The sequence below is a fragment of the Arachis stenosperma genome, chromosome 3 (genome assembly GCF_014773155.1).
Source record: "Arachis stenosperma cultivar V10309 chromosome 3, arast.V10309.gnm1.PFL2, whole genome shotgun sequence".
Classification (NCBI taxonomy): Eukaryota; Viridiplantae; Streptophyta; class Magnoliopsida; order Fabales; family Fabaceae; genus Arachis; species Arachis stenosperma.
Genome location: NC_080379.1, coordinates 27,424,799 through 27,488,898, shown reverse-complemented (window position 1 = coordinate 27,488,898; position 64,100 = coordinate 27,424,799). Strand labels below are relative to the sequence as shown.

General features: G+C 31.8%; 2 protein-coding genes across 2 annotated transcripts; one reads left to right on the top strand and one right to left on the bottom strand.

Annotated features, from left to right (window-relative positions):
• Nucleotides 1–17,312: 17,312 nt before the first annotated feature.
• Nucleotides 17,313–17,990, top strand: LOC130965761 (uncharacterized). Its single transcript, XM_057890522.1, has one exon. The coding sequence runs from the start codon at nt 17,313–17,315 to the stop codon at nt 17,988–17,990; it is 678 nt and encodes a 225-aa protein (XP_057746505.1).
• A 5,130-nt stretch (nt 17,991–23,120) lies between these two features.
• On the bottom strand, nt 23,121–28,634 carry LOC130970042 (protein LIGHT-DEPENDENT SHORT HYPOCOTYLS 10-like). The gene is made up of 2 exons (XM_057895997.1): nt 27,959–28,634; nt 23,121–23,270 (listed from the first exon to the last, which is right to left on the bottom strand). The coding sequence occupies exon 1, from the start codon at nt 28,568–28,570 to the stop codon at nt 27,980–27,982; it is 591 nt and encodes a 196-aa protein (XP_057751980.1). The 5' UTR covers nt 28,571–28,634; the 3' UTR covers nt 23,121–23,270; nt 27,959–27,979.
• Nucleotides 28,635–64,100: the final 35,466 nt, after the last annotated feature.

Here is a 64,100-nt window from a genome sequence, read left to right as displayed (position 1 = left end):
TGATGGCCTGTTAAGATTTCCACGTCTAACATATTTTGAAAAGTTCCTCGACATAGTAGCCTTGTGCCATTGCATAAGCCTGCCTTAGGATCTATGTTTCTCAGTAACATCAGAGGAGCACCTTTTTTTACCTTCAACATATGAGGTGGCAATCCACCTGTGGAGATCGAGTTAAGATATTCTTGTTGATACAGATTATTTGTATCTCCTTCTACTTCATCAAAGGATGCTAAAATTCATTCGTCTCCCGGAAATTGGTTGATGACTATATCATTAAGCTGTTGCACATCATGATTCTTGGGTGTCAATATCGCTCTCTCCACCATATAAGATGCATCCCACCCATGAGATTGCAAATTTGGAAAGGTTTCTTCTATTAATTTGTGTATTGATGCCTCACCTTCCCATGGTATTGCCATGCCTACTTTTATTTGTACCAAGTCTTCACATATGGTAGGCTCAATCCCATCCCCTATGCGCATAAGATACTCCGCAAAATCACGATCATTAAGAGATCGCATATTTTATCGCAGGAGGAGAATTTTGGTGAATGCCCACAAATGTGATTTAACAATAGAAGCTGAAATCATTTGCGACTTACTTCCTCTCGGCACAACAGGTAGTACTTGGCGAAAATCCCCTCCCATAACCATCACCTTCCCTCCAAATGGATTATTGTTTTCTAAGATGTCTCGTAATGTGCGGTCTAGTGATTCCATTGTCTCTTTATTAGTCATTGGCGCTTCATCCCAAATTATCGCGGTCGTCTGCCTAATCAGTTTTGCAAGATCAGATTGTTTACTTATATTGCACGTGGATGATGGCTCTGCATTGATTGGGATCTTAAATCTAGAATGAGCTGTTCGACCACCAGGCAGTAAAGTTGCAGCTATTCCTGAGGACGCAGTTACCAAGACAATATGCCATTTACTTCTTAAGTCTGCAATTATAGCTCTGTAAAGAAATGTCTTACCTGCTCCTCTTGGTCCATCCACGAAGAACACTCCACTTTCTCTTCGATCAATTGTTGTATTCATAATGCACCTGAAAGCTGCAGACTGGTCATGATTCAATCTTTCTATAGAACACAGGTCTTCTTGAGGAACTTCGATGGACATTTCTTCTTGAATAATTCTAGGCATGAAGTTGTCGTTGTCGTTGTCCGAGGTTAGAGCTGGTAAATCGTATTGTGCAATATGTTTTCCATGTTGTAGGAGGATGTCATTTAAATCCCTAAGCAAACGATTTGTCAACCCATTGCAGGTTGTAGTGCTTGTTGATGCGTAATCATCCACCATACATGAAAGAAACTCGTCCCACAGACTTCTTACATCGGTTGGCTCACAAAAAATTAGAATGGTGGCAAACAACCTTCTTAGAGCACATGGCATTCTCAAAATGGATGCCTCAACCAAACATGATCTTATACTACTATCACTCTCCAACAGTCCTAGATGCTGAGCGGATTGCTTAAAGGACGAATATTGGACACCATCGACTGTTAGCAAATCATCCCAACCAGTTGGGCCTCTTACATTTGACAACAGAATACGCAAATAGAATTTTTCACCTTCTGTTGGCGAAACGGTATAGATCCGACCAATAGCTCTCTTTTGTGACCTGCGTCGACACCATTCTTTTTCCTTGCTGTGCCAACTGTAATATTCTGGGATTTCCCTGTACAAAAGATGCCTAGATTGCTGGTCATCGTCCCGATTAAGTGCAAAAAATTCAGAGAGCATTGTTCTTGAGAAATAGTCATTATTAACTATTTCAGAAATAGTTTGGTGCTCATAAAAGCTCACTTGATGTTGATTTGGCAAATGAACTTGCAACCTTTCAACTGATGGATACATTCGGTAAAGGTTGAATCTAAATATCCTCCAACATGCCTCTGGAGCGGCAATCCATCTTGCATCAATGAACTGTTGCACCTCATCATAATGAGAACTTCTGTAAACCTCCATTGCCACATGGTCTGGTCCCTTATAGCAATACTTGTATAGATATTTTATGCTCTTGATACTGCTACATATCTCTACATTGATATGACAATCATACTTCAGTAGTAGCCAAGGGTTGTACGAAACCATCCATCTATTATCAATTGTGACATTTTGGTTTATAGGGATTGGAGTATCAAATCGCCTCCTATATTGAGGATATGAGTCATCACCTCGTCGTGTCTCTGGTACGAACTCTTTTGGGTAGTTGCGTTTACATTGACCGTTCTTCATGCACGGTGAAGATTGATTTAGTGTTCCGCAAGGACCATAGACCATATGCCTTAGCACTGCCTCATGTAAGTGGGGGTTCTGTTTCTTTACATGGTATTTCCGCTCGGACCAAACTATCATATTGGTAAGGATCACTCAACTTGTCATTGTTTTCTAAGATTAGCAACATATATACGTGTGGCAATCCTCTTTTCTGAAATTCGGTGACATAGATATAACTTTTCACCTTTCCTAATACACCTTTGGTAATAACATCCTGCTTTAATTGTTCGAACTTGGCTCTGGAAATCCTAGTTGTTAGATCCGGACGATCCTGTGGAGTTTGAGTAGGACTGAGTTCCGAAGCTATTTCTGACCATGATGGATTGCATGTCATAGTTAGAAAAATATCCGGTTTGCCTTCTTTAAGAACAATAGCCATTCCATCCTCGTACCGTTGAGTCATGTCTCGACGACTGCCCACGAACGACGATGGTAATATCGTTCTTCTGCCAACATTTTCTAAAACAGATTTTAGAGAAAAGTATTATTAGTTTTAAAGTTTAAATTTAGGAACACGTAATGATCAATCATGTGGCCGTTAAGTTCTGATTATTACTAGCATTATTCTCTCCTGTGTGCAAAGCATCTTGCAAGCCTTGATACAGTTCAGCTCGAAGTTCCTTTTGTCTTTGTCGAACCCATCTTAACTTGTCTGTTTTCATTTTCACATAGTTGTCAACAACATATTGTTGAAGAAGTCGTCCCGCTTGCAAAACTGTTGAGTGATCATTGGGGCGGATCTACGAATATTGAGGATTATAGAAAATTGTTAGAAATTGTGAAATGATTTATTGGTACAAACTATCATCTACGGAAGTCTATAAATGATGTAATAAATATAGGAGTTTGTACCTGGAGCATATAGCTATAATATGTCCGGCATGATACTTTGTTTCCACGTTGAGTTCGAGTATTTATATCCCATTCATGGGTTCCAAATGGAAAAAGAAGAGAATATTGTAGTGGATCGTAATACCCAACAAACTCTTGAATCCTTCTGAGGTTACCAGCATGAGTTTGAACCTTGATATCCCGTCCTCGCACCATTGTTTCAATATCATCACCGACTATTATGGCTGCTACTTGTGAAGCAGTTGGGAGACTGTATTGTGGTTGATTAGCAGGTCGCTCTCTGATCACCAAACTACACTCTTGCACATCTAGTCGTTGTGCAAGCTGGCGGAATACATGGATAAAAGGATTATATTGGTGCAACAATTGTTGTAGCTTCAAAACCAAACTTTCATGCAGTTGTGTGTTCTCCAGCATCCTATTCTGTAACTCGTGATCAGTATCGTATATATATAGTTGCAAGAAGCGTGGCCGCGCCCCCTGATCCGGATGAAATCCTGCTATATTGTGGTACATTGATCCTTGAGCACGGAATGTATATATACCATGACTTGCTGAAGCTAATTGTTCGTCTATGTGTACACCACACGAAGTGAATGAAAAAACATGATTGTAACCATGAATGTGTTTCCTAAAATGGTTCCCTTCTGCAGAAGGGTCTAAGAAGATGTCTAGTAATTCCTGAGGAGCATTTACTTGGGGCAAAGAGACTTTTCCTCCATTGCAACACATGTCAAATGTTTCATGGTGAAACAGACGTGCATTACAGTGTGTACATGTCCTTGTAGGAGGCAGTGTAGTTTGAAGCACTGTTGTATTCTCTTGAAAATTTCGAGCACAATTGTGGGATGTTCGGACATGGTGTCTAATTTCTGCACTCGCATAGGAATATTAAAATATTATGTTGTAGATTTCTTTTCCTACATGTGCCAATAATTGTATGGTTAGGTACTCGAGTAGAATTTATTAATTATTTCATATTATTTTAGATAGTGAAATCAAGGTGAACAAAGAATATATATACAACTTTTCAATTGAGGTTTGTGTTTTCAAAATTAAACGTAATTTTTAAAAATGTCGTGTCTTTTTTTATATTTTTCTATTGCCTAAACTCATATAAGTTTGAAGTTCTAGGTAATATATGAAGTTAAATATATATTTAATAGAGCAAATTTTTATTCTAAGTTATACTGAAATATACAAAGAATATTTTTAAAATGATATAATTCTATTGTGTTTTTATTTGCTATTTAATTTTATGAAAATTTTGAATGTTGCCCACTAATTTGTAATAATTTTAATTATATTTTTTAAAATTATTATGATAAATTAACGATATAATAAAAAATTTGTCCATTAAAATTGCATAAATATTTTTTTATGGTTAACATACTTGGTGTTTTTTTATTTTGTTATTTTTGTTGGTGTTTATGTTTATAATATTTTATACATAATTAAATTTTAATTTGATAATCTTGTTATCATCAAGGGTTTATTCCCTAGTAACTATAACGATGTTAAAATTTATTTTGCATCATTAAATAATATTAGTTAAATAATATCTATGTTTTTAATTTGAGATCTACATTAGTTAGTTACGTGTTGACTTGTAACTTTTAATATAATGTTTAGTTTTTTTATTTTAAGAAATTAGAACACTTTGTGCTATTTGTAAATTTTACCATTTATTAAATGCTTAATTTGTTAATGACCTTATAATAAAAAGGACCCATATAATTTGTACAGTTTATTTTTAAATACATGAGATAGGACATCAATATTTTTGTAGTATCTATTAATTGTTGTTTTTGTGTTTAAATTTTTTTGTTCAGTTTTTCTCTTTAATTTTAAAAGATATATGTTGTTACAAAAATTTTATTATATAGTTATTGTTAGTATTATTAATTTCATGAATGTATCAATTATTTTAAATGTTTTATTTGTTAAGTATTTATTTTAAATTTTTTTATTAAATTCAGAATTTTGGTTACAATATATAATAAGCAGTACAGATAATAAACATAATAAAAATTCATTTGTTATTACGATAACTAATAAGCATAATAATACAATAAGTTTAACTAATCACATTTTATATAGCAATGATTATTATATGATGATGATGATAAAATATTAAAAATATAAATAGAGTACTCACCATTTATATTTGCATGGCTTCTAGTATTGTTTATAGTTGGTTCATAAGAAGCAATTGGTTGAGGAATTGAATTAGTAGTTGTAACGGTGTCTTGATGTACACCTATATTTAAAAACAATGCAAAATTCATATGTTATCTACCTTTTTGAAAAAATAGAATATTAGCGCTTAGCAATAAAATAAAGCGTGTTAATTAAGTTGGTTAATTTTGTTAATATTCTACATTAAGAAGATTTGATGTGCAGACAAATTAACTTATATCGATGTATTTACATGTTTAAAGCATATAAAGATACTAACCAGATAATCTATTACTTGGACCAGTTCTGTTATTATGTATTTCCGTACCTATATTTTTAAAGAACAATATAGAAAATAAGCATAAGTTAAACTAATAAGAGAAGAATTAGTTAACGTTGATTGTGTGAAACAAAATATCGGTAACTTTAATTATTTTAGAATTAATAACAAATTAGTGCTTAGCAATAAAATAAAGCGTGTTAATTAAGTTGGTTAATCTTGATAATATTCTACGTTAAGAAGATTTAATGTTTAGATAAAATAACTTATATCGATGTGTTTACATATTTAAAGCATATAAAGATACTAACCAGGAGATCTGTTACTTGGACCAGCTCCGTTACCATATATTTCGGTATCTATATTTTTAAAGAGCAATATATAAAATAAGCATAATTAAACTCATAAGAAAAGAATTAGTTATCATAATATTAGTTAACTTTGATTGCAAGAAATAAAATATCGATAACTTTCACTACAACATTTTCAGATTGAGGCAACATTTAAAAAGTGTTGCCTAAAGGCTGACAAAAAGTTGCTTTTGATCAATGGCAACACTTTTGGACCTAAGGCAACGTTTTTTGTCGGCGTTGCATATGCAGCCGTTGCCTTAGATCAAGGCAACACTTTTTTGTTTCAAAAGCAACGCTTTTGAGAGCAACACTTACCAAGTGTTGCCTTTGGTTGAAAAACAACAACACTTCAAAGGTGTGTTTGAGACAACACTTTTGCAGTGTTGTCTCTTCTCTCATATTTTGGTCACTACTAAAAAGTGTTACCTATTTGCAATAAAATGCAACTCTTTTATGTGTTGCTTATAAGTTGGAATTTGCAATCCTTTGAAGTGTTGTCTATTTGCAATAAAATGCAACTCTTTTATGTGTTGCTTATAAGTTAGAATTTGCAATCCTTTGAAGTGTTGCCTATTAGTTTTGAATATGCAACCCTTTAAAATATTGCCTTTTCTTTTGGATATGCAACCTATACAAGTGTTGTCTAATATTCAAAATATGCAACTAATAAAAGGGTTGCCTTTTTGATAAAAATAAAAATTATTTTTGTAATAAAAATATAAAAAAATAAAATTTACAATAAAATTTTTTGTTCATACATGTGTAATTATTTTAATTAATAAATAAATTTGTACACAATAAAAAATAATTATAAAAGAGACAAAATAACTAAAAATAAAATTCTAATTAAAATAGATATTAAAAAGTTCAATTAGTATTTCTAATACATGTTCATCAATAATTCTCAACAAAATAATAAAATTCTTGTCTAACAATAATTGTCATAACAAAATAGTAATTAATATTTATCAAAATAATGTCAATCTATTTGCATATTTTATATCTATACTTGACTTTGTTGGAACAATCTGATAGTGTGTGGTATGATGAACTCAAAATCCTCTTGCCTCCACTGAGTCCAATAACTGCTGCATTTAAATGAATTGGGGTTTAGTTAAAGTTGCATTTAAAAAAAAAAATTGAAACATAAAAGGTGCAATAATGGAAAATGATGCATGGTATGTGTTTGATGAAGTACCTGAGTAAACTGAGAAAGAGAAATGCAATGAAAAGATAAAAATGACTGAAACATAAATTTGAAGGGGGAAAAATGAAAAGATAAAGAAATGAAACAACTCCCTTGACAATTTCTGTCATTCCTGCGAATGAAACAGCAGTTACTAGAGTCTGTTGCAGTGACAACATGCATCACTCTCCAACATAGCCACATTATTTCAGCAATGAGGAAAAAATTTTCTTCCTCACAATAGCACAACGCTACAAAAATAAGTAATTAAAAAGGAAAAAGAAAAAAAGATGATTGATTAAAAATAGCAAGAGTGTATTGCAGAAGCCACCATGAAGTAAGATGGCAGAAGACAGAGAAAGCAAAGGCCAAAAATGTTGATAGTCCATTCCCAATAAATGATAAATCACAAAAATTACTGCAAATTTTTTTGTTATACCTGGTCATCACTTTGGATCACGAGTTGATGAGGACGGACGATCGTTGCCATTCGAACATTGCTTACTATTTATATCATGTGTTGATTCCTTGGCTCGTAATAAAGATAGTGCTTCATCAATATTTGTGCCAAGAGAACTCTGTTGCAAGAGAAGCTTCACAAGATCCTCCAAACTTTGGACTCTATCTTTTGTCTCATGAAGTTCAGTTTTCATTGAACCTATAGTCTCTGCATGTTGTTGCTTAATTTTAGCAATCTCCCGTTCTTTCTGCAGAGATGTTTTTGTGATTGTCCTCCCATAACATCGAACTCTTCCTGGTTGTTCTTTGCCAAATACTGCAGTAAATGCTTTCTTGGAAGTGTCTCCAGCTTCTTGGTGGCTCTTAAGTTTATCCTATTAAAAAAAATATAACAATTTTAGCTTGTTCCACTCACTGATTCTCATGCTTCTTTCCAAAACAGCCTAAAAGTAAAGGTGTTATGTCATGGCTATTTCCTCGGTTCAAGAAGAAGCATAGCAAGAATGTGATTATGAGTTCCCCAAACAGAATTGAATCTGAGAAAGTTTCTCAAGTTCTTAAGGACATGTGAATAGTTTCAATTGAGACACTCAAGAGGGAGTTAATGGAAGCAAATAAGAGTAGGGATGCAGCATTAATGAAAGTTTCTGAGATGAGAACTTCATTGGAGAACTTTTAATACTTTTAATAATGATATAATGAACATATTAAAAGTTAAAACTTAGATTTTATGTCCTTTTCACAAAAATTGTATTCACTTAATAATATGTATTTTAGAAACACACATTTTATTCAAGTTGATGGCTGAGAGCTCTGTTTACCAGTCATGTCTATATCAGCTGCCCATTAAATATAAATAGATGACAGAAATTAAAGGATGATTTGATTAATTTCAAACCTAAAAAAGCAAGTTGTCTTAAATTAATGCCTACACATTTGTATCTTTGACTTCTCGCCTGCTATATCTAAATAAATTAAAGCATAAGCAATTCACATGTATATTTTAATTATGGACCCCACAAAACATGATCATGTATGTTTTAAATCTACTTAATTAGTTATTTATAAATTATATTAGCTTTCAAGAAGAATCCTCCTCCAGGGGAAATTGACTTTGAAGGCTCTAAAATCAAGATATATACATATTACATACTATAACAATACTTTTTAAGTTTTATACAGGACAATCTGACTTAAAATAATACTGTAAATTAAGACAATTTTGTTTTAGATCAATTTGTAAATTAAGGCAGTTCTACTTCAACTTATTATGACTTACAATAACAGCTTGTGTTCCTGAATCAAGCTCTTTTCCTTTTCGTCCAGTTCGAGTTGCAACAAACACATCAACCTGTGATGGGTCTTCTTTGTTCTCATTCATTTCACGCTACAAGTAAGGAAAAAGAGTATTAAAAATGGCCAAAAATAATATTTATCTAGTTTTAAGATGGTCATTATACAACAAGAAAAAACTTATAAAAAATCAAAATTATTACCATTTCATTACGCACTCTTGCAAAACTTATAGGTCCCATTCGATGTTGATGTTGTTGCTTTTTACGATTTTCAGAATTTAAACGAGATAGAGCCTATACCCAAAAAAATTAAAGGGAGTTATATGTAATAAACCAAAAGCATAAAAAAAGACAAAGAAACAGAATTATTTATTCTACAACTCACCTTAACAGAAGGAATACTCCAATATGCAATTAACTTTTGAAATTAAACTTCTGGAATATCTAAAGGGCGATTTTTCAGCATATCTTCAATGTTGTTATATCTCTCAAAATGCTTTCCCTTGATTCTTGTTTTGTAACCTTTCCAAGCTTCTCGAACACCAGTCATCACCCACCCTTTCCCCTCTTTTGGAAGAATGAACTTTGACTACGAAAAAGTACAAAACAAAAATTGTAAATGACAATTCAAGAACACTAAAAACAAAGACAAAACTGCAGTGTAAAACAGCAGCTATATATTTTCACAAAACTACAGCTAAGCCATACAAAATTGAAAATTTTCAGATCATAAAAAATAGATGAGAAATAAAACACTTACATTAATATATTTCCATATGCGCTTTTTGACTTTGAGGGGCACAGCTTTCCAACTAGTGTACATCAATGTTATGAAATCGCTATTCCTTCCCATTGTTTCAATAAAGTAAGTTAAATCCTTCACTCTTCTTGGAGTTGGTCCCACTGCTTGTCCTTCATAAAAAGTCACCTCTTCTCTTTCTTCCCAACTTCTTGCATGGATTTTAGCACACCTTATTTTTCCTCGTGTCCTTCTAGTCTTTGGAGTATCTATAAATATGTACAATTTAACCATTTAAATGAATTATATAGCTATACATGCTAATGAATAAGTAAAATGATAATTATGTATAAAGTACAGCACCTTTAACATTGTTAGTTTCCATAAGGTGATTGTCATCACCATGAAGAACTTCATCTTCATATTCACCAACATAGTCCTCATCATCCGAGAAATCATCATCATCATCTTCTCCAACTTCATTAGCATTTGCTCCACTATGTTCCTCCTCTCCTTCCACATGAATCCCATTTGTCTCCAAAAATGTATCAAGTGTCATGGCTTGACAACTTGATTTTGTATTTGTCTTCCTAAGATTTTGTTGCTTTTCTTGAATAGATCTTTCGTTTTCAGCACTTAGTTTTAGATTTTGTAATAAATTAAATTTCTAATTAAAAGAGAGGGGTACTGAAATTTGATTTCAATAATGCATGGAATCTTAAATTTTATGCGTTACTTAAATCATACATATTTTCCCTTTTCGGGAAAGTTTATCACACATGCCTCTAATATCTCATGTAATGTAGCTGGTTTGTAGTAACTCACTCTACTGCATCAAGTAATAGTTATCGTGGCCAAATTCAAGAAAACTCCACCAACATACGAATAGTACTAATTCAGTTTATATTTTGCGATTTGCTAAGCATTATATTATATATATATATTAAATGAGATATATATTGGGAAGTTATGATCCATCAAATAATTGTGTTGAATGAAATTCCCTCTACAGGCCGACAAAGCAGCTAAGTGAGGACATTTGTCTATAGGGTTAGTGTGGGGACTAAGTAAGGGCATTACGTGTGCGCACACATAGTAACCATACAAAATAATCTACATTAATTATCTCATCAAAACAGATATATCAGATCATCAACTAAATAAACATCACAGGCTTTTAGCAAATCTGCATTGCTGTTGCTGTTATGGAGTAATAAATAGAGACCTGTCATAAAAAATTCGAATTCTATTCTAAAGAAAAATATTATTTCACAACAAAATCAAAATAATTTCGTAGGTGCATATACGTATACGTGTTCGGTTTTGATTTATCTTTCTTAACAAAATTAGCTTCTTCGTGACGCCAGGTTTAAGGAAGACAAAAGACAGTACTGGGGGGCTGAATATGTCCAAGGAACTTAAAAAGAAAGTAGCAAATAAATTTCATGGTAAATTAAAGGACCAAAATTAGTAGACTAGAGATTTCTATTTAGTTTAATTTAGTCAAAATGAAAAGAAAAGAAAAGTAAGAGCTTATAGCATTCACACTAGTGTTGGGGTATTGTATTCTAGAAATATATAAAAATGATATGAATGGAGTTGGAGTTCAATTAGATGGGGGTCTCATGCGATGATGATGGTGATGGGTGATGAAAGTGATGATGAGGAGGCAGATTAGCAGTTTCCAGGAAAGTAATAAATTAAATTTCTAATTAAATTACTATTAAAAGGAAACAAAGCATGTGATGATGCAAGTATTGGTCTTAGCAGTTCCAAGAATGGATACAACTAACCATCCGGCCTGATTTTGACTCAACAAAATCATGGTCACCGGAAAGGAATTAAGATACAAAACCAGAGAATGAATAATTAAGATACTAATTAAGATAAGTTACTATTATTGGTTGTGTTATGCAATTCAATCTGAGGCTGCCTAGGGAATAAAGGAATCCCAAATCTGAAGCATGACCATAGTATGAACAGAAATAAATAACAAACTAACTTTCCCAGTAAAATATGAACCAACCTCAGGATGCATTCGGTATTGGGTCTTCAACATTTTAACTGGATAGCCAGCTTGCATCAATCTTTCAAATAAGCTTGTGCCATATCTTAAAGCATGAAACAGAAAATAGCACAAAAGTAGGGTATTAAGTAGAAGAATAGTTTTATTTAGTTAGAAGATATGCTTATCATCAAAAGAATTGTTTACCCATGATTCTTAGCAACATCTGAAATTACAGCTGCTGAAAGCTGTGCAGGATCACCAACCTTAAAACACAAATGCCAAAAATTAAAGTAGCAGTGGTGATAACGCTATACCAAATATGACCCCAACAGTGCTTAGTCAAGAATATTTAAACAAGTTCAATAACTGATGCACAACAACACATCCATTTTGCCAGACCCTATATAAAATATCAGTAAATTCATATTACTAGAAATCTCATTTCTAAATATCATGCCAAGTCCTTTGGGTTAGGAGTTACAACAAATAAAGAACTTGCTTTCTTTAAAGATGCTGTCTCAATGTATCTATCTTGCTTGAAACTTGTATTACATATATAAAAACTAGGACTGTCGTTTCTAGGATCCTTTGATAATTTCACTATAAAAAAACATAACAAGACACTGCATATGACATAAGCATAATGATTTGTCCATATTTATGGCATCAAATTACAACTTGGTAGCAAGCACAGTCAACATGCAAAAGAAAAATTCAAATTATTCCCAGAGAGCAGGGTAAAGCACAGCTGCATCTAAAATTACAGAGGGCATGGTAAGAAAAAAAAAGTTGAATCCTAAAAGCAAATGGCAAATCAGGTTCATGTTGCAATGTTGCATGAATTTAAGCCAGATACAAAAGTTACATAAAAGATGGAAGTGATTCCATTCCGTTGTATAAAAAGAGGCCATTTGATCTACGGAGCAGTATGAGAAGAAGCAAGCTGGTAGCTCTCTGCTCTTCACTCGAAGCTCCAAATATACAAACAAAACTATGCTCAAACTCCACACCCACATGCACACACTTGACCCAAAAACAATAATTAGTTTCGCATATAATACTTTCCCTGTTTCCCAATTGCTAATCTCAAAATATCAACACTACTTACCCTGTTTCCCAATTTCTACAGAGTACATAGAATGAAAATAAGCTAAAATTCAAAATCATAATAAAAGAACCAAAATAGAATGGTACTGCACAAAGCTATGTATGTAAAAACAAGTTTAAGTTCAACCAGAAGATTTAAAATACACATGCAATTCCATTAAACGCACACAGTGACAGTAGAGTTGCTTCAACACTAATGCACACATACAGCAACAAATTTCATATAACCAAAAATTAGGATTCAAAACACAAAAATAGAAAAGAAAAACAGAGATAAAATCATGAGTACCTGTAAAACAATGATCAGCGGTGATGAACCCTAGCAGAAGAACGCTGGCAAATTGGAAGAGATCATAGATGAACGGCAAGCAAAACCTAAAGACTTTATAGATCTGGTTACAAAATACACAAATATACACAAATATGAACAGCAAGCTCGAAACAGCAACATTATTACCAAAAACCCTATAATAGCAACATCAACATTATTAAAATTAGGATTCAAAATGAAAAAGAAAAAGGAATATGCAGAATCATAGGTACCCGGTGATGAACAAGCGAGCAGAAATGATGGAAGCTCGAACTGCTAGCAGAGACAATCGAAGATCAAACGCGAACAAATTGGATTGAATCTCGATTGCGAGCAGAGAAGATTGAATCTCGAACTACAAGCAGAGAGAATCAAAGCTCAAACGCGTGTCAAGACCTCCATTGCCATCCTCGAAGAGAAGAAGACGAAGAAGAAGATGATTTAGTAGCACGTCAATGTCTGAAGAAGATGAAGATGAGGATGAATTAGCAAAGAAGGGCACACGTCAATGTCTCCTCTATTGCCATCATCGAAGAGAGGAAGATGAAGATGATTTTGTGCTTGTTAGGGTTGGGGTTTTGTCTCAGTCTTTCTTTCAGTAAAAGGAGAAGAAGATGATGAATTGAAGGCCCGTGGAGCAAAAGGGGTTTTGTTTTTCTTCTTTTTAGTTAAAGTGAAAAAATATTTTGTTAAAATATCTGGAGAGAAGCTTATAATTTAAAAAAAATATTAATTTATTTTAGACAACATTTATAAGTTGATGTTTATTAAAAATTTTAAAGCAACTTTTATAAAATGTAATATATGAATATAATAAATGTTGTCTATTTAATTTATTAAAGCAACATTTTTGTTATGTTTTTTAATTAACTAAAAAATAACATTTATAACATGTTGATTTAAAAGAGTTGCAATAGTCTTATTTTTTTGCAACAAATGTTAAGAGTTGCTTTTTATTATTTTAGACAACATTTTTTAAGTATTGTTTCGAATATATGTTGCCATAGATCAAAATTGTTGTAGTGTTTAATTATTTTAGAATTGATCTAGATTTCTTTATTATAATATAAATAGTTTTTTCTATGCTTCTATTATTTTTTTTATAGTACTTTTTCTCAAAGGTTTGAATTTCGTTCATTAATGCGTGACATATTTTAACTTATTTTTTTAATTTATTACCTTAAATTGATGATATGATGAGTATTTCATCAATTAAGACAATTAAGAATACAAAGATATGATTAAAGAATAATTTATTTGTTATACTGTAATATATTCTTGTTTTTTTGTGTTTATGTTGATAATAAAAGGAATTAATCTTTATAAAATAAAAGGAACTAATCTTTATTTATATAGGGCTATTTTAATCACAGAAAATAAAAAATAATAACTCTTGTAATTTTTTAACAATTATGTATAGTTTATTATATATCGGTATATATTTGATTAATGAGTACACTTTTATATGTAATTTAAAAAAAATAAATATTGGACATAAAAAATATGTAAACCATGTGTTGTAGATTTAATTATTCCAATGACTTTAATTAATAATGATTTATGTTTCTTTATAATTTAAATACTATTGTCCATTGAAATAACTATTAATAAAATAATTATATTTTATATACTATCAGTTATCGTCCTATAATAACATATTGATCACTTATATACTATTGTATTATAGGTTATTATGTATGAAACATACTAATAAAAAATAATAAATAATTAATATTTTGTTCACATAATTTTATTTATATATCATTATTATGATTATAGTATAACGTTATTTACATTAATTATTTATATTTAATAATTTTTAAAAAATATCATGAAAAATTAAAGATAAAAATATAATTAATAAATTTAATTTTAAAAAATTATGTATCTGAAGTACGTAGTGTCAGTTTTCTTTATTATAAGTGGTTCAATTTTTAAATTCTATTAAACCCATTTTTTAATAAAAAAAGAAACAGACAAAAGAATTGGATACTAAATCTGTGCATCTCGATTATATGTTGGTATTTGTTGATGACATAATTTTATTTATATTATTATTATTATTATTATTATTATTATTATTATTATTATAGTATAACGTTATCTATATTAATTATTGAAATTTTAATAATTTTTAAAAAAAATATCATGAAAAGTTAAAGATAAAAATATAATTAATAAATTTAATTTCAGAATGTCATTTATCCTAAGTACGTAATATGTGTTTTCTTTATTAGAAGTGGTTCAATTTTTAAATTTTGTTCGTAGGTAAGTTCATTTTTTAATAAAAAAAAGGGATAAAGAATAGATGAGAACATGTGTTTTGTCATTTTTTGTCTCAGTAAACAAACACCATACATGTACTACGCTATCATATGTGTACTACTTTATTTTTTTAATAATATAAAAAATTTGATAATAAAAATGTATTATGTATAATGTATATATATTTTTAATTGGTTAAAAAATTTATTTATTTGATATTTTTAGGTATATATTAAAAGATGTAAGAAGTCCAAAGAGAAGTAAGATTATATTGAAGAGAAAATTGATATTAAAAAGTAAAGAAAATACAAAGCAAAGCACAATTCAAGGTAAATTTCATATAAAAAAATAAATTAATTATTTCATCATTTTTGTTTTTAGGTTAGAATAATATATTTTTTATTTGGTATTTTTAAGTATGTCAATTCTATATATTTAGTTTTTATTTGGTATACAAAATAACTAACATGTCATGAGTATTTTGACCGAATGAAAACCCATAAAATACAATATTTTCTATATATTATTTAGCTATTGACAAGTAATAAATTATTAATTTACATTGTCTTTGTAATATGTTACTAAATTTGTTTATGAAAAAATTACAGGAAATTCGAGTGATAGTTCTAATAGTGTACATTTTCAATCGGTGTTGTCGAACATTACAAATAGCATTAATACAGATTTATTTTTGGATGATTTTTTTTGAAACTTACTTATGGGAATGTACATGCACTTTATGTATTTTGATTTTCCTATTATTTATTCAATTATAAACTTTAACAGAAAATATGTTCAAAACTAATATCTCGAGTTATCTTATTAGGTAATAACCCAACACCACATTGATCAAGGTCTCCAACTACTAATCTACACTCTGTAGATGAAAAAAAACGACGTTCCAATATTAGTGATATTAGTAATTCGGGTATCACACATGAAGCATATGATAGTTCATGTCATCAGACAAGTCAACAACAACTTCAACAAACATCAAATAATATCTACCAGTTACTATGTTAATATGTTTTTATTACTTAAAGACCAAACATTTAACTTTTTAATTGGTCTATTAAAAACAATCATTGGTATATGCTAAATAATTATTATAGATTCATTGGAGTACACAAATGGAATTAGATTGCAAAGGGATGTAAGACTGAATAGGAAGACTATGCTACTTCAAAAGAAACATGGTAAGATAAGCATGATAGATTGTAATTATCACAAAGCTAAAATTTTACTTCTTTTATCTTTAATACTAGCTTCATAATATATATTCATAATTCAGCTGATTCAAACATTTAACATATATTCATTTTTTTTATAATATAAAGTACTTGATGTATTATCTCTAATGATTACAGGAGCAAGTACATTTAATTCAAATTTAGATACTAAAGAATTAGAAGAAGTGTGCATATCTGAAAAAAAAAAAGATACCTAATACAAAGAGAAACATTTTTGAAGGAATTGACTACAAATCTTTCAAAAAATTTTCAAGAAGTTGAGGATATTACTGAAAATACGACTATTTTAGATGATTCTATGCAAATTTAATACCCAGCCATATTCGATGTTGCTGAGAATACAAGTAATTTAAGAAGTAGCAATATCAGCACTTTATTATTTACTATTGTTATGCTTTTTATAAACAAAAAATTATCGTTTAATGTTCAAGTTTTAAAATTTAAACTAAGATATGGTTATATATTATAATTTTTGTATTTGAACATTGATTGATTGTAAAACTTAAATCTTGAGGTTGGCACAACAAAATTGTATTATATGATCTCATCTTTTTAATCCATAAATTGCATTCTTCGGTAATCTTTTATGAATATTAATTTTATACTTAACATGGTGAAAAAAAGGTATATTTTTATATAAAGTATTTGTTGCAGATATAACTAAAACAATTTATTATCTTGGTGATTATTAGATGTGATAGATATTGGTGACCTGGAATTTTTTGTCGGCATTGCGACGCCATGATGTGGTATGAGGAGAGATCAGAGAAGTCCAAAACAGGATCCAATTTTGAGTTCTCAATATGTTGTATGCGAGGGAAGGTACAACTGCCGTTTTAAAGCACTTGATCGGACGCTCAAGAATCTTATGTCAGTTACCGATCAACATAAGACACATCAACCATTTGGTGGTAAGATTGTTGTTCTAGGAGGTGATTTCAGACAGATACTTCTGGTGATTTCGAAAGGAAGTAGACACGATATATTAGCATCCGCTATTAACTCATCCCATCTGTGGTCATTTTGTAAGGTTTTGAAACTGCATACGAATATGAGGCTTCTAATGTCTTCTTCGAATCAAGATGAAGGTGAAATGAAGATATTTGCTAATTGGATACTTGATGTTGGAAATGGAAATATTGGCTCTGTTGTTGGTGATGAATCAGAAGTTGAAATTCCAGATGATCTATTGATTACAACTACTGATGATCCTCTCTCTCATTTGGTAGACTTTGCATATCTAAATTTGTTGCAAAACATGTCAGATTACAGGTATTTTCAGAGTAGAGCAATTCTTGCACCCACACTTAAGAGTGTCGAGAAGGTAAACAATTTTGTCTTGACAATCTTTCCAGGGATGGAAAAGGAGTATTTGAGCTCTGACACAACATGTCAAGCTGATGAAAATGAAGATGTAAAACAAGAGTAGGTCAGTGTTCACCCATAGACAACTTTATGTTGCTTTGTCAAGAGTTAAGAGTCGCAGTAGCCTCAAGATTTTAATTCTAAACGAAGACGGCAATCCAAAGTCATCAACAACAAATGTCGTGTTCAAAGAGGTTTTTAATAATATTTAGGTAAGAATAATATTATTTTCATTTAAATAGCATGTTATGATTTACACTTTTGTACAAATCTTTACTATAGATATAACTAATTTATCTATAACTCTTTTTTCAAATTTGAAATGAAATGTGTAACAAGGAGCACAACATCCAATGATTTTCTAATGAAGTTAGTAAGATACTAGGTTGTCGATAAATTTTTATTAGCTTTTTGATATAAAATTTAGGGTAAAATTAACATGCTATTATTACAGTTATATATGTTCTTATTTTTTTATTTCCCTCCTTATGGTTCAAGAATATTATAAACTTCGAACTCTTCTATTCATATTTTACTTTGAATAAAGATAAAACAACATATTTAACACGTTTATTATATAACGATGATGATAGTGTTATACTAAATTTAAAAAATATATGATTATAAAATATTATTTTTAATTTAACTTATCAAATTTAAATATAAGTCCGTGCATCGCACGGGTTTAACACTAGTATTGGTATAGATAGATAGCTTTTGTTATTTTTTTAGCTGTTATATTTGTACGTAGGTGAGATATATCCTAATTTTATTTTTGATTTCTTAGAATTATATATCATTACCAATTGAGAATACAAAAAATTAAAAAAAAATTAAATTAAAGTGTTGTTAAGAATTTTAATGTTACATTGATTTATTAATTTAATATATAAATTTTATTTTTTATTATAAAATTATTATCAAAAACTTTAATATAAGAGTACTTTTTGTCGTTAGTCTTGACATCATTTTTTTTATTTTTTAATACAAATATATAAAATTTATATATTACGTTATATATTATATTGGACGGCGAAAATGAAATATATTAAAGAAATATTATTATTAGTTATTGACCATTAATTTTTTAAAAATTTTTTTTATAGATGAATGATGTCTAAAAAATTTGAAATGTTAACTTTTAACTTCATATATGATTAATATGTTGTTTGATTAAGAAAGATACTGCTTGGATGGTAAACCATGTATAGTAATATTAATTTAATTAATTTTGTTACAAAATATTAATGATAAAATAGCAACCAATTATGTTATCTTTATTTCTGTACCTATAGCAGTTCTATTGCCATGCGCTTCCATTCCTGCATTTTTAAAAAGTAAAATATAATTATTAAGAACTAATTCAATTTATAACAAAGAAATTTAAATGATGTTATTGTGTTACCTGTAACAGATTGATGATAAGTGGTAGCTCTGTTCATTTGTCTAATTGTAGTCAATTTGACTACCCCTATGTTTGTAGTTAGTCGGGCACCTCCACCAGTGTTTGGCATTGAAGTTGTATCAGTTGATATGGCAACTTGTTTTCCTTGTCGAATCATTTCCCGATAACTTGCACGTCTTCTAGCCAGGTATTGTTGTCTTTGTTCTTCGGTCATATTCTGTCTTCTTCGCCTAGCATAATCTGTCCAACTGGGTCGACGTTGACGTGGCTGTGGATTTCGTGAAGTTTCCATTTTTATTTGTCAGAAAGATAAGAATAATATGCAGAGAACAAACGTTTGTGAGAGCACGATTAAAAGGAAAAGAGTCTCTTAAGAGTTGAAAGTGAGTTAGTTTTTAAAGCGAGTACGTAGTAGTAGCAGTTTTTTACAGTTTTAAAATATATCGTGAGTTGATGGGAATCAGTTTGACATTCTATCGTGGAGTAAATTCTTTCCTTGATAAAAAAATAAGAAATATGGAGGACATAGTAACAGTTTTTTATATATTGAATACAGTGTCTAAATAAAAAAATAAGCAGGGGTAAAATAATAAGAAAAAATTGGGTTACAAATTTTTTTATTCCCATTATACGTTGGTATAGTCCATTATATATTGTATATTGTATATATTGGTATAAATTTAATTAATGAGTACACTTTTATCTGTAAATTTTGTTTAAAAAGTAAATATTGGACATAAAAAATATGTAAACCATGTGTTGTACATTTAATTATTTCGATACTTTAAATACTATTGTCCCATTGAAATAACTATTAATAAAATAAATATATTTTATATACTATCAGTTATTGTACTATAATGATATATTGATCACTTATAAAAAAATTATACATAAAAAATCATAAATAATTAATATTTTGTTGACGTAATTTATTTATTTATATTATTATTATGATTGTAGTATAATGTTATTTATATTAATTATTTATTTTTTAATAATTTTTAAAAATTATCATGAATAATTATAGATAAAAATACATTTAATAAATTTAATTTCAAAATATTATGTCTTTTGAGTACATGGTTTCAGTTTCATCTATTAGAAATAGTTCAGTTTTTAAGTTTTGTCATGAGTAAAAAAACAGGGGTAAAATAAGAAGAAAGATTTGGATACCAAACTTTCATATCCCCATTATATATTGGTATAGATATTATTATGATTGTAGTATAATGTTATTTATATTAATTATTTATTTTTTAATTATTTTTAAAAATTATCATGAATAATTATAGATAAAAATACATTTAATAAATTTAATTTCAAAATATTATGTCTTTTGAGTACGTGGTTTCAGTTTCATCTATTAGAAATAGTTTAGTTTTTAAGTTTTGTCGTGAGTAAAAAAAAACAGGGGTAAAATAAGAAGAAAGATTTGGAAGAAAGATTTGGTAAAATAGGAATAATCTTTATAAATTATATTAATTTTTATTAATCACAATTTAATATTATATTAAACTCAAGGTTAAAACATAACTTAATAGACATCATAATTGTTAAAAAAGTTATAAATTTTAGACATAAAAATTCATAATCACATAATACATTAAGAATATATATATAGTTTAGAATTGATCTATTCTAATGTAATAGAAATATACAATTAATACTAAATTGATTTGAACATCTATTTCAAAACAAATCATTATAATTATGTACATTTGATTCTCAAAATTAAAACTCTATGATTTCTTTTTTATTTAATAGTGTTCTTATTTATCCTACCTGAAAATATTAATTATTTAGTTAGTGGTTATCTTATTTATATATTTATTTGTTCAAATAATTTTTTATTCATGCTATCCAAATATATTTATTTGTTTAGTTAATAGTTATTATTGTAGCCGTGACTTCTTGACATTAGTTAATAGTTATCTTATTCATATATAATTGTCGATCTTAAATTAATATATTTTAATTATTCTCTTATATATATATAATTGTACCTATTAAATTAGTATATTATTTAATTAATAGTTTTCGTACAATAATTTTACATAATTGATAGAAATAATTATCATGTTAAAGGTATTATTATGTAAATTTAAATATATTATCAATTTTTAAAATTGCATATCAAACTTAATAATGTTTTTGTTTATACTATATTATGTAAATTTATATATAGTATTTTTTTATTTTGATTCTTAATGATTTTGCTTGTAATAGCTATTTTGGTTAAAAAAAGTTTTTTATACCATAAATATTATAGCTAATAGACTTTTTAATTGAATGAGATAATTGAATGAGAGGTGATCAACAATTAAAAATTATAATTAGCAGTAGAGTAATTGGTTAAGAACATACAATTTAATTTTGATATATTGATAAGTAATTTTTTTTATATAATCACTCAATTATATTCATTTTTTTATAATCATTCACATAATAAATATAAAAAATAGTTATTTTTTTATATGATAATATATATAATTGAATGAATGCATAAAACTTTTTTAAACTAACAATGTATCAAAATAACTAAATAATTTTAAAAAATAAAGGGAGAAAAATGATCGTAAATTAATTTTTTTTATTATACATCAATATACTTTTTATATATAAGTTTAGTTTTGTTTTATATATATATATATATATATATATATATATATTCAACGTAACAAAATTTATTTTCGTATAATTTTATTTTATTTTTATTGTTAAAATCTTTTAGATCTGTCACTATTATTTATGAGTTAGACCGATATTATGTGATTTTAAAGTAATTTAATTTGTTTGATTTCTAAAATTCTTTTATATATATAGGTCACTGATACTTAGGAATCTTATTTAAAAAAAAAAAAGCAAATAGTTCATATCAAATATATATGACCACAGAATCAAATAAAACTAATCCTAAAACCCTGTGTGTTTCTCCAAAAATCTATACTAATTAACTCAATATTATATGTTATATGTATCACCTGCAAAGCATGTACAACTTATTAAAACCTGGACAATTTCCAAAGCATTGAAATTTAATATTCTTCATAAAGAATTCAACCCCTGATGTATGAACAACCTCTTAACTTGATGGAAATAATTATGGAAATTAAATGTAGTAATTTATCTCAACCATTCTTCTTCAATACCCTGAATCACAACTGTTTATCTACCTAGTACTTAAGTTTCCGAATAATCCTTGTTTAATTCAAAAATTTTCTAACCTAATAAAATTACATATAGTTAAAAAAAGAGGCACCAACAAGTCCACAGCATTAACGCTAAACATTTCAGAGAAAACAGACAAAAATTAAAAGGATATATCTCACTGTAACAATTTGGAAGAGTAAACTATTCCCACTTATATTTTAAGTGAAAGGATACATTCAAGAGGGAACTAATTAGCTACATAAGATACACTGAGACATAGTTGTTATATATGTATATATCATGATGTTTTGGTTCCATTAGCATCTCACAAACTCCCAAATTATAATAGGTTTAATTATTCTTTTAATTCTTATAATTTTATAAAATTTTAATTAAGTTTTTTTATATTTTTTTATTAAATTTTTACATTATTTTTAATTTTATAATTAAATATTTTTTATGTTAAAAATATTAAAATTAACAAAATATTTCTCTTAAATAATACATGATCAAAGAACTAATTAGGTTCTTAATTATAAATATCTTTAATTTGTAGAGAAATATTCGGTTAACTTAAATATTTTTTACACTAACAAAAATCTAATTATAAAATTAAAAATAATGTAAAGACTCAATTAAAAAAAATTAAAAATATAAAAATCTAATTAAAAATTTAACAAAACTATAAGAATTACTAAAATAATTAAACCATTATAATAATCAACAAAACAGGAAACTTCTTTAAGACATTTGCTCCTATCAAGTTTATACGCCACATATTATATCCTGCAACAAGAGATGCAAAGTACTTAATAAACAGAACACCACCTTAGCTTGTAAAAGTATAATTTTTTTTTTTAACATTAATTATTAGGCATGTACTATATATTATATTATATGAATATATGTTATATATTCATACATGGACCTCTTTTCAAAAATGGGGAATAATATATATGCATGGTACCTTATATTTACATCAAATACAACACTCAGTACACATGACAAATGATAATATAATGTACACTAATTTCTTCTAAACAACAAAGTTTAAAAGAGGATGTGATTTCCCTTAAAGAATAATGTTAAAATAAGATAAAAACTCATATATAGTTATTTTTACGTGAAGTTAATATTTAAAAATTATTAAATAATAATTTAATTAAATATATTAAATTATTTAATAATTTTTAACTATCAATTTTAATTTACATAAAAATAACTATGCGTAAATCTTTACTTTATTTAAAATAAACATTTTTTGGGATCACTTATGCCCCATTCACAATGTTATGAGAGATAGACAAACGGGGCGAGTTCTTCTCACTTAAAAAAAATTAAAATGATTTAATTTTTAAAAAAAATATATTTAGTATTTTGTTTAGTATAAATAAAAATTTAATTCAATCTAAATATTAATAATTTTTAATATTTAAAAAATAAATAATAATATTTAAATTTTTAAAAAAGATATTATTATTAATATTTTTAGTTAAATAAAATTTTTTAAATCTTATAAAATAGATTCTTTTTTATTGTGACCGTTCTTCTTGATTCATTTAATATTAGCTCTTTCTGTTTTAAATGTTACAATTGATGAGAGATCTTTTTCAATTATGAATACTGTGAAAAATAATTCAGAAATAAAATAAAAGATGAATTTCTTACTAATTGTCTTTTAATTACATTGAAAAGAAAATTGGTAAAAGATTTGACACAGATTTCATTATTAATGAATTTTATGATACAAAGAATCGACTATTTTCTTAGTAAAAAGTACACACATATTTTTTATATTTTAAAATATATTTCTTATCAGTATATTTTTATAATACATTTTATTACATTATATACTTTTTTGTATTGTTTTAATATTATAAATATTATTGGTTGCCATGATAATATTATGGATTTGTACCTGATTGTTATATACCAAAATAATTTCTTATTGGAAAGAACCTCCAACTTATAAAGACTAATCATATATATAATTTTCTAGTAATGTTTCTAATAATAAAGATTTTTCTAAGTACAAAAGAATGAAAAAAAAATAAAGACTACTAATGTAACTTCTTAATAATGTTTCTAATAAAATTCTTCTAAGTACTAAGGAATGAAAAAAAAATAAAAAAGAAAAAGACACAATCAATGTCTTGAAGTAATAATTATCATGAACCTTCCATATGTAGGGACGGACTCAAAGGCGGTAAATAGTGGCCTTCACTTTTCAACAAATTTTAAAAGCTAAGTTCATATACTATTATAATAAATGTATTGTATAGAGTAAAATTTAATAGTGTATGTAATGATAGTAAAAAGATTTACTATTCTTTATATATTAAAGTTTAAATTTCTCTACATATATTTATATTATTTGTATTTTTTATTTAATTTAGAGTTTTTTTATATTTTTTTAAGATTAATTTTAACATTTATAATTATATAAAAAATACTTTAATATTATTTATGATAATATTATTTTTTTTCTAATTTTATTTAGTTGTTTATTTTTTATTATTTTTTAATTAATTTTTATCCCTATTATTATATAAAATTATTTTAATATATTTTAAATTTACATAACAAAATTATTATTAATGCAATTAACTTATATTATTTTATGTTATATTTTTTAATGATATAAAATATAAAAATATAACTTATTGTCACATAAATATTTAATAAAATAAATTAAATAACAAAATATTTAAAAATATATAATTTTATATTTTATTAAATATAAAACTATAAAAAAAATTATAAAAAAATTATAAAAATTGAGATAATTCTTTTATTTGATAAGTATTTATTAATTTTTTAATTAAAAAATTAATTATAATTATATCTATTATTAAATATATAAAATTATATTTAATTATATAAGATTTTAATTTTCAACCCTTTTATTCTTAGATTCCTGGATCCGTCCCTGTCTATATAGATTATTTAACGTGGCCCTTGTATACAGAGAGGAGAGAGAGACAGATGGGAGGGGGGAGAAGAAGAAAGAAATAAGGGGGAAAAAAACGAAAGTGGTGTCAAACTCATTTTCTTTCGTTCACTTAATGTAATTGATGTCATTAAAAAAAGAAAAGAAAAGAAAAGAAAGCATTGTGTTTCGTGATATATGAGAAATAACTAAATGAAGGATATACATGCAGAGTTTCACTCATTTTAATTATGTATAACAGAATGAACTTCACTCTCTACCCCTTAATATTATTTACTTTTCATGCAGTTATATACGGTTACAATATGCATATATAAATCTTCCCTTCAAAGAGAAATCATCTAAAGGATATGATCTGAACTCCAGATGAAGCAGCCAGCTAGGTCAATGTTAAACTGATATGACACATACTAAGCCTCATTAAAACCCTCGCTCCCACCTCAAAACAATTTGTTTGATATATTTATTTATTTATTTATTTATTTATTTATTTATTTATTTATTCATGTATCTTCTCTTATCAATTTGAAATTTTAAAAAAATAGTATTTTACATGATATCAGAGCTTCTATTATTAATATGAAAAGAATTTAATTCGTGTAAAATTTCAAAAAAAAAAGTTTACGCAAAAATGGACGAAATCTAAAAAAAGTTTATACGAGAAAATATATTAAATATATAATTATTTATATATTTTTTTATTAATTTAATTAAATTTTAAAAAAATAGTATCATGAAATTATTTTGCATATATATTATTCTGCATGCGTAGAAAGTAGACAAATTAAATTAGGAAACCCTAATAATAACTTGTCACCAACTACCCCTAGTAAGGGCTACACATGATTTCAGCACTATCGTTTTATGTTAAAGGGAGCGTTATATATGCTGAATAAGCCAACATAAAAGTTTTGCCAATCTCAACAATCCATGTACATGTTTATGCTTAGCTTATATAGTTTATTATGTTTTATAATTCATAAATTTAGGGAATCAAAATGTGAAGTAAGTTAAAAGACAAAATTTGGGTAGAATACATAACACACTTGAAAACAAGCAAGATTATTTTACCTTGAATAAAAAATCCATAATCCATTTCTAAAATAAGAAATATACAAGAACGTGTCTATTTCATGTATGTTGAGAGTGATATTGAAATTCCACTTGGAACCGACAAAACATACATGTGAGGTGTGGGAAACACAAAGCTCAAACATGCGCCTAACCAAACAAAACATTTTCTCCCAAATACTTATCAATGCATATAATAATAATAATAATAATAATAATAATAATAATAATAATAATAATAATAATAATAATAATAATTAATAAACTTATAAATAGCATTTTTTTAAAAATATTCCTAATCTGATCGATAAAAAATTAATCTATCAAAGATTTGAGTTTTATTTAAAATTTTATCATTAGTCAATAAATTATTATATGTATAAAACAAAATTTGAATCTCTAACGTTTATTTAAATGGACGAATGAACTAATTATTTAACCAACTAAATTAATTTATAAATAATATTTTGAAAAAGAAAATTGTGCCTTTCAATTATATCCTGTTTGATTAAGAGAAATTTTTAATTAAAAAAAATCCACTGAATAATGTCTTTATGAACTATCATAATAAATCATGATGTAATCAAGGTATATAATGAATAGCACAAGGTGGAGAAAAGAAAACAAGTATATATATAATGATAAACACATCAAATCAAGCACAGTAATAATAAGGATCATGTATGTGCCTTTAATAAGATAGCAATAAGTGAGGATGGTTGGGAGTTGTTAAGGGCTATTAACAACACATATAATATTTAATTAGCATAATAAGGTTTTCCCAACATCTATCTATATCATGACTTTGTTAGTATAAACTTAGGAAAAAAAATTCCAAATTAAAGCATGATGCAGCATCACAACAATTTTATAATTTGTAAGGAACATAGAAACTTAATTATTAATCATATATTTTCAGTCATTTGTTTAGTCTGATGCTTAATAACTCAACAAAGTGTATGACATCTCACTTGAACATTCATGGGACAAAAAATCTGCTTAATTTTAAAAATGCAAAGACTAGGGGAAAGTAAACTTGGAAATAATAGAATATGTAAGGTAATTGCCACACAAAACAGTGTTTTTGTGTAAAGTTAGTTCGATGTCTGTAACAGGGGAAGATTAATTATATTTAGTCTTTCAAATCTTATATTGTTGATACTTAATACAATAACATCACATTAATTTGCAAGTTGCAACCAAATGAAATTAAATACACAAAGTTCGATCACCTTGTAGGGTATTATGATCCATATGTTAAGCCTTTAGGAGGTATATCTGGTTCAATTATCCATGTTTTAATTAAGTTCTTTCAGTTGCATGTCAAGATTTGTGTAGGAGGTCTCATCAAGTTTCTAAAAATGGAATTTTTTGAAAATTTATAACAAGTTGTCTAGAGAATCGTCCATGAATCACGCAAGACAGCAGTATAATGAGGAAAAGATGAAATTACCATTAGTGGAAACATGTTGGTTCAAGAGAAGTGGATAGTGGAGGAGGGAGAAGAAGAGCTTGATTGTTCACCACTGCCTTTGTTATTGTTCTTCTTTTTCTTCTTGTAAGGGATGCCTCTTGCCTTAGCCTGACACTCCCTAACCTCCCGGAGGTACACACGGATGGCGCTGCTGGCGAAAGGATTAGTCTCTGGAGAGCCACCATTTTCCTCGTAGGCAGCCCTGAGTCTCCCTATAAGAGCGTCTAGGGAGCCCCAGGCCTGCCTAAGAGGACAGGTGCAGGGCGCCGGGGGTTCCGGCTGCCCATAAAACATGCAACCTTGATTGTGAACTTTTGTTTTTCCGAACTGGTCAAGGTACCTTAGGAAGTCCAGGACATGGTTGCAATTGCACTGTGCAAGCTCAACTGATGGCCTTTGGTTCTTGAGGTATTGGCCGAAAGTGTTCCAGTCCCTCCTCTTTTGCGACTCGTACCGGCTAAGTGTATTAGCCGGACTCTGCTGTGGGTGTGGTTGAAGTTGAAAATGATGATGATATTCTCCGGGATCAATGTTGCTTCGGGATCCTTCTCCTGGAAAATCCTTTCCATAACCACTTCCACTTGAAGACATTCTTGCTGTATTGTGTTGTGATGAATATTAACGGAGATTTTTCAAGAAGGATCCGAGGGGAGGGGGTTGCTCTCTCTAAATAAAAGTGGAATATAATAATAAAGGAAGAGGTGAAAGGTGAAAAGTGAAAGGAATAGGAAGAGGGAGTGTAGTGGGATTGAAGAAAGGAGAGTGTGTATGTATGTATGTAGAGCTCACGTCATTTTGCAACCGAGTAGACATTTTATGGGACCCATTCTCTCTTGTCTCTTTTGATTGGAATCGCCTATTCTTCTTCACTCCAAATAATATATATGTTTTGTGTTCATTGAAAACATGGTAAGAACTTATTCCCGGTGGTTTGAATATACGAAAAGAAAGGAAGATGGATAGATTATTCAGTTAAAAGAGTAGACGAGTGAAAAATAAATAGAGAGCGAAAGATAGAAAAAAAATCTAAAATGATAAAAAAATTTACGTATAAATAACTTTAGAAAAAGTCTAGAAATCAGTAATTTTATTGTATTTTGGCCAACATGTAACCAGCAGAGAAATGTGAGCCATTGAATGAAATCTCACACCAATCTTACACCATCAAATTATTATTGATAACTAATTAATGGCTACCAATCACAAATATTATTGTCCCCTAACATTGCTCATAACTTTATTGTAATGACATTGATTAATTTATATAATCAATTTATTAGTAAGATAAGATTCTATTGTCTTAAATATTTTCTTAATTTTTACCGTATTTTTTATTTCTCCTTTTTAGGTAATGACACATCATTAATTACATGTTTTCTCTTATAATAATGTACTAAAAAATTTTTAAGAGTTAATATTTTTATTAAAATTTGACTATTATTTAAATATTTAACTAATAAAAAAATAAATAATTTTATATTATTAGATATAATTTTATATTATTAAAAATATTAATAATAATTAATTAATAATTATAAATTATAAAATTTACTGCCACTAACACCTCTCTAGCATACAATTATTGTCTGTCCTTGTTTGTCAACACATGAGCCTTATCACCTTATTAATCAATGAGCCCCTTGCACACTATTTATTTAACTAAATCCTCATTCCAATATAGGTCTAGCTAGTCAAATATATACTCTTTGAATATTGATGCATAACATGAAACTTATTAACATTACATAATGTAATTAGGAAACGTACATATTTGAATTATTGGTGGCTGCTAACTAGTACAGTGCGTGTGATTCTGTAAGTTCCAAAGATAAAGTTCCACATGCTGTAATTAAGGTATTGTAACATTTTGAATCTTTGAATTAATTATTATAAAAAGATTTACAGTATTATTCTATAACTTTATTTGTTACTAAGTTCAAAGTACATCAAACAAAGCAAATAATTGCAGTAGTGGTACCTTTAAGGTTAATTAAAAAAAAATTGTCATAAAATTAATTTTTTTAAAATTTAAATTAATACAAAAAATACATAAATAATTATATTTTTAATATATTTTTCAATTAAAATTTTTTTAAGTTTAATTTGCTTTAATATTTTGCATAATTTTTTATTTGTTTTATATTATTTTTTTAAGAATAATAAAAGATCAAATTCTAGATTATTTTATCATAAAAATTTGAGTACACGATAAATAGGTCTTTAATTTTTTATCTCGTAAACAAATAAATCAGCAACTAATTAAAAATACAAAAGCATCCCTCATTTTCTAAAATGCAAGATATATCTCTCAAAGACTGATTTATCCTTATATATTCTAGACGGAGAAATTTAAATATCTCATATTTTAAAAAGTTAAAAATGTTTTTATATTTTCAATTAATCAAGAACTTGTATGTTTTCGAATTTAAAAATTAGGGACTTATTTTTTTTAAAAAAATAAATATTATATCATAAAACTACTTTTCAAAAAAATTTTAAACCGGTAGAAATAAGCAGTTAAATGGTAACAAGGTTCAACAATCTTTTAGAATAAAAATTTGTACCTTTTGGATAATGTTTCAACCAAAAATAACATGGTGGAGGGCATAATGAGTAATAGCCCTATGGCCACAATCAACATAACCGTATATGAAAACATCCTAATAACCTACTGGAAAATAATGGAAAATAATGTTTAATGGTAACAGAAGGTCTCTCACTAATAATGTAAATAATGGATCAAACGCAATACAGATTGTGTTTCCATATATATTATAATTTTGAGAATTGGATCTATCTTGTACCTGTAGTTCAATTGAGTTATTCGGCAATCGATTACCTTATGTGATTTAATAAAGTGATCGGTCAGCATGTAGTGAATTAATCAAAGACAATAACTAAAATTGTTTAAAATCCAATGAATTGAATTACTTGGATTGGTCTACGTCAAGTTCAATTTTCGTTGAATCTCAATTATTGAATTCCAAATTTTTAAACATTTAGTTTTTATTGATTCAACAAGTCCAATTTTTAGATTTTCTTTAAGAACTAACATTAAAAATGTTATGGAAGTATTTTATTAATAATTAAGAGCACCACTCTGTGTTGCATGCATCTCACAAGATATACATATACATGGCTTAGCTTCTTTCACTTAATTTTCCGAGTACACTCTAAAATGGTAACATAGTCTGAACTAATAATGAGCTGATCAGCTTATTAATTTGCATATTGCCAATAGTAATAACTAAGACAGATGCAATTTTGGCACTAATCCTAATCATGTTATTAATTTTCTCCATTGTCATGAATATATAAAGCAGCAAAAAACTGTGTTAGACGTCAAAATTTGATGGAGAATTGGAGATGACAACCGACCAATGAGGGGCCCTTTGGCAGAAAGTCTAATAAATTAAGATTTTCTTCATTCAATCGATAATTAGGTGTTATCAAAATCAAATAAATTGAATTAATTCAAAATTATATTGGACGGCCCTAGAACCTTTGTTTTGCAGCAACATGTTCCACCATTTCCAAAACATCTTTCTAGAGCCAATTTCCCTTCTCTTTATTTGATATAGACGCAATGCAAGAAGCCAAAACTTTCATTTCCTCATTTTGGAAATGGGGCAGGCCCTTATATCATTTCGATTCCGGGACTCTATTTCAAAATTACATGACAGATGAGACAAATAATTATTTGTTCTCTTTATTCATTCTTTTGACTACTTTTTTTTTAATTTTAAATAGTATTCTTTTTCAAATTATTAAATGTATTTTATTTAGAAATTAAGAAAATAGAGATGCTTTCTAGATTTCAAAATATCTGTATTTTTTAAAATGAAAATTCATTTCTAATAGCAAGACTTTATTGATGATTTTTTATCCAATAACATCCTTAATTTAATTGTAATAATAAAAAAAGTATTCAGAAAAAAATGGAAATCAAACTAGTTTCAAACAACAATAATCGGTTAATGTTTTTTTTTTCTCTTTTACTAATCTTTACTTCTCCACTATATCACTGACTCATTATTGGTTAAAAATGTTTATTCTAAACATAATTGTAAAGAAGTTATATATATATATAAATTTAGTATGTGTTATGTTATGGTGGCTAACATGACTATGTAAGTGTCGGTTAAAATTAAAGTTACACCTTTTTATATTTTGGTAACACTTTTTTTTAACAACATTTTTTAAAATATGTTATTTAACGATAAAAAATATTATTTTAATTTTAATAAATATTTTTTGAAATACTGTACTATAGTCATCATAATTATTGTAGTATAATCATGCTAGAATGATTATATATATACATATATATATAATAGTTAAAAAATTAGAATAATAAATGTTGATAATACTCTCTCTCTCTCTCTCTCTCTATATATATATATATATATATATATATATATATATATATATATATATATATATATATATATATGTTTAAAAAATTATTTTGAAACAGGAAATCGTTATCCCTTAAAAAAAACACACACACACAAGCTTTATAATCACGTTTAATGCATGGTACTAAATATATATGTAAAAAATGTTAAAAAGTCATTAGAATTTATTATTTTTAGTTATTAATTAGTTATTATATTTAAAAATATAAATTAAAATATATTGAATTATTAAAATAAAAAATTGAATTAATTTATAAAGATTATAGACAAAAAAATAAATTTTGAAAAAATTTTAATATTTTTTTATATTATATAATATAAAACAATGACAAGTTAATTTGATCTTTAGTTGACTTAATCATAGGATTCGTTTCAAGTTGGATTTAAGAATTATGGAATTGTTTTGTCTCTTATTGGCCAATACTTATTGAGAATGCTAGAGCAGAGTAATATACGAATACTGATATAGATACAAGATAGACACGACACGATACGGGGTATGTCGATAAGTAAATTTTAAAATTTTACACGATATGGAGACACACATACATATAAAATATAAAGTATTATTTAGATAAATTATAATGATATTTTGATATTTTATTCATATTAAAATATAAATTAAAATTTTTAATTATTTTTAATATTTTATTTTAATTATATCAAGTATTTAAAATATTTTTTATTTTAATAAATAATAATATATACTATATCTAAATTTATTTTAAGAATATAAGTTAAGAATAAGACTGTATATACTGACATGTGATAGTATTTAGATGTGTCTAAACGAGTCTAGAGAAATTTTTTTATTAAGACATGGTTAAACACAATGACATACGTGTCAAATGAGTATCAGTAAATGTCGTGTCTGAAATATCACGACAATTCAATAAAATATCCGTATTTTATAGAATACTATTTATTACTTTCGATTTACTTGCTCTCCTAGTCTAAAGATATCTGTTAAACAAAATTGATATTTCAAAATATTTTGAAAAGAAAATTAAGATGCTCGGTAGTAATTCATTTTTTTAATAATATTTTTAGTTTAACTTCTGTGTAGTCGAATAGCATGAATTATTTTCTTAATTTAATTAAGAGTAATTTTGTCTATGAATTAACTACTAATAAATTGATACTCAAAATATTTAAATATTTACAAAAAAATTTAAAAAATATTAACGACAAAAGATAAGTCAGATTATCCAACTTAGGTGGCCACTTTAGCATTATGTACATAGAAAATGTGCTCCGACAATAGTGATAGATATACTTGCCAAATTTTTAAATTATTCAAAAATATTTTTTTGTTAACATCTTTAATTTCATGGTACTTTTTATGGACGCTTAAATTTTGTAAGTACTGAATTATTAGTTAATTCTTCTATTTACTCATACTTATGATGTATAAATATTAATATAGACATAAAATACGATATAATACAAAATTCGTTAATTTATAAATTTTAAAATTTTATAAGATACGAGAATATACACATACACACACATATATATATATAATATTTATTAGATAAATTGTAATAATATTTTAATATTTTATTGATATTAAAACGTAAATTAATTTTTTAATTATTTTTAATATCTTATTTGAATTATATAAAATATTTAAAATATTTTTGTTTTAATAAATAATAATATATATTATTTTTAAATTTGTTTGAAGAATACATGTAAAGAATAAGATTGGACATGTTAACATGTGATGATATTTAAGTGTGTCCAAGCATGTCTGGAGAAGAATGTTTTAATTTTTATTAAGACATAGTTGGACACAGTAGACACGTGTGTCGGACGAGGGCCGATAAATATCGTGTTCAAAATGTGTCTGACATGTGAGCACGACAGCTCAACAAAGTATCCGTGTTTTATATGCTCATGCAATTTTAAATGTTACCTGTTCATACCCTAGATCAAAAACATAAAGCCATACCCAATAAGAAAAAATGACCTACCCAAAAAAGGGTGGTCACTTCTACTTGTCTGACCTATATTAAGAGGTCGGGTACGACAAGGGAGGTTTAGTCCCACTTATTTGAATAAGTAACTACCTTCCTAAATCTCTCCTACTATCTCTACTTTATTTAGAAGATAGATCCTAACAAACCCCCAAGATAAAGGGAACGGTTATCCACTAACAAAAGTGGAACTACTTCAAAAAAGTTGTTATCTATTCTACTATAAATACACTGACATTTTTCAGGTATATTCAAGTCCCAATCTGCTAAAAACCTGCTTAAAACCCTTGATAACTTAAGCATAAAGTCTCTTGCAGATACCACGCACCCCCACCTCCTTACGAGGAACTCGGACAGCAGCACCTCGACACTAGAACAAGTCGGTCACTACCTCAGAAGGAGTCTGGACTTCACATTCAGACTCAAATCACGGTTTCAGGTAACTCTCGGAACATTGACACTGTTGTCGGGGACTTGGAAGTCTACATCCCCGTATGGTGAACAACCAATACGAAGACGGTCATACGGCACTTGAGTCGGAACCAGAGCCCCACCATGACGACCTGACGCTAGCATTACCTCCACCTTGAGAGAGAACAAATGTCACCCACAGAGAAGAAACGTCGGAAAACCCTCATCCGCGGTAGATTCATTCGGATGTCCACCGGTCCAAAGATGAAGAACTTCCCTATCTGACGAAAATATTTGGGTTAGTTCATGGCCACCATGGACGATTAGAACAACTTGAGCTGGAGGCTAAGCAACAACGAGAAGCAGAACATGAATTATGAAAAGAAGTACAACAACGAAAAGAGTTGGAGGAAAAACTTTTGAGGTTAGAAGCTGACCTCCGAAGATGGAGCAATTGAGCAGATTGGGAGGAAAGTTCTCTTGGAGGTGAAGGTCCGTTTGTTGAAGAGATCATGCGAGCCAAGGTTCCTAGAAATTTCAAAACTCTTGACATGGATCTCTATGATGGAATAACTGATCCGAGACATCACCTCAGTAATTTCAAAAGTCAGATGTACTTAGCTGATGCTTCTGATGCAACTCGTTACAAAACCTTTCCGACAACCATGACCAAATCTACAATGAAATGGTTTAACAACTTACCTCCCAAGTCGGTAACTTACTTTGACGACCTGGCCAGGAAGTTTCTTACTATTTTTTCAATACAAAAAGACAAGGTAAAGCATGCTTCAAGCCTACTGGGAGTGAAGTAAGAAGTTGGAGAGACACTCCAAGATTTTATATAGAAAGATTCAACAAAGTTTGCTTGAAAATAAAAACTTGCCTCTTAAAGCAGTGATAATGGGGTTGGTTAATGGCCTTAAAGAAGGGACGTTCTCCCAATCCATATCCAAGCGACACTCGACTCCCTTGTACAAAGTATAGGAGCGGATAGAAAAATACATCAATATGGAGAAAATAACTAGATTACCTAAACAAGTTTTATTATCCGAAGAATATACCATTGTTCTTTCTTTTTTTTTTTTTGAAATCACTCCGTGGTGAACACATCGTGTCCACCATCTTTTCTATTTGAAAAAAATAAAAATAAAAAATCATTATTTTCCAATCACCGTAAATAAAAACAGATTTTTCTGGCCTACTTATACATAATAAAAAAATTAAATGAACACCATAAAACACCTATTTTTTCAACATTATGACTATCAGAAGCGTTAGCCCTATTCCATATAGTTAAAACAGAGCATACCCACAAAACTCCAACCTATGTTAATACAATCAAATCCTGGAAACCACACATACGAAAAAAAAAGCAGAAAATCCCAACCAAACTCACAACATAGATACAACGAAGAACAATTATTGCATTGCAAATAAATAATAATAATTACATACCTTCATTGACAATGAAAATGGTAGACACCTCTTGCTTATGGTAGAGGAGACGAATGCCTAAATTACACTTGAGTCAGACTATTTTCTGTCACAAAACTTTAACCCCACTTGGAACTTTACAACAACATCATTGATGAAAAGAAGAGGAAGAAGAAGGAGGGTGGAAGTGACAAAGATGAATGAAGTGTTTGTATTTGATACAAACCATTTTACATTCTAAATTTCATCCAAATAGCGTTGTTTTAGCCAAAATTGGGCGCCAAACCAAAACAACAATATTTTGGCACCCTCCAACGTGGCAATGTAATGCCACATCAATACCGTGACAGTTGAGTCATCACCAGAAAAGTGTCCGGAGATCATTATGGTGTTCGAAATTGTATCTGAAAGACTATAATAATAAAATTAAAATCTCGAATACCACATTGGGTAACAACCTAAGTTTCAAGGATCATTACGAGGATTTACTCATTTGAACTAGGTTATGCGTTTGGATACACCTATAATAGTTGGCATAATTACACGTGCTTCATGCATTTTGCTTCCATATACAAGGTGTATGTTACTCTATCGAGATGGTTGTCGATGTCGAAGGGTCAAAATTGGTAATGAGTTGGACATGGTCGAAAGGGGGCTGTAGAGGTATTAGAGAAATACCCATAGTAGTCCCTGAGATTCACGCAATTACTCATAGTAATCCCTAAGATCCCGATTTTTCTATTGTAGTCCCCCAGATAGAGCTCCGAGCACTCAAACTAGTCCCTGGTCATATTTCAGGTGATGACTCATCACCGGAGCGCTGACGTAGCCTCTGATTGCCACGTGGGACGTGTTCAAAACGACGTCGTTTTGGGTTTGACGCCTTTGAAAGCCAAAAATAACGCCGTATAGTTGTTACTTAGTATGAAAAATAGTTTTCTCCCCCAACACAAACACTTCGTCTTTTCTTCTTCCACCCTCTGACTTCTTCTTCATCTCCCCATCAATAGCGTAGCCGTATGGTTGTATTTGCTGGATTTACGAAAATTTGAGAGAAGAAGTCATCTGATCAGAAGTTGCTATCGCTCTTCCCTTCCCTTCCTTCACCATAAACACGAGGTTCTGACGTTGTGATCGGACTCAAGGTAACCTTCATTTTTTTACTTTACATTTTGAATACAGTGTTGGTTGATCATAGCATTGGTCAGTGTAGTTGAGGTTCTGGAGTTTTGGTGTCATTGTAGTGACTAAGGTTTGAATCTTGGCTGGGATTTGTGGAGTTGCTGTAATACCCGAATGAAACAGGGATGAAATAGGGAGATGTATGGAGGTTTGGAAAAATCTGTTTTCTTGTGGTGATTATTTTTCCTTTTTAATGTATGATTAGGCTTTCAAATTCTCCCTGTATACTGTACAAATTTTAAATTTCTTGCAGATGGAGGAGAAGTTGGACATCATGTTTCATCACGGAGGTGACATCAAAAAAAATGCAGAAGGGATTATGATATATTCTCCGGACAACAAAGCCTGTTTAGGTGATCTAGACACTGATACTCTAGATGTCTTCTACATACGGAACTACCATAAGGAGCTTAGGTACGATGACATAAAACAGTGCTGGTGGCATGTTCTTGGAGAAGGCTTGGATAATGGGTTGAGAAATGTAAACAGTGACAAAGAGATAAGAGAGATGGTGAATTGTACTAGGACAAATGAGGGATTTATTGATATATATTTTGAGCATACAGTGTCAGTGTTGGAGGTATTAGAGGGAGATAACACAGTTGTGTACTTGGATGATGATGGTGGAGAAGGGTGTAATGCAGGCATAGATATTGATGTGAGTCCCCCACTAACACAGACTAATGCACTCATAGTTGCTCCTATCCCTAAGGTTGTACCCAATACTTCTTGCAAACCCAGTCAAAAAAAAAACATCTCCACGGCAATCACAACCATCACACTCCAAAACTGCTAATCCTTCCAAGACAACCAAACCTCTCAAGAAGACCAACTCCCTAAAGCCCACTAGGTCCACCAAGCCCACCAAGCTCACCAAACCCATCAAAATCAGCCAGCCCCACGAAATCCAGTCAGAACACTAAACCAGATAAGAGCAACAAGCAGAAACTGTCCAAGAGACCAAGTATTTTCAGGAGACCCTGTATACGTTCTGCTGCTAGAGGATTTAGTAGCAAAGTGTTTAACAATGAAGCTCCCTTTGATGTATCTTCTGACTCTTCTAACAGTGAAGAGGATAACATGTTTAAGCCAGGTCCGGATGAGGGTAGTTCCTCTGATTCTGAGTCTATAGGGAATGATCCTAAAATTGAGAGTAGGATTAAGAGAAATATGACACATGTAGCGGTGGATAAGAGAAATATTAATCCACTAGGTAAAGGAAAGGAGAATATATTACATGAAGACGATGGTTTGGTGGAGGAGGTGAGCGACGCTGAAGTTGACCTTGGGTTTGTGGGTTGTGTTCATGAAGGGACAGAGAATGGACTAGACCCAGTGTTGACTCAGATGGCACCAATTCTTGGCACTCGGAGGAGATGAAGACGCCTCCAAACTCAGAAGATAAGCTGGAGGAAGGAAATGAATCTGAAGAGGCAAGTCCGCTATTTAGGGAGGGTGCAAGGTTTGGAGAGCTGCACCTTGAGGTAGGCATGAAGTTCGGAACTAAATAGGAATTTAGAGAAGCTGTGAGAGAATATACAATCCAAGAAGGTAGAAGCATAAAGATAGTGAAAAATGATAACATAAGGTGCAGGACGGTGTGTAAGGTCAAAGAGTGCCCATGGGTGGCTTATGCATCAAGAGATCATGAAGACATCTGTTGGAAAATTAAGACTTTCAATGATGACCACACTTGCCCAAGAGAGGACAAGAATAGGGCTGCCAACAGGAATTGGGTATGCAGCAAGCTTGTGAAGAAGGTGAGCAAGTATCCAAATTTTAGACACTGCGAGGCTACAACTTACTTTAAGACACGGTTTGACTTGACACTGAATAAAAACTCAATATCCAGGACATTAATGGATGCAAGAAGTGTAGTGTATGGGAATGAGAAAGAGCAATATAGGATGGTTAGGGATTATGGTATGACACTGTTGAAGACTAATTCCGGTTCGACTGTACAAATATACACCACCCTCTAACCAGATGGTGAAGTTATCTTTGATAGAATGTATATATGTTTAAGTGGCTGCGAAAATGGGTTCAAGGCTGGTTGCCGTCCTTTGATAGGTCTGGATGGTGCTTTCCTGAAGACACAGTTTGGTGGCCAGATTTTGTCAGCCGTGGGGTTAGATGCAAATCATCATATCTATGTCATAGCCTGGGCTATTGCCAGAGTGGAGAATACAGAAACATGGAGATGGTTTCTTGAGCTACTTCATCAGGACTTGGGGTATTATAAAGATCATGACTGGTGCTTCATATCAGATATGCAAAAGGTGTGATTTTTTTTATTATCTTGCTTTGATTTTATTTGATCTTATATTAAGAATTGTGTTGTTATGCTTACTGTGAAGAATTGTGCTTTCATTGGATTTTGATGGTTAGTTTTTAGGGAAAGAATTTTGATGTTAGGCTTATCTGAATCAATTGTAAGATCATTGGATATTGATGGTTAGTTATTAGGGACAGAATTCTGCTGTTATGCTTACTTGAAGAATTGTGCTTTCGTTCGATATTGATGGTTAGTTATTAGGGACAGAATTCTGCTGTTATGCTTACTTGAAGAATTGTGCTTTCATTCGAAATTGATGGTTAGTTATTATGAAAAAATTTTTGCTGTTATGCTTATCTGCATTAATTGTGAGATGATTGGATATTGATAGTTAGTTATTAGGAAAACCATTGTGCTGTTATGATAACTTGAAGAATTGTGCTTTCATTATGCTTGTATGCATTATATGGAGAACTTGTAATTATTGGTTGTCTGATTAATCTGGATGTCCTATTAAGCATGTTATATACTTCCTGGATCATTATGTGCACGTTAGATAAACGTTAGGGACTTGTATGGGTCATGATCTTCAATTGTAGGGACTATTATGGGGATAGTAATCAAATGTCAGGGACTATTATGTGTCACGATTATAATGCCAGGGACCATTATGTGTGTATAATGTGTATAATGTTTATTGAATCTGGAATGGACTGATATCAGCAGTGAAAGCGGTGATGCTTGATGTGCATCACCGTTTCTGCGTCTGGCATTTATAGAAAAATTTCAACAAGAATTGGAAGGACTTACAGCTACGGGGACTTCTATAGGAATGTGCAAGGGCAACAACATACCAAGAATTCATGGATGGAATGGACAAGATCAAAAGGTTAAATGAGGATGCTTGGGCATACTTAGAGAAGTGGCCAATGGATGCTTGGACCCGAAGCTTATTCAGCCATAAGCCGAAGTTGGATAACATCTGTAACAACGCATGCGAAGTATTCAATGCTAAGATCAAGGATGCATGAGCCAAACCCATCATAACATTGCTGGAGGAGGTAAGGATGTTTGTTATGCGTACCATAGCGAAAAATAAGGTAAAGCTATAGAATCATACTGGGAAGCTCACACCTGTTATAAAGAGCAGGCTGGAAAAGGTTAGGAAAGATTCCAAGCATTGGAAGCCTATTTGGACTGGGGATAACGGATACGAAAAATTTGAGGTGCACGGACATCCAACTAACCATGTTGTGGACATAGGAAAAAGATTGTGCACATGCCAATTTTGGATGCTAACGGGTAAGTTAATTATCTTTATGCATTTTACTTACTTCAACTATAACTATTATCATGGTTCATGTCACTGTTTGGCACCTGCAGGTATTCCGTATGTGCACACTTGTGCTGCCTTCTCTCGTGTGAATAAGTAACCAGAAGATTTCTGTCACAGATGGCTGACCATGGACTCATACAGGAAAACTTATAACCACCACATTAATCCAATTCCGGGTTAATCAATGTGGGAAAGAGCAGAGGACTGTAACAGACCACATGCCCCTAAAATCAAGACAAAACCTGAAAAACTAAAGATGAAGAGGAGGGTGGATGCGGACGAGAAAAGTGGTTTTAGAACTAAGAAGCCTAAAGTTGACCCAAAACTCTCGGGCAACACTGCAGACGGTGTACACCTAAAGAGATAGCTGGGTGCCTTTACATGCAGTTACTGTGGTGAAAAGGGGCATGCGAAGAGAGGCTGCAAAAAGAAGAGGGATGCTTATGCTGCTACTGCTGCCGCTGCCGCTGCCGCCGAGGCGGCCGAGAAGAAGAAAAATGATGAAGTACATCCTGTGCCTGAGCATCCTGTTCAGCAGCCCCAAGACGATTCTAGCCAAGCAGATTTGAAAAGCAATCCCCAGGAGATCAACTTAACTCAGCCTTTTGCTTCTGAGCAAGAGGATTCTGAAAAGGTAACTAAAATATTACATTTGAGTATGTTATTATTTCCATGAATAAATAATACTTAATGCCACTTATTTCTATTATAGGATCCTGGACCGAAAAGACCTTCGAATTTATCACCAAGAAGACGATCCTCTCTGTCGCCAACCGCACCAACAGTGAATCCCTTGCAGGGTGCATCTTCAGCAACATCTTCAAAGTTTGCCAACTTAATGCAGTTCATCCCAACGCCAGGATTTAAGCCCCCCAAGAAAGAAGAATTGAATACTTTAGATATATATATTTAGGAGTTTCTGTTTTGTTTTGTGTTATTAGTCTTTTCCATTGTATAATGACTAGAAGGTGAACTGTGATCCAAAGGCCTTTTTGGTATGCCTTGGCCTTGCTTTTGATGAAACTACAGATAGCAGCATAATGGTTTTTAGGTTGCCTTTTACAGTCAACTTTTGTTGTTTTTTGATAAACAATGGAATTTATGTTAATATACTATGCTATGTGGTTTACCATTCAAGAAGCAGTTTCTTTATTTTTTTCATAAACAATAGAATTTATCTTAACAACAATTTCATAGTTAACAGCATTTTTCATTCCATCAAGAAGCAGATTTTTACAACTGTTGATAACAAGGAACCCAAAACCACCAATTCATTCATCATTTACAACACAGGATCACCAACAACACTGTCAATACACACACAGCTAACACTAACAATTGGGTAATTACTTTTTGCATCTGGACATCCTCCTCCAACCTTCGAAACCTCCAATCAAAGTTGATCTTCACTTCATCACCACGCAATTCTGACTTTTCAACCTGTTCCTCATTCACAGAATCTGCCCAGACAAAAGTCCGCACTATCTCTTTCCACTTGTCTGTAACCAATAAAGGATTAAAGTTTAGAGCGGAACAACACAAGAACAGTCAGGGGAGGAGAATCATAACAACACAAGAACAGTCATGGGAGGAGAATCATAACAACACAAGTAATTATTCTAACCTACATTATAATTGGGGCAGCCATAGAACGGTTTATTCGGATTCGAATCTGTGCCAGACCATCTGAGAACTGGCCTACAGCCACAGCCGCACCATTCTGGCGGGGCCGATCTTCTGCTCTTCATTTGCGTTCTAGTCCAGTTCCAGCTAGATGGGGAACAAACAGAGCTTCCACCTGCAGTGCTACCTCCACCCATCATCGACATGAGTAGCAGCCCCGGATGAGAGTGTATAAACAGGAAGGAGTGTATGAAAGAAGAAGAAGAAGAGGTGAACAAGACGAAGAGGGGAAGTGTATGAGAATTTGGGGATTTAGGGTTACATATACTAGGAGGGACCAATCTGGATAAAAATTGGAACTTAGCCAGCTCAGCTACTCGTTGGGAGCCCTCCAGCATGGCAATCAGAGGCCACATCAGTGCTCCGGTGATGAGTCATCACCTGAAATATGGCCAAGGACTAGTTTGAGTACTCGGAGTTCTATCTCAGGAACTACAATAAAAAAATCGAAATCTTAAGAATTACTATGAGTAATTGCGTGAATCTCAGGAACTATTATGGGTATTTACTCGGAGGTATTGCTTGGAGGAGTACTTCGTCAACAAGTATGCAATGTGAGAAATGAAAATTGGGCGTGATCCATTACATTGTGATAACCATCAAAGCAGTCACGTGTCATCAAATAATTGACTATGTTTTTCTATAAATTAATTAAGATTCTACAAAAAAGAAAAAACTAAAAATTGTCTTTAGAATCACACTCACACAATTCTCATATCCCAATGATGACTTTCTGAAACATATTCCTAAGTTAATTTATGTAAATTTCCTTTCATCTTCTCTTTTATTTGTCTTTTTTCTACTATTCTTCTGCAATTCACATTTATGTAACCTTTATTATTTTTAATTTCGGAAGTTGTAATTCTACTTTATTTTTTTTGTCAAGTTTTGTACCGATTATTTTCAATTCCTTCGAACTTCTGAGAAGGAATGTTATGGTTTTTAATTTCAAACTCTGCAAAGTGTATTATCAAGTTTTTATAATAAATCTAATTATTTGTTTGGGTAATTATAATTTTATACTTTTTTATTTTTTTATTGACAAAATATAAATTTTGATGCAGTCAATGTGCACTATTATAAAAATGGAATTTAGCTACCAAATTTTAACTACAAATACTAAATCTTGATAAAAATAAATGAGCGCTGTTTTCTATTTACTACGAAACATTATCACAGTGACTAAAATTTAAGCTTTTGTCATAAATAATATTTTTCGTAGCTGTACTTCCTACTTACATTAACGTGCCATGACTATCTTGTCTTGAATAAATTAATTTTTTAAATAAATTTATTAATATATAGTATCATTTTTTTGAATAGTCTGACATTAACACATATTTATGAAATTAATTTTAAAAATATAAAAAATAAATTTAGATAAAATAAAAAATTATAAAAATAAAGATAATATTCTAATATTTAAGTTAATTATAAAGATAAAATTTATTTAGTTAAAATAATATAATTCGAATAGATAATAAAAAATTTAATAATTTTTAAGTATAAAATTTTTTTCAGCTTTTATTAAAAATAAATTATTTTATCATTTTTAATTTAAAAAAATGAGGATAAGTTAAAAAAAATTTAGTCTTTATTTACATGGTTTAGTATTCACTATATATTTTTGTGAATACTATACTCTTATTACATGCATAATTATCTTTTTAAAAATTATTTGGTGAAATTATGAATTAAATTTTTTATTTATATTATTATTTAATTAATATATTTCATTAATTAATTATTTTATAATTATTTTTAGTTATAAAAAAATTAATACTAATTAATTTATAAGTCACTTATATAAAAGTTTGCAATTTTATTAAGTAACAAAGAAATTAATTGGTAAAATTTCTTATAACAATTTTATGTAATAATTAATTTATCTAATGTAATAAAATTTTAGTAACTAATTTAGCAATTAAAATTTATTAAACATTAAATTTTTCAGGTAAAAATATTTATAAAATTTATATTAAAGTAGTTTTTTTGTTATTTATTGTTATTATAAAATTTTAGATTTAAAATTTTAATGTGCGCTTAACAAATTCTAATATAACTTCCCATCATTCACGTTGCCTTTTAACTCCTACTTTTCTGCAGCACATGAAAGTACTTTCTTTAACCACACTATATGAACTCTTATATGATAAGGTATCCTCCAAAATCAAAATACCGATTTTTTCTTTCTTCATTTTGGTGTTATTTGTTGATTTTTTTAGCAGATTTTTTCGAAAAACCAAAACATAATAATTCAGGGGAGGCCTTTTTAGCAGAACTACGGTAACCACAGAATATCAACAACAATAAAGAATTTGCAGAAGGTTTGGACGAAATAAGTCAAAATCAACTGTACCTACCAAAAAAGATTATAATGACCCTTTAGTTGTGAATGTCAAAGGTATATGAAATTTTAATTTTTTTACGTGATTTTTTGAGTTCTAATATTTAGTTTATTTATTTTATTCAATTTTGTATTAAGTTGTGGACACTTAGGAGAAATCACAACCGGCAAAAGGATGACAATTCAAGTTTGGCATTTAAAAAATGATGAAAAACATCATAAAATTTGATAGGCATGGACAAAGTCGAGATAATGACGCAAATTTATTGGTACGATTTCTGGGTGTAATGTTCCGTAGAGCAACGCTGTAAATTGAAAAGATCTTTGGTGCTAAAAATGTAGGACGTGTGATAAATTTAGAGAAGCTGGTTGAAACTTTAGAGAAAAAGCTATGGAAATGAAGAAATCAAAATTCAGTTGACAGTTTTGTACAAATTTTTGTTATCAAAATACAGGGATAAAGTGTATAATTTATTTTGTGATATGCCAGATATTTAATGGGTATATTTAATAAGTAATAATTGAAATTTTAAATATATTTATTCTAGAAGAGATCAAAATTTATTTTATTTATGTTAAAAAATTTTTATTTCTTATTAAATATAAGTCTAGACTATTATTATTATTATTATTATTATTATTATTATTATTATTATTATTATTATTATTATTATTATTATTATTATTATTATTATTATACTGAATTCTTATTAATATTTTTTTATAAAAAATGTTAGATATTATATGTTTAAAAAGTTTGATTTTTGTTATTAATGTTATATATATAAATATAATTTTAAATTAATAAAATTATTCTATTAGAATAAATTAGTATAAATTAGCTATAGATTGTATGTAAAAAATAGAGTTAGCCACAAAAATAGTGTGATTAAATAATTCAACGTTAACCCCAAAAAAACTGTAATCGAAAAATTTGGTCTACACAAATGAAGTATGATAAAATTATATTTTTCGATTTGATTATTCTTATTTAGCCACGGTATTATGCGTGGACAATAATATACAAATTGTGACTCTTTAAAGGTCTCTACGATGTTTAAAATTGTGGCTAATAATATTAATATCGTGACAAATTGAAAATACAATTCTCTAATTAACTACAAATATTCTTTCGTAACCAATATATGATTGTTATGATTATCTTAGAATTTAACCACAATTTTTTGTGTGGCTAAATCCCTTATTTCTTGTAGTAATGGTATTTATAAAAAGAGTAGGTTTTAGGGTATACAAACAAACAATATGTGCTTTAATTAAAGTAGGACAAGTGGATATTATTGTTTGTATATGTAGATAGCAAACAAATCAACGACATGTTCACTTGGAAGAATAACTCATGCTAGTATAAGTTCCAAGAAGTCATACTAGAGAATAGAGATAGATAGAGTTGTACGATCTAAGAGAGCGCCCGAAAAGACTTCATTAGACCATTCTTTTTAGTAAATACCAAATTATTCCCAAAAGAATTTTATATTAGACATGTCGATCTTTAACAAATGATTATTCTTAAAAGTTTTTCAAAATTTATTTTTGTCAAATAAATTAGTTCTTCTGTTAGGTTGAGATTTGAAACATAAATTATAAATATTCTAACAGAGAAATTCATAGAGATAGTGGATATCATGACAAGGAGAAATATTAATATTATGTGCCTACAAGAGATAAAATGGATTGGTTCGAAGGACAGAAAATTGGATACTTCCGGTTTCAAACTTTGATATATAGAAAAGGTGAGAAATAGGAATAGAGTTGGTATTATTGTGGATAACAATGGAAGAAAGACGTAGTGAATGTCAAGAGGGTGTGAAATCGGATTATCTCTATCAAACTTGTGGTGAAGGGAGGTGCTTTTCATGTGATTAGCGCCTATGCACCGCAAGTAGGTTCGGACGAACAACACAAGATAAGGTTTTGGAAGGATCTAGAGAGTTTGGTCCATCAAGACATACCTTTGAAAGATAAGATTTTCTTAGGAGGAGATTTAAATGGCCATGTTGGAAGAGAAGTAACTGGGTATGGAAGTATTCACAGAGGCCATGGTTTCGGAGTGATCAATACCGAGAGTAAGACTATTTTGGACTTTTTCTCAATATTTGACCTTCTCATCGTAAATACATGTTTTAAAAAGAGAAACGAACATCTTATAACCTATAAGAGTGGCATGACAAGCTCTCAAATTGACTTCTTCTTGTTGAGGAGAGTCGATAAAAAAATTTGCATTAATTGTAAAATTATCCCGGGAGAGAGTTTAACAACACAACAGAGGATGCTCGCATAGATTTTCGCGTTGAGTAAAAGTTGAGGAAAAGATATCATACGAAAAATCCAAGGACGAGGTGGTGGCGGATGAAAGGTGAGAAATAAAGAAGCTTCCTAAGACGGATAGGAGAAGAGGCCAAGTGGGATGGAAATAGAAGCGCGAAAGAGATGTGGAGGTACTAAGACAATGGTCAGAGAAATAAAGATTAATAAACTGTGTATTATGAATTTTGTTGTGTGTTTTCATACTTCAGAATCATAGATATATATACAAAGAGAATTCTGTACACCTCACCATAACCCTAACAAAACTTGTAAATATCACAAAAGATTCTTATTCTAATGGTAAGATTTTGTATGATGAGTCACTACTTCTAGAAGAAAGAGAGGTGGGGAGCTGTAAAGATGATTTAATCTGGTTGGGGCTGATTTTGCTTGTGTTGTGCTAATGAAGATGACTGGTCCAATATGCCCCCGCAAGCTGGAGGATGGTATATGCCAAGAATCCCCAGCTTGGACAAATTAATGTGAAAAAGTTGAGTAGAAAGAGGCTTTGTGAAGATGTCTGCAAGTTGACCGGAAGAAGGAACAAGAAGTAACTTCAACCCCAGCTTGAGCCTTCTGACGAACCAAATGACAGTCTACTTTCAAGTGTTTAGTGCGCTCATGAAAAACTGGATTCGCCGCAATATGTAAAGCACTCTGATTTTCACAAAACAAAAGAGGAGGACGAGCACAAGGAACATTAAGGAACTTCAGCAAATTGAGAATCCATAAGAGCTCGCAGGTGGTACTAGCAAGAGCACAATATTCAGCCTCGGTAGAAGAACGGGCTACAGTGGTTTGTTTTTTAGTCTTCCATGATACTAAAGAATCTCCCAAGAAGAAACAATAGCCAGTTAAAGATCTATGTATATCCGGGCAACCGGCCCAATCTGAATCACTAAAACCACAAATTTGGAGATTAAAACTCCGAGAAAAGAAAAGCCCCCTGCCAGGACTAGTCTTAAGATACCGAAGGACACGGACAGCTACTTTGTAATGAGCTTGAGTTAGTGTAGCTAAAAATTGACTAAGCTGCTGAGTTGCATAAGTGATATCCGGGCGAGTAGTGGTTAAATAAATCAAGCGACCAACTAAGCGACGATAAACAAAGGGATCTGGAAGAAGAGGACTGTCATCTTGAAAAGTTTAGTTGCACTATCCATGGGAACACTAATGGGCTTAGCTCCCAAAAGACCAGAATCAGTCAAAAGATCTAAGCAGTATTTATGCTGTGAAAGTGCAATCCCTTTACTAGAGTGAGCCACCTCAATACCCAAAAACTATTTTAAAGTCCCGAGATCCTTAATCCTAAAATGAGAGTCTAAGGTCCGCTTAATGGTTGTAATCTCAGAAATGGAATTTTCAGTAACCACAATATCATCAACATATATTAACAAGATACATATTTCTCTGCCCACAGTCTTAATGAATAGACTATAATCGAAAATAGTATGTTGATATCCACAAGAGAGAAGAAGAATGGAGAGTTTTTCATACCACATTTGACTAGACTGGCACAACCCATACAAGGATTTGTGGAGAGGGCAACATTGATTCGGAAGACTAGAAAAGAGGCCCGGTGGCAGCTCCATGTGTACCGATTCAGACAAATCGCCATGGAGGAAGGCATTATTGACGTCTAGTTGCTGAATTGGCCATTGTTTAATAGAAGCTAAAGCCAAAACTATGCGGACAGTGGCTGGTTTGACAACTGGTGAAAATGTCTCCAAAAAATCGACCCCTTCAGTCTGTGTGAAACATTTGGCCACCAAACGTACTTTGTATCTTTCAATTGAGCCATCTAGACGACGTTTGATTTTATACACCCATCGACAACCTATGGGTTTCACCTTTGGGGGACACTCAACAAGAGACCAAATTTTGTTTAATTCCAACGCAGCAAGCTCTTCTTTCATGGCAAGGCGCCAATGAGGAACCTGATTAGCTTCTCGAAAGATTTTTGGTTCATGTTCAGAATGCTGTGACGAAATGTAAGTTTTGTGAGCAAAAGATAGTGAAGAAATTGAAAAAACAGAAGAGAGTGGATACCGACAACTTGAGGATGTAGAGGGTTGAGAAGTAAGAGAAGAATTACAAATATAATCTGACAAGTGAATCAGAAGCCAAGGAAGGCACTGGCTACGGCAAGGTGGTGGATTAGGCGAGGGTGTGATTATAGGTGATGAGGGGATAGAAGATATGGGTTGGGGAGGAGGAGATGAAGAAGACTGAGGATCATGCATGGGAGAAGAAGAAACTTGAAGATCATTTGTAGGAGATGAGGGTTGGGGGTCGTCACGGAAGGTGTGTTTTCAGGGAAGGATGATTGGATGCCATGGGAAGGTGAGGTAAGGTCACGAAATGGAAAAGGGGAAAAAATTGGTAACGGGTCATTAGGTGAAGTGGAGGAGGCAGTACTAGGAATTAGTGGGTCAAGATGCATTGGGTTTGAATTAATGGACAATGAAGGTTGATTATTGTGTGATGGATCAGAAGAAAGAATGGGCTTAGAAAGTGTGTGAGGACTAATGGTTTCTGTGGATGAGGAGCTATTTTTGACAAGAGAAAAAATAAGTTCCTAAAAACTATATTTTTGGACACTAAAAATTTTTTCTCATTTAAAATATAAACAATATATCCTTTAAAACCATGTTGATAACCGAGAAAAATTGCTTTGTGTGCTCTAGGATCAAATTTAGAACGATTATTTGTCAAAGTAGAAACATAACACAAGCAACCAAAAACTTTCAAGTCATTGAAGTTAGGTGATTTTTTTTAACAAAATCTCAAAGGGAGTTTTGAATTTAAGAATTGATGATGGCACTCTATTTATCAAATAAACTGCATGGTTAATGGCATAAGACCAAAAATTAAGAGGAATATTTGATTGAAATAGAAGAGCACAGGCAACATTTAAAATATGTTGATGTTTTCGTTCAACTCTCTCGTTTTGTTGAGGTGTTTCAACACAACTTCGTTGATGTATAATGCCTTTTGAGGAATAAAAATCATGCAAAAGAAATTCAGGACCATTATCAGAACGAATAATTTTAACCTTGGAATTAAATTGAGTATTCACCAAATTAACAAAATTTTTAACGTGTTGATGTATTTCACTTTTAGATTTTAGTAGAATAACCCAAGTAAAACGACTAAAATCATCAACAATGGTCAAAAAATATTTGTGATGGTGAATAGAATTTCTACGAAAAGGCCCCCAAATATCCAAATGTAACAATTCAAAATTTTGACTTGCTCTATTTGAACTAAGTGAAAAAGAGAATTTTCTTTGCTTAGAAAGATGACATACATCACAAGTAATATCATGGTGTAAAGAAATAAAATGATATTATTTATGTAAAATATTAAGGTGTTGTCCAGAAAGGTGTCCTAAATGGTAATGCCATAAGTTGGAAGAGGTAAGAGGGTTAGAATGTGTGGAGTTTATTGAGTGTGATGGAGAGAAAATTTTATTGTTGGAACCAAACACTTTTTCTAGGACATACAATCCTTCTCTTAATCTACCCAAACCAATCATCTTCAAGTTGTTCGATTCCTGAAAAATACAAAAGAATTGGGAAAAAGTGAGTTCACAAGACAGCATAGAAGTGAGTTTAGAAATTGAAATTAAATTGAAGTGAAATTGGGGCAAATAAAGAACGTCATAAAGGATTAAAGATGATGAAAATTTAATAATCCCTTTATAACGGGCAACAACTTTAGAACCATTTGGCATATGAACAATAATTGGCTTAATTTTTGAATATGAAATAAAATGTGACAAATTAGAAACAATATGATCAGTAGCACCCGAATCAATTATCCAAGCACCAGAAAAATATGATTGAGATGCAGCATTATTTAAAACTGAAAAAGTATAAGATGAACAAAAGCAATGAGTACCCAAACTTGGATTAGGAAGAAGCCCAGTTTGAGATGAAATAGGAGCTTTTTCATCCCTGTTTTCTGAACAATGAACCTCAGCCCGTTTTAAAAAGGCCAATAAGATGCTATGCTGGGCAGGAATTAAACCCAAAACCGGTTCTGAAGAAGCCCTTGAAGCTGCCCTATCTTACTGCACCAGGGCATGAGAGGCAAAACTTGGAGAGTATGTGACAGCACAATTAGAAGCTGAGACAGGGATCCGGTCGTTGAACCGTGGCCATCCCGGGTGGCGAGGGTGGCCGGGTAGGTACCCATGTTTGCTATAACAAACTTCCACGGTGTGACCCGTCCTTCCACAGTAGGTGCATATCTTGGAGAAGGAAGAGGAGCCGCGCCCTGTTCCAGAACTAAAGGAGCGACCTCGCTCAGAAGAAGAACGGCGATTTTTTGCGGCGGCGGCAATGATCCTTGGCTCTTCCAGAACGCCAAATGAAGCCTGGAGTTGCCGCTCATGTTGAATTACCATGGCAAAAATTCTGGTGACAGAAGGTAGCGGATCTAAGAGGAGCAATTGGGAGCGAACAACAGAAAAACGCTCATCAAGTTCCTTCAAAAAGCGAATGACAAAATCTTGAGTGCGGTGGTTCTTGGCTGGACAAGAACAAGAAGGAAGAGGTCTGGAATTTTCAAGCTCTTCCCACAAAATTTTTAAAGAAGTGTAGAAATCAGTGACAGATTGCGTTCCTTGTTTTAGGGATATACCTCCTCCTGAAGTTCAGCAATGTGCAGCAAGTCTGTCTGAGAGAAACGCTCACGGAAATCATCCCAGACAGCAGAAGCAGTAGAGAGATAAATCACACTATTGGTGATAGATGGAGAAAGGGAATGGTAAAGCCATGAGAGCACCAAGTTGTTGCAACGCTCCTATAGTGAAAACTGAGGATCATCAGAGGATGGAGAAGGTAAGCTTCCAGTAAAAAATCCAGATTTATTTTTGGATATGACAGCCATGGAAAAGGCTCTGCTCCAGGAATGATAATTGTTTCCTGTGAGCACTGGAGATACAAGAACAGATGTAGGACTTTCACTAGGATGTATATAATATGGAGAAGAAAAATCTTGAGAAAGACTCTGTATGGGTGTAGCCATCGAAATTGAGGATGATGAAGAAGATTGATTATTTGGGTTGGTGGTTTTTACCATAGTTGGATATCAGCAGAGCTCTAAAAGCTCTGATACCATACTAAGACAATGGTCAGAGAATTAAAGATTAATAAACTGTGTATTATGAATTTTGTTGTGTGTTTTCATACTTTAGAATCATAGATATATATACAAAGAAAATTCTGTACACCTCACCATAACCCTAACAAAACTTGTAAATATCACAAAAGATTCTTATTCTAACGGTAAGATTTTGTATGATGAGTCACTACTTCTAGAAGAAAGAGAGGTGGGGAGCTGTAAAGATGATTTAATCTGGTTGGGCCTGATTTTGCATGTGTTGGGCCAATGAAGATGACTGGTCCAATAGGAGGGAGATGGCAGAAGTTATTAGAAGAATAGCAAAAGAAAATTTTGGTGAATATAAAGGGATATGACTAAGAGGTAAGGAGTCCTGGGGGTGGAATGCGAGTGTACAAAAAAAGATAAAGATAAAAAAGTGAATGCTTTTAAATAGTGGTCTTTATGTCGCAATGCAGATAATTGAGAAAAATATAAGGCAGCTAAGAAAAAGACAAAAGTGGCTGTAAGTTAAACAAGAACAAGAGCATATGAGAGTCTCTACCTATCTTTGGGAACGAAAGAAGGACAAAAAGGTATATATAGAATCGCAAAGAGCTGGAAAAGAAGAACGAGAGATTTGGATCAGGTTAAGTGCATAAAGGATAAGGATGGAGAGGTGCTGGCTCAAGAAGAGAAGATTAATGAAAGGTGGAAGAGCTACTTTTATGAGTTATTTAATTAAGGACATAATACTCTTTCGAGTCTTGGTCGGTTATGCATAAGAGAAGAAGATAAAAATTTTGACTACTATCGAAGGATTCGAGATTGCGAGGTAAAAGAGGCTTTAAAGTAGATGAAAAATGGCAGGACAGTAGAATCTGATAATATCCCAATTGAGATTTGGAAAGATCTTAGAGAAAAAGGCATCTATTGGTTAACCAAGCTTTTTAATGATAATATATTATATATGAGTACAGTAATATTGTGATAATATAAATACAAATATTATTTCTCTAAATCAAAATAACTAGAGTAAGTTCATACAGAAACAATTAAAATAAAAAAAAAGAAAATATTCGCATGCATCTTTTAATTTATTTCTCAACGCACATCACATCTATGTATAGATATTTTTGCATATATCTGATTTTTCTCAACTAATGCTTGTTAATCATTGCAGGAATAATATATATTGAATGCCACATTTCGGAATAGGCTATTGGGGTTAAAGGTGAAAAAATAGTAAGTGGCTTTCAAAAAATTTTATTTTTAATAAAGTTGTTTTAGTTTATTTTACAAGAAAGAAATGATATTTAGGCTTTTAGAAAAGATCTCAATTTGACAAAATACACTAAATATAAATAGACATACTAGAAAAATGCAATCTAAAAATTAGATTTCGGCATGAATTTTGTAAGTTTGCTTAGCAAAATAAATCTTTCAGTCCTCTAAATTTAACGATTTTATGTTAATTGTAATGTTTTTAGTAATTTTTTATGGGAATCTCCTAAAATTCAAAAGAATTGGATAAAAGTCTAGAAATTGAAATTTTATTCGGTTTTTTATTTTTAATTTCTAAATATTTTTAAATATTTCAACAAAAAATTAAATCAAATATATGAATTTTTTTTCAATTATGAAAAAAATATATTTTATCAAATTAAAATATTTTTGTATGACCAAAATATCAGTTTTTTAATTTCCATCAAGAGAAATAAATAATGTTGGTTTAGTTCTTCTGGTGAGTAAGTTAGTCCTTTCATTGGACTTGATGGCCGCGGTTGGTGAACAGCTTTCCCCTAACAGAATTTGGTTAATAATGGTAAACATTTACGTAGAACTAAATAAGGTCAATCAAATATTCAAATGTATTGGTTACATTAATAAAGCTAATAATCTCTCCTATATGAACAATCTGTAACTGGTTATTTCTCTTTTTCAATTGATGGCTATCATGACCTGAAGAAAGACACAAGTTTTATTTATATATATTGAGTTAGTTTCTATCCATTGATAGTGTCGGTGGTCTAAATAAACTTCTGCTTCTATTATATTTAATCAATTACCGTCATACGGATTAAAAGCCGTTAATTTTTTGTGTATTATGTAGAAGAAATTCAAGAAAAAAATAGAACAATAATATAGTTGGAGCCTTGGAGGTTAGTGTAAAAATTTTAATGTATCTAAAAATTAAACTCTTGCCCTTCTCTCTTTAGTTATTTTTCCATATCATTACAATAATTACCTTTTCTAGGGTTTAATCTTTTCATTTCTCATGTAGAAGTGCGGTGTATAGGGCAACTGAACCTAACTGGCTTCTTTTGTGTTGATGCTGGCATGTATAGCATGAATTAAAATTAAAGAATTCATGCATGAATCATGTGGCCTAAAACAATTTTTATTTGGGTCTTCAATTTTCTTCATGCAGAAGTTTGAGCAGTGTGACAAAATTACAATTCAGAGGATACGAAATATATCAAACGCATCGATTATTCCAATAGGATCTGAAAAGTAGTTAAGGAATAAATTATTCTCTCATATCCTCTTTGTGTTATCGTATAATAAATCTAACGGATTTAATATATGAAATAATTCTTTTCATCTTTTATTTGAATTTAGAATATTGTGTATGTATAAATTAAATTATAAACAATTAACTAATTATAAATAACATGGCACCGTTTTACCGAGAGTCACTACATCCGCGTCGCACAACGCCCGTCTGCGACACAATCAGAGAAAAAAGAGTAGTAGAATGGTGCTTCAATAAAAGTATGAGAGTAAGTACTCCTCGTACTCTATAATCTATCTATGTCTAATGTAAGGCGGAATAAAGTTAGACAGTCCTATGTTGAGAAAGATCAACGGATTTGGAGCTGGGAAGCGTATCTCCAATTGGAGAGTGAATCATTCACAATTTTGGTGGATAATTTACCTGGCAATGTTTCGAAGAATGAATTGTTTCATATGTTCAAGTGGGCAGGAAGGATAAATGACATCTATTTGGTACATAAGGAGAAGTATGGCCGGATCCATCTATTTACTTTCATCAGGTATACTACAAAAGGAGGGGCATTAAAGGCCGTCAAGGAGATGAATGGAATGCGATTAAGGAGTAAAGAGATATTTGTGGGTGAGGCTAAGTACAGGAGGAGGATTGATGTTCGGAAAAAAACCACTACGCACGATGAAGATGTCAAGGAGTCTCCTGATGAAAAACAAGAAAAAATTAAAGAAAAGGATATTGAGGTGAGCGAGAAAGAGAGAGTTGTCTTGGAACACCACAAAAGTGAAGAACTAAAAATTCATAGGAAACCGTTGGAGTTGGGATGGGATGCGGTGGTAATGATGCCACAGGGGCTACGGGAGACAGAGCATGACAAGGATAGAAAGGTATTTGCTGTTGAGGATTTGGATGAGTGGCATGAGGGTTTTTTGAAAATGCGAACGGATAATCCTTTGGTGTATCCAGCAGTTATGGTACGTGCGGAATCTATGGGATCTCAAATAATCAGTAACGAAGCAATCTTTGAACGAACGGAGACTTGGGAATACAGGGATAAATGAAAAAAAAGGGTTGATTTGGTGTTGAATAAAAGTTCAGTTGGGGTTGGGTTGAAGCATATAAGGCCCAATATGTTAGTGGGGTGTGGCGGCGAAGTGGCTGTGTGGTGCGACGAAGAGTACGTCATTGTGCATTTTAAAAGGGCCTCCTTGCTGGCTGCTGCAGGTGATGGTGAAGAGAGGGGCGTGGCTGGTCATGGAGTTCGCGAAGGGGTTGATGCCACGGTGAATAGCGCCGACGAGACAGATCTGGGAGCAGTGCGGAAGTCAGCTGCTAGTGGCGGAGGTGATAATGCCCGCGTTGAACTTGATGGCGTGGAGGGTAAGGAGGAGCGTGAAGCCCCTTATGCACCTGACGAGCAGAATCAAGTCGGAAAAGAGATTGGCGGAGGTGCGGAGAATTGTTCGAACAGCACAGCGGAGAAAAACATTCCACCAAGTGTAGTTAATGAGATCCATGCTAGTTTGGACGAGAGTGGTAAGCAGCATGTTGGCATATGTTTGATGAGAGGTGATGCAGTGCAAGATTCAGATTTAGAGGATGAGAATACAGTGGTGCAGAAAACTGGGTTGGATGATGAAGGGGCTGTCAGGAACTTGGAAGATTCAGAGGACTCAGGACCAGACAGTGAAACTAATCAAGATGAACACGAAGGAAGTTTGGATAAAGATATGGCTGAAAATAGGGCTGCTTGGGATCTGGCTGTCAAATTAGGAGCTATTTTATATGACGAGGATGAGGACATTATGGCTATTCTCCAAGTTCAGAATGAAGTATTGGCGCAAAAAAGAAGGCAAGAAAAACAGAAAGAGAAAGCAAGAAGGTGCCGCCCAAAAAATCGAAATAAGGTGTGCAATAAAGTTTTTAAATGATTTTAGTTCGTGGAATATGAGGGGTTTAGGGGGTGTTGGAAAGTGAAAAAGGTAAAAAATTTAAGCGTAAAAATAATGTAAATATGTTAGGATTGATAGAAACAAAGAAGGGGGTGATTTCTAAGTTTGATGTAGTGCAATTTCGGGATAATGATGCGGTGAGTTTTGAATTTGTGGGATCGGAAGGTGCTTCTGGAGGTTTATTAATAATGTGGGATGTTATGATGTCTAGGTTGAGTAATTGTTACAAAGGAGAGAGATGGTTGTGTATAGAAGGGGAATTGACAAATAATCATTTTTATTTGTGCTGTTTGTTTGGTGTATGGTGCGCATACAAGGGAAGAGAAGCTTACTATGTGGGAAGAGCTGAGTTTTTTATTGGAAATATGTCAGGTTCCTCTTTGCTACATGGGTGTCTTCAATGAGGTTGTGCAGTTGGAAGAAAGAAAAGGCGCTAGTGTGTTAACAGCATTATCGAACTGGTGGATATAGAGCTGAATGACTGTAAATTTACGTGGTTCAGGGGGTCAATCATGCAGTCAAATTAATAGAATATTAGTGAGTTTGGTTTCGTTGTTATCATTTGAAGCACTTGGTTGAAAAGGAATGACAGAATTTTCAGGAATCAAGAATCAGGTGTTGCAGAAGTAGTTAATAGGTCGATTAAGAGTTACAAAGAGTAGAGTGATTTTTGATCTTTTGGGTTGTTAATGGCTTTTGTCAAAGATTATTAGGAATTAGTTTATTTTATCTGTTTAGTACTTTTCTGTTGAGACGTTGATACTCCACCTTATTATGTTGAGCTTTTTATTTCAAAAAAAATTATTATATCAACTTTATTTTTATATAGGACTGTAAAATTTGAAAATACTTATTGTTAGAAACAAGAGACTAAACTAAAGAAAGTGTTTTGTGTATTATTCAGTCTGAGATTCAAGGTACAATATACAATGGGTATTTATAGGTGCTAGATGAATCAAAGTAATAAAGGCATAGAATCCTACAATTAATATACAGATATGTTATACAAATATAAATGATACTAATTGATTCTGATGATTCTCTAACATCCCCCCTCAAACTCAAGTGGGAGCTAAGGATACCAGCTTGAGTTTGGATAACAAAGTCCAGAAACGAGTCAGGTGATGAGCTTTCGTGAAGATATCAGCAGTCTGATCCAATGTTCCAACAGCAATGAGACGAATAGCATCAATAAGGATACGTTGCCGAACAAAGTGACAATCAATCTCAATGTGTTTGGTGCGTTCATGAAATACATCATTATGGGCAATCTGAATGGCACTGCGGTTATCACAAAAAACATCAGTAGGAGACGACTGAGGAGCACCCAGATCTTCGAGAAGCCAACGAACCGAGATAACTTCAGCAGTGGTGTCAGCGAAGGCACGGTACTCAGCTTCTGTGCTTGAGTGAGCAGTGAACGTTTGCTTCTTAGCATGCCAAGAAATGAGAGCGTCGCCAAGAAACAAACAGTAACCAGTAGTAGAACGACGATCAGTTGGATCACCAGCCCAATCAGCATCGGAGTATGCCTGAAGAGTCAAAGAAGAATGGACAGAAAAATAAAGGCCATGAAACAGAGTGCCTTTAACATAGTGAAGAATGCGAAGAACTGTTGCATAGTGAGTAGTACGAGGAGCTGACAAGAACTGGCTAAGGACATGAACTGGATATGCAATGTCTGGTCGGGTGACAGTCAAGTAGACGAGACCTCCAACTAACTGTCGATAGAGAGTAGGATTATCCAAAACAGTGTCATCCATAGAGGTAAATCGAACATTAGGCTCAAGAGGAGTAGACTCAATGGACTATCTGTAATCCCAGCGCGAGTAAGAAGATCTGAAGCATACTTAGCCTGAGAGAGATAGATGCCATCATCTGTGGAGATGACCTCGAGACCAAGAAAATAGCTGAGAGAACCAAGATCTTTCATCTCAAGGGTACGGTGAAGTGAGGTCTTGAGATTAGAGATACCATTAACATCATCTCCAGTGATGATCATGTCATCAACATACAGAAGTAGAAGAACAACTCCACGTTCGCTTTTACGAATGAAAAGGGCATTCTCATGAGGACTAGAAGTAAAACCAAGACTGCATATGGTAGTGCTAAACTTGTCAAACCATTCACGAGGAGCTTGCTTAAGTCCATAAAGTGCCTTGCGAAGGAGACAAACTTTGCTAGAAGGACAAAGATGACCTGGAGGGGGTTTCATATAGACCGTCTTTTTCAAATCTCCATTAAGAAATTCATTCTTCACGTCCATCTGACTGAGAGACCATTTTTTGACTGCAGCAATAGCAAGAAGAGCTCAAACAGATGTGAGCCGAGCAACAGAAGCAAAAGTCTCTTCGTAGTCAATACCATATTCTTGCGTACAACCCTGAGCAACCAATCGTGCCTTATAACGGTCAATAGAACAATCAGAGTGAGTCTTAATCTTGTATACCCATCTGCTTCCCACAACTTCCTGATTAGAAGGAGGATCAACCAAATTCCAAGTGTGTGCTTTTTCAAGTGCCTGTATTTCTTCCTGCATTGCTTGTTGCCAATGTGGATTTGTGGAGGCTTCTCTGAATGACTTAGGTTCATGTTGATGAAGGATAGTAGAAAAACAATGATAATCAAGAAGATGAGGAGGTGGATTTCTTACCCTAGAAGAACGAGCGGGAGGAGGAGGCATGACGGTAGGAGCATGATCATCGTCCGGTCTGGAATCATCGGGAGATGAAGAAGGCGGAAGAACGGGAGGCTGTGGAGGGTCACTTGAGATAGAACCTGTAGAATCATCACTAGGAAAAAGATCAACATTGGGATTAGTAAACAAAGGTGACTGATGATGAGCGGATAATTTGTACGCTTTTTGGCATTGTTTTTAGTATGTTTTTAGTATATTTTAGTTAGTTTTTAGTATATTTTTATTAGTTTTTAGCTAAAATTCACTTTTCTGGACTTTACTATGAGTTTGTGTGTTTTTCTGTGATTTCAGGTATTTTCTGGCTGAAATTGAGGGTCCTGAGCAAAAATCTGATTCAGAGACTGAAAAGGACTGCAGATGCTGTTGGATTCTGACCTCCCTGCACTCGAAGTGGATTTTTTGGAGCTACAGAAGCCCAATTGGCGCGCTCTCAACGGCATTGGAAAGTAGACATCCTGGGCTTTCCAGCAATGTATAATAGTCCATACTTTGCCCGAGATTTGATGGCCCAAACCGGCGTGGCAATTCAGCCTCAAAATTTCCAGCGTTTAACGCTGGAACTGGCATAAAACTTGGAGTTAAACGCCCAAACTGGCATGAAAGCTGGCGTTTAACTCCAGAAAAGGTCTCTACACATGAAAGCTTCAATGCTCAGCCCAAGCACACACCAAGTGGGCCCGGAAGTGGATTTTTCTGTCATTTACTCATTTCTGTAAACCTTAGGTTACTAGTTTACTATTAATAGGATCTTTTGACATTGTATCTGTACCTCATGACACTTTACACGTTTCTTTGTGTACTTTCCACGGTATGAGTCTCTAAACCCCATGGTTGGGGGTGAGGAGCTCTGCTGTGTCTTGATGGATTAATGCAATTACTACTGTTTCTTATTCAATCATGCTTGCTTCCATTCTAAGATATCACTTGTTCTTAACCCGGATGAATGTGATGATCCGTGACACTCATCATATTCTCAACTATGAACGTGTGCCTGACAACCACCTCCGTTCTACCTTAGATTGAGTACATATCTCTTGGATTCCTTAACCAGAATCTTCGTGGTATAAGCTAGAACTGATGGCGGCATTCAAGAGAATCCGGAAGGTCTAAACCTTGTCTGTGGTATTCTGAGTAGGATTCAATGATTGAATGACTGTGACGTGCTTCAAACTCCTAGCAGGCGGGGCGTTAGTGACAGACGCAAAAGAATCAATGGATTCTATTCCGGCCTGACCGAGAACCGACAGATGATTAGCCATGCTGTGACAGAGCATAGGAACGTTTTCACTGAGAGGATGGGAGGTAGCCACTGACAACGGTGAAACCCTACATACAGCTTGCCATGGAAGGAGCTTCGCGTGTTTGATGAAGAAAGACAGTAGGAAAGCAGAGATTCAGAAGATGGAGCATCTCCAAAACCTCAACCTATTCTCCATTACTGCAAAACAAGTAACCATTTCATGTTCTTTTGCTTTTTACAATCAATCCTGATAATTTCTGATATCCTGACTAAGATTTACAAGATAACCATAGCTTGCTTCAAGCCGACAATCTCCGTGGGATCGACCCTTGCTCACGCAAGGTATTACTTGGACGACCCAGTGCACTTGCTGGTTAGTTGTGCGGGATTGCAAAAGTGTGATTGCAATTTCGTGCACCAAGTTTTTGGCGCCGTTGCCGGGAATTGTTCGAGTTTGGACAACTGACGGCTTATCTTGTTGCTTAGATTAGGACTGTTTTGTTTTTAATTGGTTTAGAGTCTTTTAGTTGAGTCTAGTTTCATATTCTAAGTTTGGTGTCAATTGCATGCTTTTACTTTTCTTTTAATTTTCGATTTTGCATGTCCTTAGTCCCTTTTTGATCCGTAAAAATTCTAAGTTTGGTGTCCTCTTTGTGTTTTTCTCTTAAAATTTTCGAAAATTAGTGTTTGATTTTCTAAAAATTTTAAGTTTGGTGTCTTTTTGTGTTTTTCTCTTTCCTCTTTTCAAAAATCAAATCTTTTTCATAAAAATTTTTCAATCATATCTTTTTAATTGCTATTTTCAAAATCTTTTTAATTACTTAATTGATTCAGTTCTCAATTTGCTTTGATCTTATTTTCTTTTTGATTTTCGAATTTTTATTTTAATTTTCTTTTGTTTTATTTTATTTTTTCGTTTAACTAAAAAAAAAACAAAAAAAACAAAATTTATCTGTTTGCAATCATTATCATTTCCCTTTTGTCCATTATGGACCTAAGTGGGATTGATCAGTCCAAAAGGACTCTGGGGTCATATGCTAACCCCATTACAGCTGCATATGGGAGTAGCATCTGTACACCTCCCATCAAAGCAAGCAGCTTTGAGCTAAATCCTCAACTCATTATCATAGTGCAGCAAAATTGCCAGTATTCCGGTCTTCCACAGGAAGAACCTACTGAGTTTCTGGCACAGTTCTTACAAATTGCTGACACAGTACATGATAAAGAGGTGGATCAGGATGTCTACAGACTATTACTGTTTCCATTTGCTGTAAAAGATCAAGCTAAAAGGTGGTTGAATAACCAACCTACAGCAAGCATAAAGACATGGAAACAGTTGTCAGACAAATTCCTGAATCATTTTTACCCTCTAAAGAGGATGACACAGCTAAGGCTGGACATCCAAGGCTTTAAACAAGAGGATAATGAATCCCTTTACAATGCCTGGGAGAGGTATAGAGGTATGCTAAGGAAATGTCCCTCTGAAATGTTTTCAGAATGGGTACAGTTAGACATCTTCTACTATGGGCTTACAGAAAAAGCTCAGATGTCTTTAGACCACTCAGCTGGTGGATCTATACACATGAGGAAGACAATTGAAGAAGCTCAAGAGCTTATAGACACTGTTGCTAGAAACCAATATTTGTATTCTAGCAATGAGTTCTCTCCAGATGAGGAAGTCATGACAGTAGTCACTGACCCTAATCCTCAAGAACAGATGATTGAGCTTAATCAACAATTTCTCCTGATGACAGAACAGTTAGCAAAATTTAAAGAGATGCTCTATGAAACTAAAGTTGCTAACAAGAACATAGAACTGCAATTGAATCAAGCAAAACAGCAAATATCTAAACAGATAACAGAGGAGTGTCAAGCAGTTCAACTGAGGAGTGGGAAGACACTGAATACCACTGCTCAAAAGAGCAAAAAGCCAAACAGGGAACAATTGACAGAGGATAACCAAACCACTGTTCAAAATCCCTTTGAGGACAGTAAGAGCCCAGAGAGGAATGTTATTGGCGTTCAAACGCCAGAAAGGGAAGGAAAGTCGGCGTTAAACGCCCATTCCTTGCCCAGTTCTGGCGTTCAAACGCCAGAAAAGGGAGAGAAATTGGCGTTTAACGCCCAATCTTCACCCATTCCTGGCGTTCAAACGCCAAGGGAAGATCAGACACCTGAGAGTGCTGACAGTAATCCCTCTAAAAAGGCTTCTTCAACCACTTCTGTAAGGAATAAACCTGCAGCATATAAGGTTGAAGAATATCAAGCCAAGATGCCTTATCCTCAGAAACTCCGCAAAGCGGAACAGGATAAGTAATTTGCCCGCTTTGCAGACTATCTAAGGACTCTTGAAATAAAGATTCCGTTTGCAGAGGCACTTGAGCAAATACCTTCTTATGCTAAGTTCATGAAGGAAATCTTAAGTCATAAGAAGGATTGGAGAGAAACTGAAAAAGTGTTTCTCACTGAAGAATGCAGTGCAGTTATTCTGAAAAGCTTACCAGAAAAGCTTCAAGATCCTGGAAGCTTTCTGATACCATGCACATTAGAAGGCGCTTGCACCAAGACAGCCCTATGTGATCTTGGAGCAAGCATCAATCTAATACCTGCATCCACTATCAGAAAGCTTAGGTTGACTGGAGAAGTCAAACCAACCAGGATATGCCTCCAACTTGCTGATGGCTCCATTAAACATCCATCAGGCATAATAGAGGATATGATTGTCAAAGTTGGGCCATTTACCTTTCCAACTGACTTTGTGGTGCTGGAAATGGAGGAGCACAAGAGTGCAACTCTCATTCTAGGAAGACCATTCCTAGCAACTGGACGGACTCTCATTGATGTACAAAAAGGGGAAGTGACCCTAAGAGTCAATGAAGATGAGTTCAAGTTGAATGCTGTGAAAGCTATGCAGCATCCAGACACACCAAATGACTGCATGGGCGCAGACATTATTGACTCTTTGGTGGAAGAGATCAATATGACTGAAAGCCTAGAATCAGAGCTTGAAGACATCTTCAAGGATGCTCAACCTGATCAAGAAGAACCACAGGAAACAAAGGAATTTTCGAAAATTCCTCAGGAGGAGGATAAGCCTCCCAAACCTGAACTCAAACTACTACCACCTTCCCTGAAATATGCATTTCTGGGAGGGGGTGAAACTTTTCCAGTGATTATAAGCTCTGCTTTAAATCCACAGGAAGAGGAAGCACTGATTCAAGTG

What these genes read in the sequence shown, in the direction of transcription:
- LOC130965761 (XM_057890522.1), top strand. Translation starts at nt 17,313, where the DNA reads ATGAGGAGAGATCAGAGAAGTCCAAAACAGGATCCAATTTTGAGTTCT.
- LOC130970042 (XM_057895997.1), bottom strand. Translation starts at nt 28,570, where the DNA reads ATGTCTTCAAGTGGAAGTGGTTATGGAAAGGATTTTCCAGGAGAAGGA.